This window comes from Cetorhinus maximus, chromosome 6 (genome assembly GCF_964194155.1).
Source record: "Cetorhinus maximus chromosome 6, sCetMax3.hap1.1, whole genome shotgun sequence".
Lineage (NCBI taxonomy): Eukaryota > Metazoa > Chordata > Chondrichthyes > Lamniformes > Cetorhinidae > Cetorhinus > Cetorhinus maximus.
The window spans coordinates 129163142-129235230 of record NC_135884.1 but is presented as its reverse complement, the minus strand read 5'-3'; the positions used below and the strand labels follow the sequence as shown (position 1 = coordinate 129235230).

General features: G+C 43.9%; 1 protein-coding gene across 5 annotated transcripts; it reads left to right on the top strand.

Annotated features, from left to right (window-relative positions):
* The first annotated feature begins 40634 nt into the window (after positions 1 to 40634).
* Positions 40635 to 68549, top strand: chst6 (carbohydrate sulfotransferase 6). Of its 5 annotated transcripts, XM_078544485.1 has the most exons (4): positions 40737 to 40932; positions 50034 to 50092; positions 59782 to 60134; positions 65972 to 68549. In XM_078544485.1, exons 3-4 carry the CDS (start codon positions 59955 to 59957, stop codon positions 67187 to 67189), a joined length of 1398 nt encoding a protein of 465 aa, XP_078400611.1. In that variant the 5' UTR covers positions 40737 to 40932; positions 50034 to 50092; positions 59782 to 59954; the 3' UTR covers positions 67190 to 68549. The 5 variants fall into 5 exon arrangements, with proteins under 5 accessions (XP_078400615.1, XP_078400611.1, XP_078400612.1 ...); XM_078544486.1 differs by lacking the exon at positions 50034 to 50092; XM_078544488.1 differs by lacking the exon at positions 59782 to 60134.
* The last annotated feature ends 3540 nt before the right edge of the window (positions 68550 to 72089 follow it).

Sequence of the window (72089 nt, the reverse complement as noted above, 5' to 3'; positions counted from 1 at the left end):
TGAATTGTCTGTGTCATGCATCGCTTTGAAAACCCTGCTGTGCTGCTATGGGAGTTCATTGCATAATGATATTTTGAGGTCACATTTAAAGCACCCGCTAATTGTTACCTGGGAATTCCTGGGGTTCATTTATCTATTGTTGCTCCTCCAATTCTGTTGTCTGCTAAAAATGCTTTCATTTTCATGCCTTCTGTCTGTAACTCTTCTGTTGTACTGACGCCTGCATCCAGTAACTGAATGATTGAAATGCCACAATCATTGAGTCCTCCATCCTTTGTGACACTGCAGAGTGTCCCATTTGTACCATCAAGGCTACTGGAAATGGCTGCTTGCCCAGGAATTTTTTTGACGCAGGAGACATTTGATCCTAAAGAATGTCTTTCTCTGAGAACCAAACGCCAGTTAAAATCAGGAATCATTCCATATGCAACACGTTAGCACAATCCAGAAACGTCAATGTGAAAACTGAATAAGGAATCTCTAACTTGAATTTCTGAAATTTTTTACACAGTCTGTTAAAGTCCATGATATATTCTTCTATGAAATGATCTTCTGTCTTTTGAAATTTATCAAAGTCTCACCATGCCTCATAGGCATCCAGTAGATCATCACTCTCAAATTTCATCCATGAAGATTAATGGAAGATCCAAACTTTCTTTGGTACCCAGCTGGCAGGCATCAAGCTCACAAAGTACTTTGCTTTTGATTTTACTTTTGTTAGGAAGGGAGAATGCCAAGGCCTCCACACATTGTTGGGGGGAGGGGGGGAGCTTTGCAACAGGAAAATATTGATGCCATCGCAAAATGGCCCCCAAGTAGAGTCTTAATTGTACTAATTGGCTGCCCATGCAGTAGGCAACCAACCGAGTTCCCAATCAACCCCTGGAAAAGTCTCCCGGAGGTGGGAATGCATTGGGAGCCACCCTGATGTGCCACTCCCTATCTTCCAAACCCCCATCACTTTCAACCCCGTGTCCAAGGGGCCGGGAAAATTCCGCCCATAGAATACGAAAACTTGTCAAGTATGATGAACCTTTATAAAACTCTGATTCAGTCTCTATTGGACTGTTTTATCCAATTCTGGGCACCACACATTAGGAGTATGGGAAGGCATTGGGGAGGGTTCAGAAACGATTTACAAGAATGGCTCCGAGGACGATGGGCTTCAGCTATGTGAATAGATTGGCAAAGCTGTGTTGTTTTCCTTAGAGAATAGAAAGTTGAGAGGAGATGTGATAGGACTGTTCAAAATCAGCCAAAGTAAAGGGAGAAACTGTTCCTATTGGCGGACGGGTCGAGAACCAGAGGACACTGACTTAAAGTGATTGGCAAAATAAACAACAGCGACGTGAGGAAGAACTTTTTTTACACAGCGAGTAGTTAGGATGTGAAATGGACTGTCTGAGGGTACGGTGGAGGAAGATTCAATTGTGGCTTTTAAAAAGGAAATGAATAAGCACCGGAAGAGAAAAAAAAATGGAGGGCTACAGGGAAAGGCGGGGGTATGTGGCCAGGTGAGCTGCTGTTGCAGAGTGTCAGCACAGACGTGATGGCCAAATGACCTCCTTCCCTGCTATAATCATTCTATGAGTCTATGATAAATTCAGTCCACCCACATGGGCAATATCAGATCCTTCATTATTTTAAAGACGCCAATCAAATTGATTCCTCCTTGAAGTCAGAGCTTTTTTAGAGTGTAAATCCTCAGTTTTAAGCCTGTTGTGGTGATTAAGAGACTTTAAATTGGCTAACGAGCAATAGGGAACTTTCCTTTAAACCTTTCCCAAACCTCTTAATCACCAACCATGTGAAAAGGCCAAAACTGAACACAGCATTCTAAATTAGACCTAATCAAGATCACTTACAAAGACAGTACATTTTTAAAAAAAATTTCTCCTGGCAATACATTCCAGCATTACATTTTCCTTTGTAATGTCCTCATGACTGAATGCATGGTTGCTAAATTTGCTGATGACACAAAGGTAGGTAGGAGAGTAAGTTGTGAAAGGGACACTCCCGCCGGCGAGATCTTCCGGGCCTGCTAAAGTCAACGGACTTTTGAATGGCTCACCATGGCGGGGCCGGAAAATTCCGCCCAAAGTCTGCAATGGGATATAGATAGGTCAAATGAGTGGACACAAATTTGGCAGATGGAGTATGTTGTGAGAAAACGTGAACTTGTCCACTGTGGCAGGAAGAATAGAAAAGTAGTATATTATTTAAATGGCAAGCGATTGTAGAACTCTGCAATACAGAGAAATCGAGGTGTCCTGGTACATGAATCACGAAAAGTTAGTATGCAGGTGCAGCAAGTGATCAGGAAGGCAAATGGAATGTTATTGTCTATTGCAAGGAGAATCGAGTATAAAAGTAGGGAAGTTCTGCTACAGGGTGTTGGTGAGGTCACATCAGGAGTATTGTGCAACGTTCTGGTTTCCTTAATTAAGAAGGGATATAATTGCATTAGAAACAGCTCAGAGAAGGTCCACTCGACTGATTCCTAGGATGAAGGGGTTATCTTATGTGGAAAGGTTGGACAGGTTGGTCCTGTATCCATTAGAGTTTAGAAGAATGAGAGGTGATTTTATTAAAGCCTACATCACATGGACTGCAGCGGTTCAAGAAGGCAGCTCACCACCACCTTCTCAAAGGCAATTAGAGATGGGCAATAAATGTTGGCCTAGGCAGCAATGCCCATATCCCATAAGTGAATGAAAAAAACGATCATGAGGGGACTTGACAGTGTGGATGCTGAGAGGATGTTTCCCCTTAAAGATATTAGAACTAAGGGACACAGTTTAAATATTAGGAGTTTCCCATTTAAGATGGAGACAAGGAGAAATTTTTTCTCTGTCAAATGCTTGTCTAACTTGCCTTAGAATGCATCTAAACTATTTGCGTCAAGCACTCCCTGTGATTACAAGTTCCACATTAGCATCATTCTTTGGGTGAAGACGTTCCTTCTGAACTCCCTGTTAGATTTCTTGGTTATGATTAGTCATAAATCAGTGTTGATCCCACCCACTTGTATCATTAATTTTCTAACTGCCTTGTCATGCCTCTAATAATAAATTCTAGCAGTTTCCCCTCTACTGATGTCAGGCTAACTGACCTATAGTTAGTTCCCTGTTTTCTCTCTTCCTCCTTTTTTTGAATATCAGGATTAGATCTGCTACTTTCCAATCCACCGGGACCATTCTAGAATCTAGGGAACTCTGGAAGATAAAGCCAATGCATTTATTATCACCGTAGCCACCACTTTTAAAACCCTAGGATTTAGGTCTTCAGGTCCAGGGGATTTGTTGGCTTTTAGTCCTATGAATTTTTCCAGTACTATTTCTTAACTAATACAGTATAATACCTCAGATCTGGCTATCCAAAAATGGCATTTCTTTAAGCTGGCCATGTGAGAATTTTAAGCCCTATTAAATGAGTGAAAAAAGCTCCTGGCTTGTTTGGGGAGTTGCATCATTAGTGCAGTGGTATGCCGAGTCGTTATCTGCTTCACCCGCCTGACAGTTCCTGTGCTCTTGAGTGACTAGAGTGATCTTCAACCCTGCCCAAACCAGCTTGGCCTGATCCCAACTGTTCAACCTGCAAAGGAGCACCCAAGCCAACCCCAACAGTTAACAAAACATATTGTCGGAGATTAATCACACCAAGGCATCATTCAGTACTTAGAAACCCCATTTATTACTTGTGCACAAGGGAGACAACACAACGAGAGCTATTGTACCGTCTCGTAGTAGAATACACGCAGACCTGTTAAAAGCATTTTTACAGCCAATCAGTAAATTTTGCTCAAACCTATCCACTTATTTGCATAAGTTAACTGACCAATCCATATTTCAGTAAATTTTCATTCCGAGCATAACAGATATTGTGCTTATGCAAATGCTTATCACGACCCTGATTACATTAGGACTGAGAAAGAAGAAAATGGAATGTCTCAGGGCTCATCCTACAACTGTGGTCAGACAAGATGGTATTGTTCTCAAGGTTGCAGTATTTTTCTCTAAGGCCTAGGCATATAATTCAACTTCCCTATTAACCCTTTTAGCACTAAATGGGTTCCCCGTAGTTGCCTAGGCCACCACACTTCCCCCCTTTTGTCCTACAAGGACAACCCACCACCCTTAGCCAAGTTCTAAGTATCCTAGCCGTCGGGCTTCATCCTCATTGGAATCCTGATTCCTGAGGAGAGGGAGGGAATAGATAACTGGCTTGCCACCAGGTCTCTGAAGGTTCTGTAGTTGGCAGACAGAACGGATGCAACAGAGGACGAGCTGGATAACAACATACAGAACAATGAGTAGGGCAAGACCTATGACAAGGTATTTGAGGAGGGTTTTGAAAAGGCCCCCAAACCACCCACCGACATTAGGGAGTCACCCCCATCGGTCAAAGGATTTTTCCTTGGCAACTGCATGGAGGAGGCGCACTTGGTCCTGAATGAAATGTACATCAGTCTCAATCCTCTGATCCTTGTTAATGTAAAAACAACATGTTTCATTAATAGCTGCACAGACTCCCCCCTGCGCTGCTAGCAGGAAATCCAGGGCCATACGGTTCTGGAGGACAACCTTGGAAAGGGACTTAGCTTCTAACTGCAGACTCTGAATGGCGTCAACAGTCTTGTTCTCAATGAGTTCCATTGTAGCGGAAATATTAATAATGGCTTTTTCCAGTTCTGAGACCCCGTAGACCTGGGATGAGGGCCCGGAAAAATTTGTGGAATCCGGTGTTGCGGGTGACAAGCGGGTTCCAGGTTGATCGTTTATGACGCCTCACAGGCCCTAGATGGTTGTGGAGAGAGTGAATAGTGACCCCAAAGGCCTCAGGGACAATATAGCCAATGGTGCAGGTGCCCGTCCAATTGACAGGGAGGGTTTTGTACACCCTGTTTCCACAAAGCCAGAATGAGCCATTGCGAACAAGGGTAGGGTACCAATAAGTAGAATTTTGGCAAAAGCTAAGCCGGTCCCAGACAAAAGAGGAATTCGTCTGGTCATACCAGTGGATGCGGCAGGTCTGACTAAGCTGCAACGCTCGCAGGGCCAGCAAGTCGGGGCAACCAGACAGATTTTTGTAGTTGCAAGGCCCAAATTCTTCAGTGTAGTAGCCATTAGAGGTCCAGGTGGAGGTGGAATTATGTGAGGTGAGATTGTATGATCGTTGGCAATCACACCCACCCCCATTAAAGTATGTGAGTCTATCCTCAGATCTTGGTGCCTGTGAAAGACACATCACCTCATTGGCCTTGTACTCCTAAAAGGTAGTCCTAGGACTAGACTGGTTGTGGAACCGGAATCGGCCCTCCCGGTAATTATAATCAGCAAGGTATGCACAGGAACGCAATGGCAGCTCGCTCACCCGAGTACTACCCTTGGTATAATTCCTCCTGATGCATAGCCAGGCCAGCCCCTTAACAACCACAAAGGTGGGCTCCCGTCTCCAAATGGGCGCTTGATCGATGAGGGCCCCTGTATTACCTAAGGGCCATGCAGAATCTGAGGGGAAAGCCAGAAAATGCATCTCTGAGGCGGAGGGGTTAACAGGAAAATGAGTACAAATCCAACATTTAGTCCGATTAACTTGTGAGGCTCTGGCCTGCATTCGTTGAACCGCAGAATTAGTAGTCCATGCCCCCGCAAGGACCACGCAGGACAGGATCCAAATCAGACTCAGCATTCTGACGGCTCAGTTAAAGTTCTTGCACAAGCACTTCTATCCGAGGTCAGCGTCCGCTTGACGTGCGATGCGTGAATCCACAAGGGTCGTCCTTCAACCTTCACGGCCGTATGGGTGGTGAGCAGGACTTGGAAAGGTCCCTCCCATCGAGGTTCCAAACAGTTCTTTCTCCTGAAGGTCTTTACCAGGACTACATCCCTAGGCTGGTATTGATGGCAATCTTCAATGGTGGGCTTTTTCTGAGCTTCTACTACCTGCGTATGCAAGCTTTTGAGAGAATTAGTGAGTGCTATACAGTATGTAATCATTCCCTCATCCATAGCGTGGATGTTCATTTCCCTAGCAGACAAAGGTGGTGCCACTGGGAGGTGCATAGGACGTCCCATTACAACTTCATAAGGGGAAAGGGAGGTGGTACGGTTAGGGTGAGAGCGCATAGTTATGAGTGCCAGGGGTAGAGCTTCAGGCCATTTCAAACCGGTTTCCTCACATAATTTAGCTAGTTTGTTGTTCAGAATACCGTTTTGTCTTTCCACCGCCCCAGTAGACTGGGGGTGGTATGGACAGGAAAGGCGATGGTTGCATTGTAAGGCCTTCAACAATTCCTTTATCACTCTGGCGATAAAATGAGGTCCATTATCACTTGATAAAATCTCTGGTATCTCAAACCTGGGTATGTATTCAAGCAACAACAATTTTGCAACAATAATAGCATCGTTCCAAAAACAGAATTACCTGGAAAAACTCAGCAGGTCTGGCAGCATCGGCGGAGAAGAAAAGAGTTGACGTTTCGAGTCCTCATGACCCTTCAGCAGAACTGAGTAAAGTTAGGAGAGGGGTGAAATATAAGCTGATTTAAGGTGGGGGGGGGTGGGGGTGGGGGGGAGTGGTTGTAGGGAGAAGCAAGCAATGATAGCAGCAGATGCATTGCTCCAGTGAAGCCCAACGCAAACTGGAGGAACAGCACCTCATCTTCCGACTAGGCACTCCGGACTGAATATTGAATTCAACAACTTTAGATCTTGAACTCCCTCACCCATCCTCACCCCCTTTCCGTTTCTTCCCCCTCCCTTTTGTTTTTTCCAATAATTTATATTGTTTTTTCTTTTCCCACCTATTTCCATTATTTTTAAATCTATAACTGTAATGCCCTGTCAGTCTTTCCACCCCACCCCCACTAGAGCCGTACCTTGAGTGTCCTACCATCCATTCTTAATTAGCACATTCTCTTAGATAATATCACCACCTTTTACACATCTTTGTTCCTTTGTCTGTGACATCTTTTGATTATCTGCTCCTATCACTGCTTGCTTGTCCCTACAACCACCCCTCCCACTTCTCTCCCCACTACCCGCCCCCCCCCACCCCCACCTTAAACCAGCTTATATTTCACCCCTCTCCTAACTTTACTTAGTTCTGCTGAAGGGTCATGAGGACTCGAAACATCAACTCTTTTCTTCTCCACCGATGCTGCCAGACCTGCTGAGTTTTTCCAGGTAATTCTGTTTTTGTTTTGGATTTCTAGCATCCGCAGTAGTTTTTTGTTTTTATAATAGCATCATTCTGTCGGGTGGGATACACCTCCACCCATCACGAGAACAAACATACTATAACTAAAACATAATTATATCGCATACATTTAGGCATTTGTATGAAGCCCATTTGTAGGTGTACAAATGGGCCCCATGGCTGGGGTCCCGTAGCAGCAGTCACTGTGGGCGTCTTGCCTGGGTTATGTCGCTGACAAAGGAGACATTGTGAAGCTATTTTAGCTGCCATAGCGAAAAACCCAGGCGCAAACCACATCTGCTGTGCCATACTGTTCATCCCCCCTTTGCCCGCATGGGTAAATGAATGTAACATGCGGGCAATCCAGGGCAGGAGTGAAGCAGGGGCAACAGCATGGCCATCAGAAGAAATCCAGAGGCCGTCAGAGCGTTGTGCGTACGTTGCTTGAGTCCAACTGTTTTGTTCACGGGTAGATGCCTGTGACTGCAAGTGAATAAGATCAGATAGACTAGCTACAGGAGAAGGGGTTGCAGTCTGATAACAAAGGGGAAGCACAGACCCAGTGAGACCAGCCACACAGGCAGCACGGTCAGCCCTAGCATTACCTTGAGAAATGAAATCATTGCCCTATGTATGGGCAATGCATTTAATAACTGCAAGGGAGCTGGGGAGCTGGATAGCCGTTAAAAGATTAGCAATGAGCTGCCCATGGTGGATGGGGGTTCCTGCTGACATGAGAAATCTCCGGAGTTTCCAAAGCTGCCCAAAGTCATGTGTCATGCCGAAAGCATATCGAGAGTCAGTATAGATATTGGCCGATTGTTTGGCAGCAAATATGCAGGCTTGCGTAAGGGCGAAAAGTTCAGCGGCCTGGGCAGAGCAGGACGGTGGAAGGCGTGATGCTTCAATAGCAGAGTAAGAGTTATAAATAGCATAGCCGGCAAGTAAATCGCTGCTTGGTGATCGAGTAGAGGAGCCATTGACAAAAAGAATGAGGTCGGGATTTAACAGAGGATGATCCTGTAGATCTGGGTGAAGTAGAGTGGAATGCTGGACAATAGTGGAGCAATCATGAGGCTCGCCGTCTTCCTCTGTGGGTAACAGGGTAGGTTGAGAGTGGCGCATCGTACAATAGTCAATGAGGGATCCCCTAAAAGAGCTGCTTCATAGCGGGTGACGTGGGCAGCGGTAAGGTGTTGGGTAGCCGAACGGTTAAGGAGAGCCGCGACTGCGTGGGGAACATGTAGAACAACAGGGTACCCTAGGGTAAGGGACTGGGCGGCGACGACAGCAAGGTAGGCTGCCGCTATGGATCGAACACAGGAGGGATAACCGCGCGCAACAGGATCTAAGCGAGTACTGTAATAAGCAACCGGTCGCTGGGCATCCTGTGGGACTGGGTAAGCACCCCCTGTGAAAAGCCGCAATGTTTGTGAACATAAAGGCGTAAAGGTTTAGTATAATCTGGAAGGCCCAGGGCGGGGGCAGAAATAAGGGCTGTCTTGAGAGCCGCGAAAGCGGCTTGGGAGTCCGACTCCTAAGCGAGGTCTTCAGGGGCTGAAGGGAGGGCGAGGTCCTGTAAGGGCCTAGTGAGTTCCGCATAATTAGGGATCCACTGCCGACAATACCCTGTCATGCCGAGAAAATGAATCAGATCCTTTTTAGCGAAGGGGAGGGGAAGGGAGATAATGCTGTCGACACGGCGTTTGGATAGGAGTCGAGCGGGGCCGTCAAGAACATGGCCCAAATACTCAACATGGGATCGGCAAAACTGTAACTTTTCATGGGAGGCCTTATGGCTTTTACAGGCTAAGGCTTTCAAAAGGGTGAGGGAGTCGTCGAGACAAGTTTGCTCAGATGGAGAGCAAGGAAGCAAGTCATCAACGTACTGGAGGAGAGTAGAACCTCCGGGGAATGAGACATCGGCGAGATCAGCCTGCAGGGCACTGGAGAAAATGGTCGGGCTCTCCGTATACCCCTGGAGCAACCGAGTCCATGTATACTGAGTACCGTAAATGGTATGGAGAAAAAGGCTCCACAGAGGTCAACAACAGCATAACAAGTGGAGTTAGGGGGAACACAGGTAAGAATAGTAGCTGGGTTAGCTACTACTGGATAGGCTGGGATCACACAAGCGTTTACCGCCCGCAAGTCCTGGACAAACCGCCAGGTATTCTTGCCTGGCTTCCACACAGGGAGTATAGGAGTGCTGCAGGGGCTAACAGCAGGAATAACAACACCGGAGTTTAAGAAGTCTTGAAGGACAGGCTTTATGGGATTAAGAAGGTATTGAGCTTTCCAAGGGAGGGGTTTAGAGGGATCCAAACGCACCCGAGAAGGTTCTGCTGATAATACCTGACCAACATCACTAGGACCCTTTGCCCACAAGGTATCGGGGATAGTTATCAAGGCATCGAGGGAACCAGAGATTACACTACCTAGAGCATGGTGCTGAATATAGGCAGGATACTCAAGGGGCATAGAGGGAAAAAATTGGATAGCCTGATCATAGATATTCAGGTAGCCGTCCATCAATTCCACAGGTGATTGGGGATCCGTGCACTGAAGGCGGTACACCATAGGACCAAGGTCCCTGGCCTGATATCCAACTGAGACACAGAGAGTAACATGAGGCGCAACATTCCGGGGATGAAAAAGCGGTTGGGCAGCTGGAGGTAGGGACACGGAGCCAGCAACTCCTTCAGGTCCGATGCAAAGGGAAGATATAGAAAGAACATAGCACTCACCCAGATGGCCTGTTACCTCACAGGCATACTGATGATCCAAGCAGGCAGAGTAGTGCGCTGTACAGTGAAGATCCCGAAGCCAGTGTTGCAAGGCCGGGTGGATGGCTATCGCGGCGGAAACACGGCAGTCGGTCAGAAGCCGGAGTAGCACAGTCTAATCGGATAAATCGCAATGTCCAAAATTCCACCACCAAACGTGAGGATGACGCGAAGTATCTCCCTGTAGAAGGCCGATGACTGTGGAGTAAGTAGACTCGGGAACTTGAAGAGTGATAGAATTGTTAGAGCAGTCTAAAGTGCAACCGAGTTTGCAGAGGAGATCACAACCCAAAAGATTGACTGGGACGTCGTCCCTGAGGAGGAATCGATGGGACCTTTCCTTCCGTTCAGGTCAAAGGGCACTTCTTCGGAAATTGGTAGTGAGAGCGGTTGTCCCGAGACCCCAGTGACGGAAATGGAATCCCTAGACAGGATGACATCAGGCGCCTCGACAGGCCAAAGGGTAGAATAAGTCGCTCCAGTATCAATAAGGAAATTCAAGAGACGGCCATTAACAAACAAAGGGATAGTGAGTTCCTCAACGATAATGAGAGGTAAAAGGGTGTGGCGACCCTATTGTGTTGAACCCCCAAATGGGTTAGCTACCGAGTAGGGGATTGTTTGAGGGGCAGAGTAAGGGATCGGTTGAGGGGCTGGGGCCTGCGCCTGCTGAGGTGCCGCCTGTGGCGGAACTGCTGGTGGTCGAGGGCAGGTACGGGCCCAATGACCCTCCTGGCCACAGTTAAAACAAGTCAAGCGGCCGCCCCCTTTTGGTCCCGCCTGGCGGCCTCTCCCTCTCCCTCACCGTCGATTCCCCTGGGCACCCTGGTGCCAATTAGGCTGCCACATATTCCGAGGCCACATGACAGGTTGGGGTTGGCAATTATAAAAGTTGGACGGCTGAGAAGCTAATTGAGGGGCAGTGTAAAATACAGGGGCCGGTGCCAATGCGGGCGCTGTGAGTGGAGCTACAGGTGGAGGTGCAGTGGCAGAGGTGTCGCCACTGGAGGCGCTGCTACTGGTGCTGCTGAATCGTCTAATATTGGGGCCATTATTCCTTTCTTTGGGAGTTTCTGGCAGTGGATCAATTGTTGGAGGGTGCTAATAATTTCTTGAAGATTGTCCTTACCTTCCCACCCAATGCAAGTAAGGGTAAAGGCTTTCTTAAGTTCAGGCTGCAATCCCTGTACAAAAGCATTTACAAGAGCCGGAACAGAATCCCGAGGATTAACACCAGAACATTTCAAAAAGATATTACGGAATCGTTCAACTAATCACAAACATCCTCGTCGGGCTTTTGCACTGTGCTGTGGATTTTATGCCAATCAACTACGTCAGGAGAAGCCTTCCGCACGGCTGCACAAATGCGCTGCCAGAGTTGTGTCTCCTGATCCGCAGTAAGAGGGTCAGGGCCAGGTAGTGGCCGCTCACTGTTTTCCCGAATTGCTCGCCAACGCTGGGTACCCAGACAAGTAACAAGAACCATATCTATATCATTACAATTAGGGTTATGACATTTACAGAGAATTTTGAGTTTCTGTATAAACTTCTCAACTCCCTCTTTAGAGTCGGGGGTGGATTCAACATCGCTCGTAATTCGGAAGGTGTCCATGGATGGTAGACTTGCGTCTGACCTCCTGCAGGGTTAGGGTATGCTCTCATTGGCAGCTGCAACCGGGGGTGGACCCTGTTCATGATCATCATAAGGAGGAGGGGACCGGTAGACAGGCCAGTCCCGATCGCTGAGCTCATCATCGGACAACAGGGGCGCTGGGGGCTGCGCCGTTCGCTGCGCGACCAGGATCCTGGATTTCTCCTTATGATTAATTTGCTTTCACTTTTCCTCACATTCCTGACTCCTTTTCCTCGACTCATCAGCCTGTATCTGCGTTTCGTCCTTCCACTGGACATACGCAGGCCAACACACTTTTTTCTTACCCAACTTCTCTACCTCCTTTAAAACATATGCTAAGTGCTCAAATCTATCCTGATTAAAAGTTCCATCTGGTGGGAAGCTCTCTCCCTTACCTTGGGTCCACTTAACCCATTCAGAAACATATTGGATACTTTCAGGTCCATAATGGACATACATATAAGCATTTGGGGTTCCCCTTGAAGGGGGAAACTGGGGTTTCTTTGATGCCATATCACCCATTTTCTATCTAATAAAAAAAAAGGCCAGTCCTTGGCGGGTCCTTGACCCCCAATTTGCTACTAAGGTACTTTCACCAATCAGTCCACTCACATGCTCAAGGGGTCCCGGACCCCGAGCCACAAACACGCACTCACACACTCAGTACCAACTCCAGGGGCTCCGACCCCTAGTATATACTAAAACTAAACCTAAACTCCAGGGGCTCCAACCCCGAGCATATACTAAAACTAAACCTAAACTCCAGAGGCTCCAACCCCGAGCATATACTAAAACTAAACCTAAACTCCAGAGGCTCCAACCCCGAGTATATTCTAAAACTAAACCTAAACTCCAGGGGCTCCAACCCCGAGTATATTCTAAAACTAAACCTAAACTCCAGGGGCTCCAACCCCAAGTATATTCTAAAACTAAACCTAAACTCCAGGGGCTCCAACCCCGAGTATATTCTAAAACTAAACTCCAGGGCTCCAACCCCGAGTATATTCTGGCCAGAGCGATCATGGACCGCAACAATTAATCTCCTAAACACTTAAATAGATGACTTACCCTAAGAGTCAGCCACAGGTAGGCGAAGGCAGGTCGTGGGTCAATGAACCCCAGAAGCCAAATCGGGCTGCCGCGGACTGAGGAGTCCTTGAACCGCGAGGTCCTAACGCTGGTGCTCCGTGACCCAACCCTAGGGGTTAGTCATCTCGGTGGAACCTCCAAGAAACTGTCGGAGATTAATCACACCAAGGCATCATTTAGTACTTAGAAACCCCATTTATTACTTGTGCACGAGGGAGACAACACAACGAGAGCTATTGTACCGTCTCGTAGTAGAATACACGCAGACCTGTTAAAAGCATTTTTACAGCCAATCAGTAAATTCTGCACAAACCTATCCGCTTATTTGCATAAGCTAACTGACCAATCCATATTTCAGTAAATTTTCATTCCCAGCACAACAGATGTTGTGCTTACGCAAATGCTTATCACAATCCTGATTACATTCGGCCTGAGAAAGAACAAAATGGAATGTCTCAGGGCTCATCCTACAACTGTGGTCAGACAAGATGGTATTGTTCTCATGGTTGCAGTATTTTTCTCTCAGGCCTAGGCATATAATTCAACTTCCCCATTAACCCTTTTAGCACTAAATGGGCTCCCTGTAGTCGCCTAGGCTACCACCATATTACCCTGTGCAAGTCAAAAAAATGGAAGTCTTGGTACAGGTTGTCTTGATACACTCCGCAGGGCATATGCATGTCAAAAAAGTCAGCAGATACCCCCAACATATCAGATCCAGTTTTCTTAGCATCAATAGAAAAGATGGGAAGTTCCTTGGCCAGAAAGGCTAGAAACTAAGAAGAATAGAAAATACTTCAATATGTATTCTAAGGGAACTTATTCCCTTCATTTCACATGTCCCGTATTCATTAAATTAAGGCATTAAATTTTCTGAAGGGGAAATGTTTAGGAGACAGTGATCATTGTATCGTAAGGTTTAGGATGATGGTAGAAAAGGACAATGTGCAATCCAGAGTAAGAATAATTAACTGGGGAAGAGCCGACTTAAATGGGGCAAGAACGGAGCTGGGCCGGATGGACTGGAGCCAAAGGAAAAACTGTAGCTGAATGATGGGCTACCTTCAAAGGTTCGTGCACAGTCAAGGTATATTCCCTCAAAAGGGAAAGGTAGGGCAAACAAATCCAGAGCTCCCTGGATGAAAAAGGAGATGGAAATTAAGATAAAGAAGTAAAAGTGTGCTTAAGACAGGTGTCAAGTAGAAAATACAATTGAGAACTAGTTCAGATGGGAGGTGAAAAATCAAATAAGGGAAGCAAAGAGGGATTACGAGAAAAGACTGGCAGCCAACATAAAGGGGAATCCTAAAGTCTGTACACAAATAGTAAGAGGGTGGTAAAAGGAGCAGTAGGCCCAAAAAGTGGATTTACACATGGAGGCAGGGGCCATGGCTGAGGTGTTAAATGAATACTTTGCATGCGTCTTTACCAAGAAAGCAGATCCTACCAAGGCCACAGTGACAGAAAAGGAAACTCTGTCACTAGAAGGGTTCAAAATTGATAAGGAAGAAGTGTTGGATAAACTTTGGTATTTAAAGTTGACAAGGCGTTGGGAGCAGATGAGATGCATCCAAGGATATTGAAGGAAGTGAGAGTGGAATTGCAGAGGCACTGGCCATAATCTTTCAGTCTTCCCCAGATGCAGGGGAGGTGCCAGAGGAGTGGAGAATTGCAAACATTACGCCCTCGTTCAAAAGAGGCTGTAAGGCTAAGCCCAGCAATTACAGACCAGTCAGTTTAACTTCAGTTAAAGGCAAAATACTGTGGATGCTGGAAATCTGAAACAAAAACAAAAAATGCTGGAAAAAGTCAGCAGGTCTGACAGCATCTGTGGCGAGAAAGACAGAGGGGGGGGAAGTTCAAGAGCGGGCGCATGCAGACGCACCTCCGATTGGCGCCCCCGATTGGGAGTATGCCACCATTTTATGTGGGCAGTCCAATTAAGGCCCGCCCAGCGTGACATCTACCAGGAAGCGCTATGTGCTCCCTGTGTGGGTGGGGGGGGGGGATTCCCTAAGCCGAGAGTGCGCTCTTTCACGCATGTGCATGAAAGAGCGCACTCATCTCCCTGAGGCTAAGTGCTGCCTCAGGGAGATCGGCTCCAAATATAAAAATGTTAAAAATAGAAAAATAAAATTTCCCTGACACGTCCCCTCATGTGACACTGTCACATGAGTTGGGACATGTCCATCACTTTTAGTTAAACTTTTATTAAATTTCTAAAAACCTCCGTGGATGAGGTTTCATGCTTTCTCTGAAGCCCCCCAGAGCTCCTGGCCTGCCCGCCAACCTTAAAGTTGGATGGATAGGTCCTTTAACTACTTTTTCAATGGCCTCAATTGGCCGTTCACAGATCGGCGGGCGCACAGCTGATTCGGCTGAGCCCCCGCCGACCTGAAAATTGAAATGAGGCGGGAAGGTGTCGGGAGTTCCGCCCGACCTCATCCCACGTCATTTTATGCATCAGCGAGTGGACCCCACCCCACACTCGCTGACCGGGAAATCCTGCCCAGAGTTAACGTTTCAAGTCCATTTGACTCTTCTTCAGAGCTCTGAAGAAGAGTCATACGGACTCGAAATGTTAACTCTGTCTTTCTCTCCACAGATGCTGTGAGACCTGCTGAGTTTTTCTAGCATTTTTTGTTTTTGTTTCAGTTTAACTTCTAAAAACAATTATTCAGGATAGAATTTGTAGTCACATGGAAAAATGTGGATTGATTATGAAGAACCAGCATGGATTTCTAAAGGGGAAATCGTGTTTAATTAATTTTATGGAGCTTTTGAAGAGGTAACAGAGAGATTTGATGAGGGTAATGCTGTTGATGTGGTGTACATGGACTTTCAAAAGGCATTCGACACAGTGCCACACAACAAACTTGTGAGAAAAGTTATAGCTCATGGAATAAAAGGGACAGTAGCAACGTGGTTACAAAATTGACTGAGTAATAGGAAACAGAGGGTAATGGTCAATGGATATTTTTCAGGCTGGAGGAAGGTTTGCAGTGGAGTTCCCCAGGGGTTGGTATTGGGATCCTTGCTTTTGTGAGGTAATGTGTAGGGCAGGTAGGGTGCCAGATGGGTGGGGTGGCAGGGTGTGTAGGGTGGTGAGATCGGGTTAGGTTGGGTTGGGGGGGTTGCCAGAGGGTTGGGGAGTTGGAGTTGGAGGGTTGGGGGGTGAGTCCAAGTGTCATAGTGGGAAGTCAGGAGTCAGGTGGTTTTGGAGGGTTGGGGGGGAATCTGAGGGTCGGGGGGAGTCAGAGAGTCAGGCGGGGGCTAGTTGGAGGGTTAGGGATTGGAGGATCGAGGCGAATTGGAGCGTTGGGGAGGATGTTGGAGGGTCGGGTAGGGTGGCTGGGTGGGTAGCGTGGTAGGTGGCAGAGTGGTAGTGTGGGACCATGCCAGCTGAGTAGGGTGGCAAGGTGGTAGGTGGAAGAATGGGTAGGGTGGCAGGGTCAGGTGTGTGGCAGGATGGATAGGGTGGTGAGATTGGGTTAGGTTGAGTCAGGGGATATTAGAGGGTTGGAGGGTTACAGGTGAGCCAGAGGGCCAGGGTTTTTTTTGGAGGGTCAAGGGGGGAGTCCGAGGATTGGGGAGCTTCGTGGGTCAGGGGGGGTTTGGAGGGTCAGGGGGGAGTCTGAGAGTTGGGAGAGAGTTGGAGGGTGGGGGGTGCAGTCAGAGGATTGAGGGGGTTGGAAGGTCAGGGTGAATCAGAGTGTTGGGGGAAAGTTGGAGGATCGGGAGGGGGGAGGAGTCAGAGGATTGGTGGGGATCCACAGGGTTGAGGAGGAGTTGGAGGGTTGGAGAGGAGTCAGAGGATTAGAGAGCGTCAGAAAGTTGGGGGTGAATTTGTGGGTCACGGGGAATCAGAGGGTTGGGGTGGAGTCAAGTGTGGTCGGAGGGGGAACTAGAGGGTCGGGGGGTAGTCAAGGGCGTCGGAAGTGTTGAAATGTTGGGGGCCAGAGGTGTTGAAATGTCGGGGGGGTGGTAGTCGGGGGTTCAATGTGAGTGACTATGTATAATTACCGAGAAGTTAGAACTGTTTTTTCCTCTGTCTAAAATGTCTTGGTAACTATTCTGGCAAGTACAGTAAACTCCCACCATTTGTGCCCTGCTACATCATGATTTTGTTTACCCGCAGAAATCTGTTTGTGTATTGTTATGATATGGCAGGTGGTATTTGCCAGGCTGACCAAATCCACAAGGGAAACTTGGCCGTGCTATCACAACGATTTTGCAATTTGTATTCATTACGAGAAGGTTTGTGCAATGAAGTAAGAAGTAATGAGTCCACTAACACATTTAGAGATTTTAAAGATTAAATTAAAACATTTATTGGCAAAAGAAGAACAAACTTAAACACGCATAAGATTACAGTTACACAATTATAACAGTTCCCAAAATTTCTACTTAACCAAATTCTCAACTACACTCCCCCTTTAGGGCAACAGTCCAAACAGATTCCAAATTTATAAAGTCATCCAGCAATTTACCACAAGTACCCACTGGACAATGGACTTCCAAAGGCTTTTAACACAACTTTGGTTACTGGAACAGCAAATTTCTTCGGGGTGGCTGGAGGCTTTTCCCCCAAGTCTGTTTTACATGATGCGCCTTTCAAGATCTCACGCAGCCACATCTCACACAGCCTTTCATCCTTCTTTAAATGCATTTCTCCCTTTTTCACCTGCAAAGCACATTGTTTCCACCTGTCTTTAGAAGTTACTTTTCCCAGAATACAAAAACATTTCATATTTCATTATGGCCCGCACTTTTGGGAAAAATCAGCGTAATAACCTTGCCTTATTTATCTTGCCAGTTGTAAAAATCTTATCATGTCTTTGAAAATCAAACACCTTTCCCACTAATCTAAAAATGCAAATTTCATTCACGCCATATCTGTTGACCCCATCCCAGCTATATTCATCTTCATTTCAAACGCCTGTTTTACACCTCACTTCTTTGATAATTTAGACCTTGCAGTCTAGCCACCTCTAGTTTAATTAACTTAGCCACACACACAGAACCAGACACACACACAACACACACATAAGCCTGCTTTAAAATATATCCCACAATAGTATTAGGAAAAATATGATGGTTTCTTGACACCTCCGTCCTTGTGGAAAATTGAACCGTCATAATTTTAAGAGAGAGTTTCATTTTCTCAACCTACCTTACATTGCTTACTATGCTTAGCTATACACACAGACTATTACACTACCAGGTACATGCATTAACATGACAATATATACAAATCCTTTGTATCAGCAGAGGTCATTTCAGTCCAGTGTCCATGTTTCAAGTGTCCAATCTCCTTTGAACTTTAAACTCTTGACAATGCATCCACAATTTCTCATCCAGCCACTTGTATAATCTGTAAATTAAATAATTGCAGTAATAAACTCCATCTGAACGGTCTTGCCCTAATTATCTTGTTAGTTGTAAACATCTTACCATCCCTTTGAAACCCAAACAACACCTTCACTTATCTAAAAATGCAAATTTCCTTCATGCCCTATATGCCCTCATCTAAGTTTACTCATTAACATTTCAAATGTCTTTTGATAATTTCAAGCTTGCCTATCTGACTCTAATTTAATTAAATCATACAGACAGAACCATCTACACTCACACCCATAAACCTACGTTACAATAAATCACAATAATATTATAATAGTTTTGTGACACCTTCTTCCAACAGTACAGCAACACCACCCAAATCACATGCATCAATTGCCAACTTAAACTGCTAGGCATAATTAGGTGCTGCTAAAACTGGTGTGGTAGTTAACACAGTTTTTGAACTGTCAAATGCATTCTGACATTCCTGTGTCCATTGAAATTTCTTGTTTCTTTTTAGTAGTTCAGTCAATGGGCAACCACACTGTAAAATTTGGTACAAACTCCTGGTAAAATCCACTCATGTCCAGAAATCTCAAAACTTCTCATTTTGTTGTAGGCACTGGGATATTCATGATGGCTTTTACTTTCACACCTCTTGGGGCTAACTGACCATGTCCAATGGTACGGCCTAGATGTGTAACTTGCATTTTTGCAAGGCCAAGTTCACCACCAGGTTAGCTTCTTGCAGTCAATCAAACAATTCTTTCAGATGTAAATGCTCCTCTCACCGTCGACTGAAAACTACCAAGTCGTCAATATAAACAGCACAATTGCTCAGTCCTGCAATTACTTTGTTTATCAGTCTTTGAAATGTTGCTGGTGCATCCTTCATACCAAATGGCATAACTTTAAACTGATAGAGTCCATCTGGCATTACAAAAGCCAATATTTCTTTCCGACAACAGTACTTGCCAATATCTTCGCAGCAAGCCAATATTTGTGATAAAGTCTGATTATCCCACTTTCTCAATACAATCTTCTAACCGTGGAATAGGATATGAATCCACTTTTGTTACCATTTACTTTTCGATAATCCACACACAGTCTTTGTGTTGCATCTGGTTTAGGCACCATCACAATAGGTAAACTCCAGTTACTGCAACTAGAGTCTATGATCTCATTCTGAAGCATGAATTCGATTTTTTTTGTACTTGAGCTAATTTTACTGGATTTAATCTATAAGGATGTTGCCTCATCGAAACTGAATCTCCCACATCTACGTCATGAGTAGCTAAATTTGTTTTCCCCAGCTTATTCCCACAAATAACTTTGTGTGACTGCAATAGATTTTCCAAATCACTTTGGCACTTGTTTGGAAGGTAACTCAAGGTAACATTTACATTTTTAAGTACCCCCTCATTATCCAATTTGATCAGAGGAAAATCAATTTCAGAATCCTTCATTTGCACCTCCTTCCCTTTATCTACCACTACTAATATCTCCTTTCAGTTATCATCCCTGTCAAAGTACTTTTTAAGCATATTTACATGACACACCCTCTGCTTCTTTCTTCTCTCTGGGGTATTTATTAAATAATTTACTTCACTCAGCCTCTTTTCAATCCTGTAAGGCCCACTAAGCCTTGCCTTTAATGGTTCACCTGACACTGGTAACAAAACTAACACCTCTTCCCCAGCGACTAAACTATGAGATTTGGCCCTTTTATCTGTGTTTGTCTTCATTACCTGGTGTGATATCTTTAAATGTTCCTTAGCTAACTCACGTGCTGTGCGCAATCTTTCTCAGAATTTTATCACATAATCCAGAGAGTACTCTGACCCACTAGTTTCTCCTGAATCAACTTAAGTGGTCCCCTTACTTCATGACTATAGGCTAATTCAAAAGGACCAAATCCTGTCGATTCATTAGGGGCGTCCCTAATAGTAAATAACAAGAGCGGAATCCCCTGATCCCAGTCCTGTGGGTAGTTTTGGCTATAAGCCCTCATCACAGTTTGTAAAGTTTGATGCCATCTCTCTAAAGCAGCTGTGATTCAGGATGATTATCTGTTTTATCCCCAGGCTCTTCATTACTTCCTTAAACAGCTGTAACATGAAATTCAAACCCTGATGTGACTGTATTTATTTTGGTAATCAATATTTTGTAAAAAATTTGGTCAACCTCTCTACAATTTCCTTTGCTGTATTAGATTGTAAAGGTGTCTTTTCCAGAAATCTTGTAGAAACATCCATGATTGTCAGCAAGTGCTGATTTCCACTTTTGGTCTTAAGGAGAGTCTCCACACAGTCAATCAGGACCCTGGTTGTGATAATCTGAGGTGCAATACACCTTTAAGAGAATATGAGCAGATTGACCACGTGATTGTATTACCCAATTGCTGTGTACCATGGACTAAATTGTTAATCAATAGTTTTAGAGTAGGGTTTGGTTTGAGAAGACACTGTGTTATTGCTCCGTTACTTATGTTAATAAACAACATGTGCTTCATCTTACAATGGTCACTTCATCTGCATCATTTTGATTACCAACTCACTCATCAGTAGAGAGGCATGCAACTGTGTTCGCTGAGCAAAGCGACGTGATAGAAGGAACAGAACACTGGTAAAAGGTTCCTCAAATGTTTGAATCGGAATTAGAGGTGCAGGTTTAATCACCGCTTGAGATTTTCCTGTCACCTGACTTGTGTGACATGACCCACATCTTTATGCAGTCCAGGCCAATGAAAATGCTTTTGTATTTTTGCCTGAGTTTTCCTAAATGTACAGCTATTGCAACTTCATGAGCTACTCTCAATATTTCATTTCTGTATCCAGATGGTTTGATTATTTGCTGTAGTACTACCATCCACTTATCGTCTACTGGAATATGAGACATTTCCTCATTAACACATTACTTTTAAGAACATTATGGAATACATTCTGCCTCTGTTTCTGATTAAGTTGTCTAACATAACTCCTTTATTCCTGAATCCTTCTGCTGTAACTCTACCAATTTCACTGAACTTAACACTTCTGCCTCATTCTCTTCAGCCTTCTCTTCCTGCACAATCTTGTTAAAGACAGATTCAGATAATTGGATGTCAGTATCCTTCCCCTGCCACTTAGATTTCTCCGCTTCCTGTTTCAACCTGTGAGTTTGTGATCTTGTTGCCACACAATCTGGAAACAATTTAGAATGTTCTTTCTGTAACATCTCCGTTGAATACATCGCCACAGGCTGCCTGACTACGGTAGGCATCACCAACATCTGTGACCCAGCTATATCATTACCTAAGATAAATTGAACCCCTGCAATGGGCAATTTTTCCACTACTCCAACAATCACCTTACCTGTTTTTAACTTACTTTTTAAATTTACTTTCCACAATGGAATAGGTTTAGCATCTCCATGAATCCCAATTATTATCTCTTTTTCCTGCAATACTCCATCTGGATAACAAATATCACTATCCCATAAAATTAAGGATTGACTAGCCCCTGTGTCTCTTAAAATTTTAACATCTTTGCCTTCTCCACCCTGTACACCTGGAAAGACTTTCCCTTCACATACAAAATCTTTAAACATTTCTGTAACCTGCCCTTCTAAAATCCCTTGGGTAAATTGTGAACACATTCTCACTTCTTTACCTACCACTGATTCTTCCTGCTTCACCTGTACATTAACTACTGTTTTTTTCTTGCCCCTAGATCTCAGAACCCACAGTACTCTTATTCCCAGAACTTGTCTACATTCCAACTACTGCAATAGGTTTTCCCTGTAAGCTCCAACACATTGGCTTTGTGTGCCCCACCTTATTACAATGAAAACATTTAAGTCTTTGAGTGTCACTTCTACCCTCAGTACCTTCCTTTCTGGTTTGAGGAGAAACTTCCTGAAAATTTTTGACTGCTCCTTCTCTTCCCTGACTAGCCGCCTTCCTTTCATCTTCCCACTTTCTATACTTCTCGGATTTAAAAGGGTGATGAGAAAAAGATTTAGATCTATGGACTAGCTCATAATCAGCAGCTATCTCTGCTGCTTGTCTTACCATTTTAACCTTCTGTTCTTCCACATGAGTTCTAATCACCGAAGGAAGTGAATCTTTAAATTCTTCCATAAGGATTACTCCTTTAAGAGCTGCATATATTGTCTCTACCTTTAATGCCCATATCCACCGGTCAAAATTACTTTGTTTTACTCTCTCCAACGCAATATAAATCTGACCTGGCTGTTTCCTTACATTCCGAAATTTTTGCCTGTACGCTTCAGTAACCAACTCATATGCACTCAAAATAGCCTATTTTACTGCCTTGTAATCCATTGATACTTCTTCTGACAGTGATGCATATACCTCATGAGCTCTACCCACTAACCTAGACTGTAAAAGCAATATCCAGATTTATTGTGGCCATTTCATTTGCTTAGCTATATTCTCAATTGAAATAAAGAATGCCTCTACATCCCCTTCCTCAAGCTTTGGAAGAGCCTGCACAAATTTAAACATCTCCCCACTGGGCTTTGGGTTAGAAGTGTCTGTTTCCACATCAGAACCTTCCTCAGCATCTGAAGTCTCTTCTTTAACTTCCAGCCTTTTAAGCTGATATTCTCTTTCCCTTTCCTTTTCTCTTTCCTCCATTGCTAAGTTCCCCATTTCCCCTTCAAATGCTTGTTCCCTTTCTCTTCCTCCAGCCTTTTCAATTACAATTCTCTTTCTTTCTTTTTCTTTTGCCTCTAATTCAAGTTTTTCATTTGCAACTGAATCTTAGCCAATTCAACTGGCTCACTTCCTAGAGAATGTGGTCTCTCTGTTATCCCTTCCAACTTCAAATGTTGCGCTATTACTTTAATTATGTCTGCTTTCTTTGCCCCTGTGGTTAATCCTAACTGCAACTTATCCACCAATTCTGTAAGGCTTTGGTTTACAAAAAGTAACTATCAGGGTTACATATTCTACTCCCAGAACAGTCTTAGCAATTGTTAAAGCCATTTTTGCAGTCTAAACACTTTAAAATCCCTCAACACCAACACCTGAGTTCAATGTTCTTCTCATGGTCATAGCCTTAAGATTCACCAACTCCAAGCCAATCAAGAAATTTTAAAAGTCTCGCACAGAGCCCCCAATTTTGTTATGATATGACCAGTTGGTATTTGTCAGGCTGACCAATTCCAAAAGGGAAACTTGGCCACGCTATCATAACAATGTTACAATTTGTATTCATTGCGATAAGGTTTGTGCAATGAAGTCAGAAACAATGAGTCCACTACCAACTTTAGAGATTTTAAAGATTAAATTAAAACATTTATTAACAAAAGAAGAACAAACTTAAACACACACAAGATTACAATTACACAGTTATAACAGTTCCCAAAATTTCTACTTAACCAAACTCCTGACTACACACCCCCTTTAAAGCAACAGTCCAAATAGATTCCAAATTTATAAAGCCATCTAGCAATTTTACCACAAGCACTCACTGGACAATGGACTTCCAAAGCCTTTTAACACAACTTTGATTACTGGAACAGCAAACTTCTTCAGGATGGCAAGAGGCTTTCCCCCAAGTCTGTTTCAAATGGTGCACCTTTCAAGATCTCACATGGCCACACATCACACAGCCTTCCATCCTTCTTTAAATATATTTCTCCTTTTTTTTATCTTCAAATCCCATTGTTTCCACTTGTCTTTAGAAGTTACTTTTCCCAGAATATAAAAATCTTTCATGTTCTCATTATGGCCCACACTTTTGGGAAAAATCAACATAATAATCTTGCCTTATTTATCTTGCCAGTTGTAAAAATCTTATCATGTCCCTTTGAAAATCAAACATCTTTCCCACTTATCTAAACAAGCAAATTTCATTCACACTGTATCTGTTGACCTCACCCTAGCGTTACTCATCTCCAATTAAAATGCCTATTTTATACCTCACTTTCTTTGATAATCTAAACCTTGCAGCCTAACCATCTCTAGTTTAATTAACTTAGCCACACACACAGAACCACACACAGATACGTGCGCACATACACACACACACACACACATATGAACCTGCCTTAAAATATCCCACAAAAATATTAGGAAAAATATGATGGTTTCTTGACAGTATCAAACCGCACTTCGCACCCCTGAAACCTCGCTCATCCGTGGTTAAAAATGTAACAATCCCGATTTAAACAGCATACATGCACAAAGGTTAATAAACAACATACTTTACCTTTTAAAATTCCATAAAAAGCACTGTTTGTCCTCTTGTCCTCGAATAAATCGTGCTCTGGACGAGTCCTTTCACTGTGCATGTGCAGTCTCCATGTGTATGTGGGTTGCCGTGATTTACAGGACTCTGCAGTAGTGCAGTATTTTGCAGCACAGTTACAAGACAGGACAGCACTTTTCTATAAATTTGTGAGTCACAGCCGAGTAGAAATATCACAGGAAGGTGATGACGCTCGAACAAAGAGTTACAATCCTAGATAGACTGAAAAATGGTGCAAGTGCTTCCATGCTAGCCAGGGAATACTTCGTGAATGAACCCACAATCAGGTTCATTAGGCAGTCTGAAGAGAAAATAAGGGCCAGCGTTAGTGTTTCTGGTAGTTGTACTGCCAAGTTAACTTTTGTAAGGAGGAGAGATCCACACTTAGAAGAAATGGAGAAGTTACTGAACGTGTGGATGGAGCACCAGAATCAAAGGAGGACCCCAGTTAATAGTCCAATCATTCGAAACAAAGCCCTTGAATTGTACCAGAACATAAAGAGTAGTAAAGAGGGTAGTGGTGGTAACAATGAAGGTGGTGCAGAAGGTGCCTCTCCGTCTATTTCCAAAGAATTCTCAGCCAGCATAGGATGGTTAGATTGCTTTAAAAAGCATTTCGGGCTGCATAATGTGAAGTTGTTGGGGGAGGCTGCTTCTGCTGACCATGCAGCTGCAGGAGAGTTTCCCGAGGTGCTGCACGCATACATTGAGTTGAGAGGCTACCAGGCAGAGCAGGTCTTCAACGCAGAGAAAACTAGCCTGTTCTGGAAGAAGATGCCAAGTAGGACCTACATTTCAAAAGAAGAAAAGACAGCTCCTGGGTTTAAAGCAGCAAAGGACAGGCTGAGACTTCTGCTATGTGCCTATGTGGCTGGCTTTAAATGTAAACCAATGCTGGTTTATAGGTCAGAAAACCCTTGAGCTTTCAAAGGGAAAAATAAATGTCATCTGCCAGTCTTTTGGAATGCTAACAGCAATGCCTGGGTTACAGCAGCGGTATTTGAAGACTGGATTGCCAATTGCTTTCTGCCCGAGGTCCGCATTTATCTGAGGGAAAAGAACCTGTCTTTCAAAGTCCTACTAATCCTCGATCATGCACCTGGGCATCCACACTCTCTCACCCAGAACCATCCAGATGTTGAAACTTTGTTCTTACCCCCAAATATGGCCTTGCTTATCCAACCAGTGGACCGGGGGTCATTGCCTCATTCAAGCCTTACTACGCCTGACAAAGTTTTAGCCACATCCTTCATCTTCTAGAAGCAGACCCTTCAACCACAGTCTGTGATTGCTGGAAGGAATTCAACATCTTCATGGCAGAAGGCATAGTTAAGGACTCATGGGATGAACCTAGATCTTCAACCATAAATGCCTGCTGGAACAAAGTTTGACCTGAGGCTGTGAATGATTTCACAGGGTTTCCCAATGCGGATGCTGAAGTGGCCAGGATTGATGACTTGGCAAAACAAGTTGGAAGGGTGGGATTTGAAGACATCACCACAGCTGAAGTGGGTGAGTTGCTTCAATCGCATCAAAAGGAACTTCTCTATGGAAGAATTGGTTGAACTGATGAGATTAAATGAGCCTAAACAGAAACAGGAGTGGGAAGAAGAGCCTAAATGGCTCAGTTCACAACCTAGATGATAGCAGATATCATAAGGTCAGCCAAAGATTTGAAAAAACGGGCAACACACCATGATACAAACATGGAAAGAAACATTGCCTTTTGTCAAGTGATTGGCACAGCCATTGCTCCTTACAGAGAACTTTCCAAAATTGAAAAACAAAAGGCAAAGCAGTCATCAATAGCATCGTTCTTCTCATCCAAATCACCCACATCAACGCCTGCATGAACCACGACACCCACTCCATCAACATCCACTCTCAAGTAAAGTACTGTACCGGCACTATAGCGTACGGTACCTGTACTGTGATTTGTAAATTATACTACGGGTATGTACTGTATTCTGTAATTGGTAAGTTTTAAATTGTTTCTATTTACTTGTGTTGACAAAAAATTTCATCCGTAAAATTGTCTTCAGTGTACCTGTACTGTAAAGTAACATATTGTACTGTGATTTATGAATTGTACTACAGGGCACAGTATTCTGTAATTGAAAAGATTTACATTGTTTTTGTTTTCTCGTATTCGCAAACAACTTTTTCAGTAAAACTGTCTGTAATTTAATCAAAAAAATAGTTTTGATTGACTCCATTAAGATAAAAATGTGAAATTTGGGGATGTCTGGAACACATCTAATTCAGTTATATTATAAACTGTGTCCGCCGTTCACAATTTCACCTTTTGCAAGATCTCGTGGAAATGGAACCCTGTGAACGGTGGGAGTTTACTGTCAGCAGAACCCTCCAGAGTCTCCGGCTCTAACTCAGAGTCGGAGGGTGGAATCATCCCAGATTTGCACAAAGTGTGGTAGTGGGTGGATAAAACGACACTTTACGCACCGGCCTCAATGGCAGCTTTTCACACTGTATCGTCCCAAACCCGCCGCATTCATTATGCATTCCCAGGAAACAGGCCATTTCCATGGCAGGTGGGCTCTTGTTTGCCCGCCACGCCATCACCTTGCTGCTTTAGCATGCCAGGTGCCATATTTAAAGTCCAGCCGCGCACACAGCTCTCAGTGCTTCCAGCCACGACTGCTGTAAAGAAGACATGACCCTGAAGGGCAAAAAGACTGCAGCCCCCAGGGTCAATGACGCATCCCTTGATGCCTTTTGGATGCAGAGGCAGCTCGCCATGATGTCCTCAACCCCCACTCTGGCTGCAGGACGGGCAGCAACCTCACTAATCTGGCTTGGGAGGCGGTGGCAGTGGTGGTCTGCGCCAATGCCCTGCAAAAGAGGACAGCCACCCAGTGCCACTACAGAATGAATGGTCTCCACCTTTCTGCCAAGATAATTCACTTTTCTCATCACTCTTAACTTACACACTCACAAACCTATCACACATCCACAGGGATCTCACACCTCAAGGGACAACACCACTAACTCTCACACACACCCTCACATCTCCATCAGGCTCATAACCTCTCGAGCTCGTGTCCTCATCCTGTCCATGGCTCTGCTCACCACACAAACATACCACACAGTGCCATGTGTCCTGCTCACACTCTCTCCATCTGTTTTCATGCAGGAGAAGCCTGCTCACATCAGCAGGGAGAGGTCCCAGACCGGGGTTGGAGTGGCCCACATTAGGCCCCTCACTCACTTTGAGGAGTGTACCAACGTTTGACTGATGAGGATGTGGACTGTGCCTGCAGTGACAGTGAGGTCAGCAGTGAACACCCTCGTAAGGATCTTGCAGCACATCATCCCTCTCTCAGCGCAAATGTGAGTGCTCTCTCTCCTGCTTTTGACTCTGCTGCCATGCACCACTTGTCTCTACTTTGCTTCAGCCAGCCATTCTCTCAGCTCCATCCACGTCCTCACCTCCAGCCAAGAGGATACCTCCTCCATAGAAGAGCTGGTAATAAGCAGCCTGGAAGACCTGTCACAACACTTACCCACACCTTGCACTAGTGCAGAGACACACACCTTGGTGGGACCTAGATCTAGAGCAGGCTCGGGTTCACAAACTGGTGGTCACCACATGGACACATGTCCGCAGCAGCAGGAGGCAGGTACGTGCAAGCTCCCCGGCACCTGAAGGACTGCTAGAGATCAGGCACCTGTGATCCACACTCTCTGTGAGGTCCGAGTAAGATGACGAACCTCTAGATTTGGCCTTCCAACTCATCCTGGAGAGTCAGCAGAAGACATGGGAACATCACGCAGAACTGATGGAAGCCCTCAGCAGAGTGGCATGCGATTTGGAGGAGTCCGCCTGCTCTCTGGTGAAGTGGTGCCCACATGTGCGTGTATGGAGGTCTCCATGTGAAGGTTGGCGGATGCCACGGAGACCCTGGTCCAGCAGAACGCAAAGATGTGTGCAGACCTGCACTCCATCGCGGGAGTCATGGTTGACTTCCTGCAGTGGAAACGTGAGAGGGAAACGGGGCACCTCGACGTCCCTCCAGGTGCTCCTTCCCGTCAAGGAGTCATTCCGGAGCCACCGGGCACCCGAAGGGAGGAGGACTGGCAGCTGGACACTCTGGGGACATCCACTCAGGAATCTCAGAGGCTGTCCTCTCCCTCCGAGTTCCCTTTGCCTGTCGGCCCCTCAACCTTGTCCTGTCACTGCAGAGGGAGCAGCTGGCCAACGAGTGATTCTGGAGAGAGAAGTGTGTGTGTGTGTGGCAAGGCCTTTCGGAGCCTTGTGCAAGCACTCTCCCACACATGTGGATCCTTCACATATCATACTCACCTCAATGTCCTGAGCATTTTGAATGTTTCCTGCTGGGGTTCGTTTTCAGTTGTCCATCTGAGCTGACCTGCATCTCCGCACACCCAATGATCACACTCCCATACAGCACCTGTCTCACCCACGACTGTCGTTTCACTTTTGATTTGGACAGCATAGTCTGGATTTGGTTTCTCGTGCGCTCCGCCATCTTTTCCTCTGACCCAATCACCCATTTCCTTTCCCCCATCACAGTCGACCCCCACCGTGGCATCACCTTCCACCTCCCCTCTGTGACCTATGAGCTACAACCCTTTTCCTTCGGGGATGCCCAGGTGGACGTGCACGTTCCCTTCCTTTCTAAAAATCCCACCCCCATCCACATTCACCTCCCTGACCTCCTTCCCACCCCCAGGGTCTGTGTCTGTCTCCAAGTCCCCACCAACCACACTCGCCGCTCCTTCTACCGCCGCTGTTGAACCCTCATCTTCCCACCCTACGACCTTGCTCTGCCCTCGGTCATTCTCACCATTCCCTCATACCACACCCACTCTCATTTTGCTCCCCAGGAGGCAGTCATGGACCCATCAGACCCCTCTCTTGCACGTTCACCTGGACAATCCCCCGCCTTCAGACCCCTTCCCCCCCCAGAACTCCTTCCCTCCAGAAGCCCATACTTCCCCCCCCCCACCCCCCCTAGTCCTCCCAACCCCTTGGACTCCCCCCTGCTTAGTCCTCCATCTTCCTGACTCCCTTAAACATCCTTACTTCTTCCGCCACCCTTGGACCTTCCCCCTTCCAACTCCTTCCTCCAGTCCTACCTCTTCCTCCACTCACTTCTTCCTCCAACCTTACTCCTTCCTCCTTCCTGACTGCCTCAGATCCCTCACTTCTTTCTCCAGCTTTACTCCTTCCTCCTTCCCAACTCCTTCCTCCACCCTCACTTCTTCCTCTACTCTTACTCCAAGCCCTCTCCACACTCCTTCCTCCCCCCCGGACTCACTCCCCCCTCTGCACTCCCTCCTCCCCCCAGACTCCCTCTCCTCTCCGCACTCCTTTCTCCTCCTGAACCCCTTCCCCTCTTTGTACTCCTTCTTCCCCCTGGACCCCTTCTACTCTTCTCCACATTCCTTCCTCCCCTGGGCTCCTTTGCGTCTCTGCACACCTTTCTCCTCCTGGATTCCCTCCCCTCTCTGCACTCCTTCCCCCTCCGAACTCCTTTCCTTCTATGCCCCCCCATACACCTCTCTCCCCAGTTGCCATCTTCTCCCTCGTTTCTCCCTCCTCTTCCGTTACTCTCTTCTCCCCCGTACTCCCTTCCCCCTCCCAACCTCACCCCCTTGTCAACTTCATTCTTCCCCCCACCCAACCTCACCACCCCATGACGCCTTCATTCCCCCACTCAACCTCATCCCCCTCTCGACACCTCTTCCTCTACCAGTCGATCCTAGACCTTCCCCTCCCACCCCCTCGACCATCATCCATTGTGAGCATCAATGGTGACTTTCCAATTTCTGTGAACTGCTTCGCGGTGGAGCCATGTCCATGAGAATCCACCTAGCATGCCATGGCCATTCGTCCAGGATCCCGTTGCTGTTGGGCTCCAGCATCTTCTGCTCCTCGGATGTCCGCAATGTGAGCAAGGCCCTGGCAGTAAGTCCCAACTTATGCACGTCACAGTTGTCAAGACATGTTCTGCACCAGCGTGTTTTCCTGCCGACATGGGAGGATGATCCAGCAAGAGCGGGGGATGAGTCCAGTGGGCTGGCCTTATCATGATATGCTGATGTATTACAATGAGGTTCCCAATGTCTGATGGCGGGGAACGCGGCCGGGTTGAGAGGATGATCGCAAACTGTTTTCACAATGTCGTGAAACTGATTTTTGGCTTTCTTGCCATGTTGTAGGCTCACGTCACCGAATGTGCCTGATGCCAGCGGACACAGAAAATCCCAGCCAGAGACATTTTTGGAGGGTTCTGGATGCAGGGCAGTGTACCATTGGAAGTCCCAACATCCCGGGCATCAGTGAGCTTGTTTCTACCAGGCCTTCCTTGGTTTATTTTCTCTCTAACAGAATATTTGCACTGTCATTACTTTATCTCACACAACAAAACTACAGTTTATAACACATGTCTGGAATCATTAAACACTGTCCATTCCCAGACTGGGTGCAATAGGAGAAGCCTTTGTTGGCGATTGATGTCTGGTTATAATTTGATAGGTAAGGGTAAAACTAAGCAAGGCAGTCCAAATGAGATGGTCATTGGAGGAGAGGCAATGGAGGAGGTTGGTGCAGTTGCGAAGTCATATCACTCCTGTATGTGGTTTTTTGGAAAAAAATATTATTTTTGAATTAGGAAATTACTTAAGTTTTAAAGGCAGCCATGCATCATGATTGGAGTCAGCTTTGGTATTTTGGTTAGGCTTGGCATCAGTGTTAGAACTTGCTTAGGATTTTGGATTAGCGTAATTATTAGAGCTCGAATCAACTGTGGTATTTCTGATGTGCTTCAGCAAGTTGCTCCATAATAGCTGATCCAAACTGAATATATAGATTTCAGCTTTGATCTCTAATTTATTCTGGGATACTTTACTGCAACAAAAGTTCAGATTATCCAAGTATCTCAGTACATAAATTCTGAATCATGGTAAGAATGTGCTGGAAGGCCAATGGAAGTTCATGGCCAACATTTATAATGTAATAAATACTTAGAGTAATATAATTCTGAAAAGATTAGGTTTATGGGGTTTAATACTCCTAACCTGGAACATTGCATGTGGATTCACCTAGACTGTTTTGAATAACTGCCAGGGCAGGAGCAGGCTGTTGGCAAATAGACAGTAGGAAAACCTTCCCTTGGCAGCTCTTACTTCAGCAAGAAGTACATGTCTGCCTAGGGACGTAAGGGAAAGAAAAACATCCTTTCCAATCACATAAATAGCTTAATAAAAAAGGAAAGTTTTGACAAGGGAGGAGAGAACAAACAGAGTACTTGTAAGATAACAAATGATACAAATCTGCAATGAAAGTTGGAACGAGAAGTGCTTTTTGAACAATGTAAATAAGTTAAAGTGACAAAGAATATTGTTACTTGCATCTTAAGCAAGTTTTGTAAAGTGGCAAGTAAATAGTACTACAGTTATACCCATGCATTACAGATATTGGGGCTGAAATTGGTCTTTAACAGTAACCCAGAATAGGGTGTAATGGATTGATGCCTATTTTACCAGTCATTTGATTTTCACAATCAAATAAGCAGCCAATTTAGTATCGCCCATTTTGTGTTGCTTCCCAAAACTATTCCACTCCCTCCATATCTGTGAGGCCTGCATCTGTCACCATTGGCAAGGTACACGATATTTTTACTTAAAGTTGGCCACATACTAATTTGGATCAGTTCATTTGCTATACATACACAGCACTATGTCAAAAGACAATTAATGCCTCCAGGCCAAAAGGAGACCTATTTTAGTTTAATTCTGGTCATGCTGTGGGATATTCACTAAAAGAAGAAGAGAAGAATTTCAGATGAACAGATGAGTGTTCACATGTTTGTATCCCATAGCCTAACTTCAGGGCCTCAATTTAAAAAAAAAAAGAAATTTGATTTTAAAAATATTTATTTTTCTGCTATATGCTATTCACATTGTTGTGCTTAACAAAGCTTAAATTGCTAATCACTGAATATATTTTCTTAACACTAACAGGAAAGAATCTAATTGTGTGTTTTTAGCATTGATCAAAATGTTGTTTTTCTGGTGGTCAGAACAGCTTGCAATGTGGATTAGCTTTGCAGAGTTTTTAAAAATTATTGTTTTTGGCTTGTGGGCATCGCTGGCAAGGCTGCATTGTGTTGCCCATCTATAGATGCCCTGAGAAGGTGGTAATGAGTCTTCTTTTTGAACCACTACAGTCCCTATGGGTAATGGTGCTCCCACAACAATGTTAGGGTAAGGAATTACAGGATATTATCCCAGTGATGGATGGAGGAATGGCGATATCTATCTAACTCCAGATTGTGTGTGACTTGGAGTGGAACTTGGAGGTTATGGTGTTCTCATGACATTGCTCCTGTCCTCCTTGTTTTTCAAATGCTGACACTGTGTGACTTTGCAAAGCTAGCACATTTCCACGTGACCTACAAGCTCCCTGCTCTAATTGGACCTGGGGCAAAAACTTCACTGACTGCTCAAGTGGAATATTTTGCACAGCAACAGCAGTTGCTGCTGCCACTGAAAAGGAAACAGCTTGTGATGCTGTACACTGCTGTTACTGATGGAGGTCCGATGACTCAAGAAAGAAGATTTTGCATTGGTACTGCTCCTTTAGAAAATGCTGAACTTAGAGTGCTTTTTGTAACAAGTGTATCAAAGGAGGGTTGTCCTCTTTTGGGCAGCATCAAATGAGTGCCTACACAGCTGTCTATACGGCATGGAAGGAGATGACTGAAAGGGTCAACGCGGTGCCAATACCAACTATACATGAGAACAAATTAAGAAGAAGTTTGTGAACCTCTGGAAGAATGTCAAGGTAAATAAACCCAGTATTTGCAGCATCCAAAGATTATGGGCATTGTAATCTTGCCATAGAGTTTCCTGTGAACATCAGGCCATTTTATTGAGGATACAGGCAAAGCACCCAGAAAACTTTACCTCTTTCATTGATACATACAGATGTCCGATTTCTGTGGGAAAAGTTTTCTACTGGCACTGGAATATGGAAATATCATTGCAAATATATCTAGAAAGTTGTGACCACCAAGCACAACAGAATGTCGATGCATGTTGATGGACATAGACACAAGTTGGCATGCAGGTTGCAGTGCACTTGGGTTTCAATGTCTCTGTTCCTCAAAGTTCCAAAGTCTCAAAGCTTTGGACAGAATTTTGTGCCCTCTCCTTTTGGTGGATTTGATGGTGGGGGGGTTATTTAATCAGGCAGGAGGGTGGCAGATGGAAATCCCTCCACCTTCCTGACGCCATCCTGATTAAGTTCAGGGTGAGAAGCCCCGTGGATGGCTTTCCTATCCTGTCGCCAATTAAGGCCCTTAAGTGGACATTTAATGTTCACTTTAGGGCCTCATTCTACCTCTGCTTGTATTAACCTAGCAGCGGGTGGGGAGCTCGCAGCGAGCATGACAAGCAAATCTTGGGTGTTTCTTTGGCTTCCTATGGGGTTCCCTTGTTCAAAGGCACTCAGTGCCTGATCGAGGGACCTGGCGTTGGGAAGGGGGAGGCCTGCTGAAAGCCACCTCCTAGCCTTGCTGCTGACCCCCTTCACCCACCTCCCCTGCAACCCCCACCCCACGACCCTTCCCGCCCACTCACCTGTGTGGGTGTAGTACCGGCAGCAGTCACCACCTCCCCAGTGGTGCTGCTGAGTACAGAAGAGCTGCTGGCCTCTGATTGGTCAGCAGATCTTGGTGGGCAGGACTTCTGCCCCCCCCACCCCCCCACCCCCCCGAGGTCCCTGATCCGGGGGGAAGACCCACCACTAGCCCGTTAAGTGCTTGAGTGGCAGAAGATGTGGCAGGCCTTCTTCAAAAGAGGAGACATGGAGGTCTCACTGACTCGCCAACGGCTGAGACTCCTGTCACCTCCACAAGATTCAGTCCTTTGTATTTGTTTTCAGAAGAAGGCTGTGCTCAACAAGAAAGAACTCAAGTGTTGTAGAGGAGGCACTGTAATTGCAGGTAATTAAACTGATTTGAGGAGCTCACTTTTGAGATCTGGGTGCAAAAGTCAGAGATTACGAAGGCCTCACCCAAGCTCACGATTGCATTCTTTGCTTATTAATCTTTCTCCCATAACTCAAATAATAATAGCACACAGATTCAGGAAAGATGGTGGTATTGTGGTAATGTCACTGGGCTAGTAATCCAGAGGCCCAGGACATGGGTTCAAATCACACTGCATCAGCTGGTGGAATTTAAATTCAATTACTAAATCTGGAATTGAAAACTAACCTCAGTAATGGGGATCATCAAACCATCATTGATTGTCATAAAAACCTATCTGGTTCACTAATGCCTTTTAGGGAAGGAAATTGAAATCTGCCATCCTTACCTGGCCTGGCCTATATGTGACTCCATACCCACATTAATGTGGCTGACTCTTAACTGCCCTCTGAAGTGGCCTAGCAAGCCATTTAGTTCAATGAGGCAATTAGGGATGGGCTACAGATGCCGGCCTTGCCTGTGAAGCTCATATTCCATGAAAGAATAAAGAAAATCTACTGGTACACATTATAGTGGAAGGTCAGATCTAGTTGAAAGCAGTTGCTGCTGCCATTGTTCTAACATTTATTCTTCTTCTGCTTTTACATGGTGTTACATAGTATTTACAGCGCAAAAATACACTATTGGACCCAACAGGTCTATGCCCGTGTTCATGCTCCACACAAGCCTCCTCCCACCATAATTCACATCACCTAGTCCTTTTATTCCTTTTTCTCTTATGTACCTATCTAGTTTTCCCTTAAATGGATCAATGCTATTCACTTCAACTGCTTTCACATTCTAACCACTCTCTGAGTAAAGACTCTCCTCTATTCCTTGTTGCATTTATTAGAGACTTTCTCACATGGTTTTGGACTTACTACAGGTGAAAATATTTCCTCGACATCCAACCAATCGAACCCCTTGAGCTCACCTTTCATTCTTTCTGTTATAGACAAAAAGAACCCCATCCTGTTCAGTCTTCTCCGATAGTCATACCCCTCAGTTCTGGTATCATCCTTGTAAATCTTTTGCTCCTCCTCCAATGTCTGCAAAAATGGGTTACAGCTGCTAGTGATAGAAAAGAAGCTAACACTTTGCAATACCCAGTATCACTCACTCACTCTGCCCAGCACAGGCACTAACACAGATAAATCCACTGAGGAGGATTTAGCTGGTCAGTGACAGTGGCAGTAGAGGAACAGAAGCTTGATGACTGGAGGGCCAACTCAAAAAACTCAGCTGCCAAATGCAGAGATTAATATCCCTTGGGGCTTGCATGTAGAGGAAAGCTGCTGTCAAAGCACTAAATTATTTTTCAGTCATTTGAGATTCTGAGAAGTACCCTAGAGGTCTGGTAGTGATTGCGGAGTTAATTTCCTTCATATGCTGGTGAGTTCTGGCACAAGTCAACACTATGCTACAGAGCAATAACAAAGAAGGGGGGACTGGGTACTTAATATTCCTACAAGGACAAAGAAAGATATGGAAGGAAAAGGAGAGGGAAGGTGGTGGAAGTATAGATCGAATAAAATAATATCGTGCTGGAGGGGGATGGTGTAATCAAAAGGTCAAAGTCTGAGTTTATATGGCTAGATGTAAGGAGCAATGGAGCAGCTACTACAGTACTGGGTGTGCACTATAGGACACTAAATAGTGGGAAGGAGACAGACAAGCAAGTTTTCAGGCAAATTACATAACAATGGCAGTAAGGAACATCAATTTTCCTCATATAGATTAAGCATAAGAAAGGTGTGCATTTAATGAGCATCTTTCACAACCACCAGATGTTCCAAAGTGCTTTACAGACAGTGAACTATTTTCCTGAAGTGTAGTCACTGTTGTAATTTAGGAAACAAACAGTCAATTTGCACACAGCAAACTTTCACAAACAACAATGTTATAATAACCAGACAATTTCTCTTTTTTGTGATGTTGATTGAGGGATAAATATTAACCAGGAAATCAAGAATAATTTCCTTGCTCTTTTGTGAAATTGTGTCTTGGACCTATGACATCCACCTGAGAAAGCAGACCAGGCCTCATTTTAATGTCTCTCTGGAAAGACAGTACCTCTGCCAATGTAGTACCTCCCTCAATACTGCACTGGAGTGTTAGCTTAGATTGTTGTGCTCAAATCCTGGAGGGGGACTTGCACCCACAACTTTCTGACTCCAAGGTGAGAGTACTACCTACTGAACAATGACTGACATATGGGTTATGAACAATGTAAAGGGTAAAGGACTTTCTTGATCAGTGTTTCCAACCCAGTGGGGTAGGAAGCAGTGCTGGATCTAGTTATGGGGAATGAAGTTGGGCAAGTGGAACATGTTTCAGTGGGAGAGCAAGATGACTGAAGATATACAATTGAAAATGAAACCCTAATAGGAGGCATTTGACAATTATAAGATTCATAATACAGTCGAGAACTAAGCTACATAGAAAGTACAGAGGAAAGCTAAAAAGGAGAGCAAAAAGAGAATAAAAATAGATTAGGAGCTAACATAAAAGGAACCTATAATTTTTTAAATAAACATTTAAATATTAAAATGGTAGTCAAATGAAGGGTGGCGCTGATTAGGGACCAAAAAGAAAGTATTCCTGTGGAGGCAGAAGGCAGAACTAAGCTACTAACTCAATATTTTACATCTGTCTTCACTAGAAAAGTAGATGCGGCCTACATAGCAGTAAAGGAGGAGACAGTAGCAATACTGGAAAGGCAAAAATAGATAAAGATGAGGTACTTAAGATGTTGGAAGGCCTGAATATAAGAAAGTCACTCAGTCTGATGGGATGCATCCCAGGTTAATGAGTAAAGAAGTAAAGTTGGAAATTATGGAGGATCTGACCACAATTTTCCAATCCTCCTTAGTATGGTGCGAGAGGACTGGAGGATTGCAAATATTACAGCCCTGTTTAAAAAAGAGAGAGGGATAAACCTAGTAACTACAGGTCAGTTAGCCTAACATCACTGGTGGGGAAGCTTTTAGAGACGATAACCCGAGACAAAATTAATTGGCATTAGGCAAAGTATGGGCTAATAAATGAAAGTCAGCAAATTGTGTTTGACTAACTGGATTATATTCTTTAATGTATCAATGGAGATTGTTGATGAGGATACAGCAGTTAATGTGTGGATATGAACTTTCAAAAGGTGTTTAAGAAAGTACCACAAAATACATTGTTAGCAATTTTAAAGCCCCAGAGATTCAAGGCACAGTAGCAGCGTGGATACAACACTGGCTGAGGGCCAGGAAGCAGAGAGTAGTGGTAAAGGATTGTCTTTCAAACAAGAGGGAGGTTTACTGTGATGTTCCCCAGGGGTAGTTATTAAGATCACTGCTCTTTTTGATATATATTAATGACCTAGACTTGGGTATCCAGGGCATCATTTCAAAGTACGCTGATGATACAAACTCTGAAATATAGTGAACAATGAGGATAATTGTAACAGACTTTAGGAAGACATAGAGACATGGTAGGTGAAATCTAAGGCAGATAAGTGTGAAGTGTGAAGGAAAATAAGGAGAGGTAATGTTAATTAAATGGTACAATTTTGAAAAGGTTGTCGGGACAGAGAGACCTGGTGATACATGTACACAAATTTTTGAAGGTACAAGCAGAGGTGGCTATTAAAAAGCATGTTGGATACTTGACTTTATGTATAGAGGAATTGAATTAAAATGCAAGAAATTTATGCTAAGCCTTTATAAAACACTGGTTGGGCCTCAGTATAAGTGGAGATTTGATAGACATTCAAAAACAGAGTAATTAATGCAAACTGTTTCCAGTGGCAGAATGGTCAGTAACCAGAAAACACAGATTTAGTGTAATTGGTAAAAGAACCAGAGACAACATGAGAAAGCATGAGTTCTTATACAGTGAGTTATTGTGATCTGGAACTTCCTGAAAGGTGGAAACAGATTCAATAGTTACATTAGGAATTGGATACATACTTGAAGGGAAAATATTATAGGGCTATAGGGAAAAATCAAGGAATTAGAATCAATTGAATAGCTCTATCAAAGGGGAGGCATAGGCACGATGAGCTAAATGGCCTCTTTGTGCTGCACCATTCTATGATTCTAGGTGCAATACAAAAACAAAAATAAAAATACCTGGAAAAACTCAGAAGGTCTGACAGCATCTGCGGAGAGGAACACAGTTAACGTTTCGAGTCTGTATGACTCTTCAACAGAACTAAGGAAAAATAGAAAAGAGGTGAAATATAAGCTGGTTTAAGGGGTGGGGGGGGGGTCAAGTAGAGCTGGATAGAGGGCCAGTGATAGGTGGAGATAACCAAAAGATGTCACAGACAAAAGGACAAAGAGGTGTTGACAGTGGTGATATTATCTAAGAAATGTGCTAATAGGTGACATTAAGGGTGGAAAGCAGGACGAGCAAGGTACAGATAGCCCTAGTGGGGGTGGGGTGGGGGGAAGGGATCGAAATAGGCTAAAAGGTAGAGATAAAACAATGGATGGAAATACATTTAAAAGTAATGGAAATAGGTGGGAAAAGAAAAATCTATATAAATTATTGGAAAAAAGGGGGATCGGAAAGGGGCTGGGGATGGAGGAGAGAGTTCATGATCTAAAATTGTTGCATGTTCACTTAAAGGAGCTGCAGTCCACCAATGGAGGACATGGTAACTCTACCCCATCGGCAGCAGAACCATAGTGATAGAGTAAACATAACTCAATCCCAAATTGTTTCCTGTTTTAAAAAAAAATCAACAATCCCGAAATATGGCAAACCAGTGTGTTTACTATTCTTAAATGTGGCTGGATTTATTAGCTGCAATGAATCCGTGCTGGCTCAAACCCTGAAGTGAATCGAAGGATCGAACTAACTGCCTGGCCAGCTAGTGTAAGAGCTCACTGAGACATGAGTGGATTTTTTGGGCAGCAGGGGACAGGGACGAAACGCGGGAACTGGGTAAACGAAAGATAAAAACAAAAAACTACTGCGGATGCTGGAAATCCAAAACAAAAACAGAATTACCTGGAAAAACTCAGCAGGTCTGGCAGCATCGGCGGAGAAGAAAAGAGTTGACGTTTCGAGTCCTCATGACCCTTCAGCAGAACTGAGTAAAGTTAGGAGAGGGGTGAAATATAAGCTGGTTTAAGGGGGGGTGGTGGTTCTAGGGACAAGCAAGCAGTGATAGAAGCAGATAACAAGGCAGAAGAGAGATACGAAAATCCTGTCAGAGAGCAGAACAGTACTTCTTCAAGGTAGGCATTTCTTGAAGAGGAGTGGCAGTCAATTAAACACAGAGATAAAAACAAAAAACTACTGCGGATGCTGGAAATCCAAAACAAAAACAGAATTACCTGGAAAAACTTAGCAGGTCTGGCAGAATCGGAGGAGAAGAAAAGAGTTGACGTTTCGAGTCCTCATGACCCTTCAGCAGAACTGAGTGAAGTTAGGAGAGGGGTGAAATATAAGCTGGTTTAAATTGGTGGGGGGGGGATGGTGGTTGTAGGGCCAAGCAAGCAGTGATAGGAGCAGATAACAAGGCAGAAGAGAGATACGAAAATCCTGTCGGAGAGCAGAGTTTTCCAGCATCTGCAGTAGTTTTTTGTTTTTATCTCTGTGTTTAATTGACTGCCACTTCTCTTCAAGAAATGCCTACCTTGAGGAAGTACTGCTCTGCTCTCTGACAGGATTTTCATATCTCTCTCCTGCCTTGTTATCTGCTCCTATCACTGCTTGCTTGACCCTACAACCACCACCACCCCCCAACTTCTCTCCCCCCAACCCCACCCCCCAACTTAAACCAGCTTATATTTCACCCCTCTCCTAACTTTACTTAGTTATGCTGAAGGGTCATGAGGACTCGAAACGTCAACTCTTTTCTTCTCTGCTGATGCTGCCAGCCCTGCTGAGTTTTTCCAGGTAATTCTGTTTTTGAACTGGGTAAACGAGTCTGGCAGTGAGCACTTACAGGTGAATGGGAATCAGGTTCGGCAAATCAATGACTTCGCATCCAAGGAGAAATGTACACGTTTATGCCGCTCCTCACAAGGAAGCATCAGCAGCTCTCCGCCCAGTTAGCTGTTCTCTCCAGTTCACGGTTGATTGTATGGTTCACTTTCTAGTTCTCTCCACTTTTTCTCCGAGTGCACAGTTAAAAATACAAAACTGAAATCCCCAGGGTCATTCGGACTCGAAACGTTAACTGTGTTCCTCTCCGCAGATGCTGCCGGACTTGCTGAGTTTTTCCAGGTATTTTTGTTTTTGTTTTGGATTTCCAGCGTCCGCAGTTTTTTTTTTTGCTTTTTACCCCACGAAAGAGGATTTCGTTTTGTTTCTGTAACTTTACACGCCCACTATCTATAACGGCGCTATCTGTCGCTCTTGAGCTCGGAAGGTGGGTGGAAACGCTGCATGCGTTAAGAGTGCGGAAAGAATTACTCCCTCAACGCAGTTGACAACGAGTGAGCGAACAGGAAACTTGTGTGGAGACAAGCGCAGAGCCGCGATTTGGAGAGGTGGTGAGTGGGGGGTGTGGGAAATATAAGAAGCCCTATTCAAAAGAAATTGCAACTGAGCCAGACCTGGTTAAGTTCCTAATCACAGAACCAGGACACATTTTCGTCTAAGACGTGAGTACAGCGAGAAACCGACAACTTGTTTTAAAAATTCACATCGCATTCATTACTTGGTTTGTTGGATAAATCAACGATGCCGCACATTCTGATCAAAATCAGTGCGTTGGTGGGGGGGGGCAACTGGGGTTCAGTTTGACAGGACGATCAGTGTGACTGTCTCAGCAGTATCTGAAGGCTGGCATCGACTTCACTACATCAGAATGTGGCAGAATTTCGCTGAAAGGTCGTTTTTAAGACTATTTGTTGACCCAATTCCAACCGGGCTTAAATCTGTCCAAACGTGAAATTGGGAACATTTCTGATGTTGGAAATCTGAACCCAGCTGGGCTGGCATAACTGTTGGGCGTTTCCTGTCATCTGAAGCCGAATTAATGATAAACGATGGGCCGAATGTGTGAGACGGGAGGCGGTGGAGTAATTTAAAATGACAAATGGATAAACTAAATTCACTACATGCCGTTAATGAATGCGTTTGAATGCACTTGATGTTATTAACCATTGCAAACTTTAGTTAAGATTGTGGGAAATCGTTACTACAATGCAGTATTTGGGTGCAGCATTTTAAGACTTGGTTTAGTTTACAATTGTCCCTGATATTGTAGCTTAGGATCTCTGGGGACAATGCTTTCTATCTATGCTGGCAATGGGGTAAAACGTGCCGAACCTAGAGCCAGGAGCCGCGCCAACAGTCACTTGACAGTCAGCGCGGATAAATAGCTGCTCCACGACTTGCCAACAAGCTTCTAGAAATTACGTGGGGACACTGTTCTTAAACCTCGAAAAAAAAACGAGGCTTCATTCATATCTTTTGAAAAAGTTAAATTATTAGAAATGATTACCACTGATTTTAAAAGTATTATATTTTTGATGATTTAACTTTTATTTGGAAAGGAAAAGGAGGAAGTTGAGCAACAGAGTCTAACAGTTCGAGAGGGTGGCCAGCTGAGACTGGAGCTCCTTGGTTCTTATAGCTGTATGGAGTGGCGTTATAATTCAACTTCACACAGCTGCGCTCTGTACTAGCATGTTTATTATTCTGAAACGTTGCTGGATTAATCTGCTAGTTTGTTGATTCCAGTGCCCTTTCAGAATGCAATATATGGTCAGCCCCTGATAATTCATGGTCAACTTTTGCACTGCAAAATCTGAATTATCCTATAATTTGAACTAATAAATAATACAGCTGAATGGGAATTCGAAGCTAAAGAAAATAATCAGAATGAAGAAACTTTGGATTAAGTGGAGTAGCCTGGTAAACAGATTGAAACTCAGACAGGATTCCCTCAATTTTGATTTATTTGAGCCCACCTCAATTGCTGGCTGTCACTTCAAGGTAATTTGGAGTAGAAATTCACTTTGCAGACATTACCAAATGTTCCTGCTAAAAAAAAATCAAGACAGTCAGCTTTTCTTCTGTTTTCTTAAGCTTATGTCAGGCTTGCCAATTTTCATCCCAGTTGGTTATAATGCAGATTGACAATTGCAATAAGATAAAAGCAAAATACTGCGGATGCTGGAAATCCAAATGATGCTGTCAAACCTGCTGAGTTTTTCCAGCATTTTCAGTTGATAATTGCAATGTTAATTGCAATGGTTCACTAATGTCCTTAATAGGGACTAATAGGGAAGGAAATCTGTCATCCTTCCCCGGTCTGGCCGACATGTGGCTCCAGACCCACAGCGACGCGGTTGATTCTTAACTGCCCTCTGTAATGGTCGAGCAAGCCACTCAGTTCAGGAGCAATTAGGTATGGGCAACAAATGCTGGTCATGCTAGCGTCACCCACATCACATGGAAGAATAAATAGAATAAATATAAAAAAGAACCAATTACACGGAGTGGGTGTCAATAATAATTGCTGCTGTTTCAAAACGGAACACAACTAGTTGAAGCTTCAGCATTCCTAGTCACCCAGTTAATATATAACTGGTCCAGACAAGCTGAAAAGTCCAAGGTGTAATTACAAGCCTTCCTTAAGTTTGTTGATTATAAGTGGAGTTTTTATAGAGCTATGACAATTAGCCACGGACTCTAAACTAGGGAGTGGAAAATCAGACAGCTACCTCGACTACAGCTCCTCACACCCTGCTTCCTGTAAGGACTCCATCCCATTCTCTCAGTTCCTTCGCCTCCATTGCATCTGTTCTGATGACGCTACCTTCAAAAACAGCTCCTCTGACATGTCCTCCTTCTTCCTTAACCGAGGTTTTCCACCCACGGTCGTTGACAGGGCCCTCAACAGTGTCTGGCCCATATCCTGCGCATCCGCCCTCACGCCTTCTCCTCCTTCCCAGAAACATGATAGGGTCCCCCTTGTCCTCACTTATCACCCCACCAGCCTCCGCATTCAAAGGATCATCCTCCGCCATTTCCGCCAACTCCAGCATGATGCCACCACCAAACACATCTTCCCTTCACCCCCCCGGCGGCATTCCGTAGGGATCATTCCCTCCGGGACACCCTGGTCCACTCCTCCATCACCCCCTACTCCTCAACCCCCACCTATGGCACCTCCCCATGCCCACGCAGAAGATGCAACACTTGCCCCTTCACTTCCTCTCTCCTCACCGTCCAAGGGCCCAAACACTCCTTTCAAGTAAAGCAGCATTTCACTTGCATTTCCCCTAACTTAGTCTACTGCATTCGTTGCTCCCAATGCGGTCTCCTTTACATTGGAGAGACCAAACGCAAACTGGGCGACCGCTTTGCAGAACACCTGCGGTCTGTCCGCAAGAAAGACCCAAACCTCCCTGTCGCTTGCCATTTTAACACTCCACCCTGTTCTCTTGCCCACATGTCTGTCCTTGGCTTGCTGCATTGTTCCAGTGAAGCCCAACGCAAACTGGAGGAACAGCACCTCATCTTCCGACTAGGCACTTTACAGCCTTCCGGGCTGAATATTGAATTCAACAACTTTAGATCTTAAACTCCCCCTCCACCCATCCCCACCCCGTTTCTTCCCCCTCCCTTTTGTTTTTTTTTTCAATAATTTATATAGATTCTTCTTTTCCCACCTATTTCCATTATTTTTAAATCTACAACTAATACTTTGTTAGTCTTTCCACCCCACCCCCACTAGAGCTGTACCTTGAGTATCCTGCCATCCATTCTTAATTAGCAATTTTCTTAGATAATATCACCACCTTCAACACCTCTTTGATCCTTTTGTCTGTGACATCTTTTGATTATCTGCTCCTATCACTGCTTGCTTGTCCCCACAACCACCCCACCCTCAACTTCTCTCTCCCCCCGCCCCCCACCTTAGACCAGCTTATATTTCACCTCTCTCCTAACTATACTTCAGTTCTGCCGAAGGGTCATGAGGACTCGAAACGTCAACTGTTTTCTTCTCCACCGATGCTGCCAGACCTGCTGAGTTTTTCCAGGTAATTCTGTTTTTGTTTTGGATTTCCAGCATCCGCAGTAGCTTTTAGCTTTTTGTTTTTATCTAATATCCTGGTCCTGATCTCCATTCAGTGAGCTTATCTTTATGTAGCAACTTTAATTAATAAAAGATCCCAGGGTGCTTCACGGGAGTGTTATCAAATACAGTGTGGTACAATATGGCAATGAGCCACATAACCTGGAAAAATTTATTAATTTTGCTTCCAATTTCCACCCCTCCATCATTTTCACATGGTTCATCTCTGAACTTCCCTTCCCTTCCTTGACCTCTCTGTCTCAATTTCTGGTGATAGACTGTCCACCAATATCCATTACAAGCCTACCGACTCCCACAGCTACCTCGATTACAGCTCCTCACACCCCGCTTCCTGTAAGGACTCCATTCCATTCTCTCAGTTCCTTCGCCTCTGTCGCATCTGTTCTGATGATGCCACTTTCAAAAACAGTTCCTTTGACATGTCTTCCTTCTTCCTTAACCGAGGTTTTCCACCCATGGTGGTTGACAGGGCCCTCAACCGTGTCCGGCCCATCTCCCGCGCATCCGCCCTCACACCTTCCTCTCCCTCCCAGAAACATGATAGGGTCCCCCTTGTCCTCACTTATCACCCCACTAGCCTCTGCATTAAAAGGATCATCCTCCGCCATTTCCGCCAACTCCAGCATGATGCCACCACCAAACACATCTTCCCTTCAGCCCCCCTGGTGGCATTCCGCAGGGATCGTTCCCTCCGGGACACCCTGGTCCACTCCTCCATCACCCCCTACAACCCCCTCCCACGGCACCTTCCCATGCAACCGCAGAAGGTGCAACAACTGCCCCTTTACTTCCCCTTTCCTCACCGTCCAAGGGCTCAAACACTCCTTTCAAGTGAAGCAGCATTTCACTTGCACTTCCCTCAATTTAGTCTACTGCATTCGTTGCTCCCAATGCGGTTTCCTCGACATTGGAGAGACCAAACGCAGACTGGGTGACCGCTTTGCAGAACACCTTCGCTCTGTCCGCAAGCGTTACCCAGACCTCCCTGTCGCTTGCCATTTCAACACTCCACCCTGCTCCAATGCCCACATGTCCGTCCTTGGCTTGCTGCATTGTTCCAGTGAAGCTCAATGCAAACTGGAGGAACAGCACCTCATCTTCGGACTAGGCACTTTACAGCCTTCCGGACTGAATATTGAGTTCAACAATTTTAGATGATGAATTCTCTCCTCCATCCCCACCCACTTTCCGATCCCCCTCTTTCTTTTCCAATAATTCATATAGATTTTCCTTTTCCCACCTATTTCCATTATTTTTAAATGTATTTCCTTTCCATTGTATTATCTCTACCTTTTAACCTTTTTTGATTCCTTCACCCCACCCCAACCCCACTAGGGCTATCTGTACCTTGCTTGTCCTGCTTTCTACCCTTAATTATCACATTCCTTAGATAATATCACCACCTTCAACACCTCTTTGTCCTTTTGCCTGTGACATCTTTTGGTTATCTCCACCTATCACTGGCCCTCTAGTTCTGTTGAAGGGTCATTCGGACTCGAAACGTTAACTGTGTTCCTCTCCGCAGATGATGCCAGACCTGCTGTGTTTTTCCAGGTATTTTTGTTTTTGTTTTGGATTTCCAGCATCTGCAGTTTTTTGCTTTTAAGGAGATATTAGGATAGATGATCAAAAACTTTGCTAAAGAAGTAGGTTTTAAGGAGAGTCTTAAAGGAGAACGGAGAGGTAAGGAGGCAGAGAGGTTTAAGGAGGGAATTCCAGAACTTAAGACCTCGGCAGTTGAATGCATGGCCAACAATGGTGGAGCGCTTAAAATTGGGGGATGTACAAGAGGCCAGAATTAGGGGAGCACTGAGATATGAGGGTTGTAGGGCTGGAAGAGATTACAGTGATAGGAAGAGGTGAGACAAGGAGGGATTTGAAAACAAAGATGAGTATTTTAAAATCGAGGTTTGGTCATTTTTGGGAGCCAATTAGGCCAGCAAACTCAAGGGTATTGTGAGAACAGGACTTGGTGTGAGTTAGGGTATGAGGATGAAGAGTTTTGGATGAGCTCAAGTTTATGTAGGATGGCAGATGGGCCAGGAGAGTATTGGAATGGCAGATCTAGAGATAATAAAGGCAAATACATATAAAGTAATAAAGGGCTTCAGCAGCAGATGAGCTAAAGCAGGGGTAGAAATGAGCGATCTCCCGGTGGTGGAAGCAGATGGCCTTGGTGATGACATGGATAGGTGATTGAAAACTCATTTGTGTAGAAATACAACATCAAGATTGTGAACATGCTGGTTCAGCCTCAGATAGTTACCAGGGAGAGGGATGATGTCAATCGCTAGGGAATGGAGTTTGTGGCAGAGACCAAAGACAATGGCTTTAGTCTTCCCAATATTTAGTTGAAGGGAATTTCTGCTCATCTATACAAGCACTGTGACAAACCAGAGACAGTGGAGGGGTCAGGAGAAGCGGTGGTGGTTGAGGTAGCGCTAGATGTCATCAGCATACATATCGAACTTGTCTTGTGTTTTCAAAGTGCAAATTTCACTCAGGTGAAGATGGGCCTGGACTTGGCTTGGCAATGTTCTCGCTTTATGGTTGAGCAATCGAACGACACTCACAGTCAAGCCTAAATTTGAATTTGACCAAGTGGATGAGGTACTAGGACATCTGTCATCATGGGAGCATAACCCAGTTATATGCAATGCCTTTCAGGAGAAAGTGAAAGAGACAGCAGATTTTGTTGTTTCATACCATGATAATGAAGGAAGAACACCAAATTATATAATCACAGAATGACAGAATTTTAATGGCACAGAAGGAGGCCATTCTGCCCATTGTGTCTGCATTGGTTCTCCAAATGAGCATTATGACCTAGTGCCACTGCCCTGCCTTTTCCCCGTACTCTTGCACATTGTTTCTATTCAAATAATCATCTAATGCCCTCTTGAATGCCTCAGTTGAACCTCCCTCCACCACACTTCCAGGCAGTGCATTCCAGACCCGAACCACTCAATGTGTGAAAAAAAATTTTCTCATGTCACATTTGATTCTTTTGCAAATCACTTTAAATCTGTGCCCTCTTGTTATGATCCCTTTAGGAGCGGAAACAGCTTCTCCCTATCTATTCTGTCCAACACACACATGATTTTGAACATCTCTATCAAATCTCCTCTTAGCCTTCTTCTCTCCAAGGAGAACAGTCCCAACCTTTCCAATTTATCCTCATAGCTGAAGTTTCTCATTCCTGGAACCATTCTTGTAAATCTCTTCTGCACTCTCTCCAATGTGTTCACATCCTTCCTATAATGTGGCACCCAGAACTGCACACAATACTCCAGCTGAGGGCTAACGAGGGTTCTATATAAAATCAGCATAACCTCCCTGCTGCTGTGCTCTATACCCCTATTAATAAAGCCCAGCATACTATATGCTTTATTAACTGCTCTCTCCACCTGTCCTGCCTCCTTCAATGATCTATGCATACATACACCCAAGTATTTCTGCTCCTGCACTCCCTTCAAAATTTCACCCCTTATTTTATATTGTCTCTCCATGTTCTTCCTACCAAAATGAATCACCTCACACTTCTCCTCATTGAACTTCTCCTCATCTGCCACCTATCTGCCCACTCCACCAACTTGTCTCTGTCCTCTTGAAGATCCACACCATCCTCCTCACAGTTCACAACACTCCCAAGCTTCGTTTCATCCGCAAACTTTGAAATTGTCCCCTACACACCAAGATCTAGATCATTAATATATATCAGGTAAAGCAAGGGCCCCAATACTGACGCCTGGGGAACTCCACTATAAACCTTACTCCAGCCTGAAAAATATCCATTGACCATTACTCTCTGCTTCTTATTTTTCAGCCAATTTTGTATCCACATTGCTACTGTCCCTTTTATTCCATGAGCAATAACTTTTCTCACAAGTCTGTTGTGTGGCACTGTGTTAAATGCCTTTTGAAAGTCCATGTCCACCATGTCAACAGCATTACTCTCATCGACCTTTTCTGTTACCTCTTCATAAAACTCCAGCAAGTTAGTTAAACACGATTTCCCCTTTGGAAATCCATGCTGGCTCTTCCTTAACAACCTATATTTTTCCATGTGACTACTAATTCTATCCCGAATAATTGTTTCAAGAATCTTGCCCACCACTGAAGTTAAACTGGCTGGTCTCTAATTGCTGGGCTTATCCTTACAACCTTTTTTGAACAAGGGCATAAATTTGCAATTCTCCAGTCCTCTGGCACCACCCTTGAATCCAGGGAAGACTGAAAGATTATGGCCAGCGCCCCTGAAATTTCTACTCTCACTTCATTCAATATCCTTGGATGCATCTCATCTGGTCCCAGTGCCTGTCAAGTACCGTCAGTCTATTCAACACTTCCTCCTTATCAATTTTGAATCCTTCTAGTGACAGAGCTTCCTCGTTTGTCACCATGGCCTGGGTAGCATCTACCTCCTTGGTAAAGACGGATGCAAAGTATTCATTTAATACCTCAGCCATGGCCCCTTCGTCCATGTGTAAATTCCCTTTTAAGTCCCTACTCCTCCTTTTACCACCCTTTTGCTATTTGGATGTCTATAGAAGACTTTGGGATTCTCCTTTATGTTGGCTTGCATCTAAAAATATTGGACTTTAAAAAGAAAACCTAAGTTTTTTTTAAAAAATGCATACAAACCACTGGCTGGAATGCTGCAGGGTGTCTACATAAGAGCTAATGGAACCCCAGCCTGCTGCCAGATGAGGTACTTGTAAATAAAAGCAAAATACTGTGGATGCTGGAAATCTGAAACAAAAATAAAAATAGCTGGAAAAACTCAGCAGGTCTGACAGTGTCTGCGGAGAGGAATACAGTTAACGTTTCGAGTCCGTATGACTCTTCATCAGGACTGAAGAAATATAGAAATGAGGTGAAATATATCTATCCAGCTCTACCTGTCCCACCCCCCTCAACCAGCTTATATTTCACCTCATTTCTATATTTCCTCAGTTCTGATGAAGAGTCATACGGACTCGAAGCTTTAACTGTATTCCTCTCCGCAGATGCTGTCAGACCTGCTGAGTTTTTCGAGGTACTTGTAAAGATACCCAGGAACTAATTGCTCCCTCCGGCAGAGACAATGATACATAATGGGAGATGAGTATCATCTCATCAAGAAATCCTGTGAGCTTTGCCCAGACAGGTCTGTGAATTCGCTTCCCACTTGGAATATACAAAGAAGGAGTTAAAAGTGAACCGAAAAGCTGCCCTGGTGTCTGTTTGTTGGTGGGTGTTCTGAGAGAGCAAGTGTTGGAAGTTTGACTCAGAAGTAACAGCCACACACAGTAGCCCTGCCATTTTGCAGGTATCCTGATCTCTCTTTCTCTACTGAAGTCAACACTACTGGAACTTCGAAACCGACCATTCGCCTACTGAAGTCAATTCTACTAGAACCTCGAAACCGATCATTCGCTTACTGAAGTTAATTCTACTGGAATCTCGAATCGCAATACTCAATCACCTACTCCCTACGAGTCAAGGACTGTTTCGTATACCTTTTATATATATATATATATATATATATATATATATTTTCACTTACTTCAAGCTAAATTCTTACTTTTAACGCTGAATGACCGTATATGAATGTGTTTTATCCTTTCTTGCCTTTAGTAGTTAATAAACTTACTCTTACATTTAACCCAGACGGTGACAAATTGAGGGGTCTCGCCTGGATCAACAACTTTGGGGAACCTCACCTGGGGGTAGGTCATAACAATATTTGTGCTGGATTGAAGAAAGAAAAATGTTTGAAATTAGTTCTCTCAATCACATAAGCATATGTTTTAAGCTAAATATTGAAAAAGGTTCGGAAACACAAAATATAGATTGTTAAGGTTAATGACCAGAACAAAAACAGATAATGCTAGAAACACTCAGCAGATCAGACAGCACCTTTCCAGAGGATTAACATTTAGGGTGTGAACGCTTGGTCAAAACTGATGGAGTTAATAAACATTTTTTAGTAGCTATTTAACTTAAAAAAGGACCCTGATAGAAGAAACTCCTTAATTTTACTGAGTATATCACACAAATAACATCTAAGGGGTGAAAATACAACTGTAAAGCACATCTAATTAACAAAAATTCTGATAGGACCTTTTACATCCAGTGAATACATTGAGTTTTCTCTCAATGTAATTTACTTCTCTGGATATTGCAGGATAATGAATACTTTTGACATGAAAATATTTGGCAATAGTATATGATGATGACACTCATGCTAATAATGAGTGTTTTTATGATCAACACCTTGCATTTATTTTGCTCCTTTATTGTAGAAAAATCTGCTACAGGACTTTACTGAAGCAATATTGTTAATTTGACAGGAAAGTATCCTATTAGTACGGAGCTGCGGGCTGACAAGTCTCTGGGCCCTGATGAACTTCATCTAAGGGTCTTAAAAGAGGTGGCTAATGAGGTCGTAGATGCATTGGTGTTAATTTTCCAAAATTCGTTAGACTCTGGAAAGCTTCTATTAGACTGGAAAGTAGCAAATATAATCTCTCTATTCAAGAAGGGAGTGAGACAGAAAGCAGAAAACTATTGGCTAGTCGGCTTGACATCTGTTGTGGGAAATGTGTTAGAATTGGTCATTAAGCATGTTATAGCTGGGCACTTAGAGAAACTCAAGGTAATTGGGAAGAGTCAGCATAGTTTTGTGAAAGGAAAATTATGTTTAATCAATTTGTTGGAGTTTTTTGAAGGAGTAACATGTGTTGTGGATAAAGGAAAGCCTGTAGGTATGCTGTGCTTGGATTTCCAGAAGGCATTTGTTAAGGTGCAACATCAAATGTTATTGTGGAAAATAAAAGCTCATGGTGTAGGGGGTAACATATTAGCATGGATAGAAGATTGGCTGGCTGGCTGGCAGAAAACAAAAAGTATGCATAAATGAGTCTTTCTGATTGGCAGGATGTGACGAGTGGAGCCCAACAAGAGTCTGTGATGGGGCCTCAACTTTTTGCAATTTACATCAATGACTTAGATGAGGGGAGTGAAGGATAAATTTGCCGATGACATAAAAGTTAGGTAGCAAAGTATGTTGTGAAGAGTACTTAAGGAGGTTGCAGAAGGATATAGATAGGTTGAGTGAGTGGGCAAAAATCTGGCAGATGGAGTATAATTTGGGAAAATGGGAAGTTGTTCACTTTGGCAGGAAGAATAAAAAAGCAGAGTATTACTTAAACGGAGAACGACTGCAGAATTCCGAGGTGCAGAGGGATCTAAGTGTTCTCATGCATGAGTTACAGAAAGTTAGTATACAGGTACAGTATGTAATCAAGAAGGTTAAAGGAATGCTATCCTTTATTACAAGAGGAATTGAACATAAAAGTAAGGATGTTATGCTTCAATTATACAGGGCCGCACCTCGAATATTGTGTGCAGTTTTGGTCTCCTTATTTAAGGAAGAATGTAAATGTGTTGGAAGTGGTTCAGAGGAGGTTTACTAGATTAATACCTGGAATAAGTGGGTTGTCTTATGAGTATAGGTTAGACAGACTGGGTTTGTTTCCGCTGGAGTTTAGAAATGTGAAGGGTGATTTGAGTGAAGTATATGAGATCTTGAATGGTGTTGACAAGGTAGACATTGAAAGGATATTTTCTCTTATGGGTAGGTCCAGAACAAGGGGGCACTGTTTTAAAATTAGGGGTCACCCTTTACGATCGAGATGAGGAGAAATATTTTCTCTCAGAGGGTTGTGTTACTTTGGAACTCTCTGCCTCAGAAGGCGGTGGAGGAATATTTTTAAGGCAGAGGTAGATAGATTTTTGTTAGGCAAGGGAATCAAAGCGTATTGGGGGTAGATAAGAATAAGGAATTCAAAACACAAACAGATCAGCCAGGATCTTATCTAATGGTGGAGCAGGCTCAAGGGGCCGAATGGCCTACTTCAGCTTCTATTTTCCATGTTCGTATGTATGTTCGTTATTTATAACACTCTGCAGATGATAACACTGATTTTGGTGACTGCCTCAGCCCTTGTTAATATTCTGCACATTGTACCATACATGGTGATAGTAAATTCATATCTGGGAGAAAGGTTCAATACCTCAGCCTAGCTAAACTGCACAAGATTTTTTTCCATTCTGCATAAGAATTAGAAGACTTTCTCCTGCCTGGGTGCATGATATTATTCAATATAATTATTTCATACAGTTGGATTCTATTTTAGCAGTAATCTCTTAGCATAGAAAGATCAAATGACTCCTGAACAACAAAGTGGAATAATTGAACTGTTAGTGAGAAGCATTGGAGCCCACAGGTGTCTCTGTGTGACACAACTTGTAAGAGGCCAGAGGACAAAGATGGAATGGTTTACAATTGTATCTGTGTTTTCTCGATCAGCAAGCCTGAAGACTCTGCTGATTACTGCTTCTCACTACAATATATTTCCAATATCTACTATGCAACACAACCTTATCATGATATTTAATTCCTCAAAAGCTCATAAAAGCACCAAAATAGAGTGGGATAAAAGGTAAATAGACAAGGAGAAGATTGAAGTTAATGGAAAGGACACTTGAGAACCATTTGCAGGATTAAACAGGTTGGTTACTGATTTATTTTTGAGCCCTTTATGCACTCCTGTCCTGGCAATTTCACTCCACAAAGCCTGTTCACTGTAAACTTCCATTAGCCACAAAATAAACAGAACTCCAGCCATGATTCCACCCTCCGTTCGCAAGATGATTATGGATGACAAGCGCCATCTAGCCCAGCTCATCTCATCCATCCAGACATACGTAATAGGAGCACGAGTGAGCCATTCAGCCCTTTGAGCCTACTCCACCATTTGATAACATTGCCTATATTATACCAGTGACTACAACTCATAAGTATTTAATGGCTGTAAAGGGATTTCAGACATTGTGAAAGGTTCTATATAAATGTAGGTTTTGTTTTTCTTTTATTACTTTTGCATGCAGTAGGCAGTGTGACTGCAGCAGTGATGAAATTGGAGGCTGATTCTCTAATGATAATTAGTCACGGAGCAATCAACTGATGTTAGGAAAGTGGCTACAAAGAAATCACTATGTTTGCAAAACAATTCAACTCCGTAGCTAATAAACCTTACCATTCTAATTTCTCTGTTGCTAACCAACAATATGCCATAAATTGCATCTGCTCCTTTTACGCTAATGACACTATCCCCAGGGATTTGCTAATCAGACATCTACCAGCAGATCAGGAAATATGTAGACTGAATTGTTGCTCTGAATGTTCCTGTTAGCATGCACAAAACTGACCATGTATCTGCAGAGGCAGGTTGTATCAGGGTCAAGGATTGATCCTTGAAGGACTCCAGCTGCAATGGTGTGAGAAAAAGGGGAAAGATGCTATGAGTGCACTTGGTAAGAATGGAACTAAACAAGGGCAGTCCCATATCGACATTGGAGGAGAGGCATTGGAGGGCTGTGTTATTGTGCTTCCAACTGGAAGAAAGAAAAAAATCGACTTACCTTTTAGCTACGAGGACTCGCCAATATAAGATATCAAACCTGCTTCACTAGCGTTCCCTCGTTGATTTGTGTTGTGAACCTCACACAGCCCATCTTTACTGAAGAAAGTGTGTCTGCAAAAAATTTGTGTTGTTCGCCAAGCATCACCACGCGTCTGACTGAGAAGCAAATCTTTTGCAGTAGCTTTTACAGTTCTGATTTTTGTGTAAAAGCACTTATTACAGCACTTACACCCGCAATGCACCTTCTTGAACCCCACAATAGTAAAGGTTTGTCATACCAATCTTCAGCAAGCATTCTCTTTTTCAGTAAGATCCGTTCTACCATTTTCTTAGATGTTGGACTTTAATGTGTTGCAGGGTATTAAGCAATGTTCCCTCCAATTTCCCTTTGATGTGTGTGGCCTGTTAGTTGCAATGCAGACATGGTGAGGGACCCCTGTCAGTTTGTTCGCTATGCTGCACATTCCCAATTATTTTGTTTAAAAAAAAAGCAAAATAGTGTGAATGCTGGAAATCTGAATCAAAAACAGAAATTGCTGGAAAAACTCAGAAGGTCTGGCAGCATCAGTGGAGAGAGAAACAAAGTTAACGTTTCGAGACTGTATGACCCGCCAAGAAGGGCCATACGGACTCAAAACGTTAACCCCGATTATTTCGTGGCTGCAGCTTAGAGGGAATGTTGGTGATAAGCATAAAATGGAAACTCACCATGATAAAAATATATTCAAACAAAGGATTAGCGCTACATAACCAGTGTTACTTTGCAATTAGCCAATAGGAAGCATAAAAGTAGTCAGGAATTTGACTTATTCACAAAACCATAAATCCATAGCTCTGCTAACACATTGTGTATTGCATGAGTTAAAACAGCATTTCCTCTGATCCATGATGATGAACACCAGACTTCCTAATGTATGCATATATATCTGTATATGATTTACTACTTGACCGCTCATGGCATTGCACATAGGAAGTCAAGTGTCAGGTGAAGTGGAGATAGAAGGTGGAGATTAATTAACTTAGGGTGTAAAGACACAATTCAGTCCCCGTTTAACATAATACATGTTATCCTTATTCCTTTGCCACTGAAAGTGGGCAGAGGTAATGGTTTTGCCCCAGTTTGTTAATCTGTTTGTAAACAATATGGCCTGAAATTCACTCTCCCCCGCTGGTGGGTTTATAGACAGGGCGGGGTGAGCGTGAAATAGCACGAATGGGCTTCCCGCTGGGTTCCTGCCCGCCATGACTGCTCAGCAATTTTACGCTGGGGGACAAGGCCTCAGACAGGCTGCCCACCCTTGTGCCAATTGAGGCTCTTAAGTGGCCAATTATTGACCACTTAAGGGCTGCTTCCTGTCCATCCTCAATTTCTAGGCTGGCAGGAGGATTTCCTGGATATGAGACAAGCCTGAAAATAATCGAGTTTAGGCCTTGGGTGTGGTGGTGGTGGGGTGGGGGGGGGGTGGGGGGCGGTGGGGGGGGGTTGGGGGGCGGGGAGGGGGGGCACCTCCATCAGAAGCCCTCTTCTAACTTTGGGTGTCTCTCTCCCCCTTTAGGGTCCAGTGGCTGCTGCACCTCCATCCCCTCCCAGCCTCTTCTCCTGGCATCCCAATCCCCCATTATCCACCCCCTATACCTTCCCTGCCCAACCCACTATGACCCCGAAAACTTACCTTTTCCTGAACTCCTAGAACTTAGGCTCCATGGACTGCATGAAGTTCCACTTCTGTCCACTGCAGCTTCTGGCGCTGCAGGGACTAGAGAGATGCTGGATTGGCTGGCAGTGCTCTGAGGCGGGTTTTCCTCCCGAGTGAGGGGCAGAAGTCCCGCCTGCAGCTAATTAATGCTCGTTGTGGGCAGCCAGTGTCAGCAGAGAGATATCCCCACCAACTCTTCAGATGGCAGGACGGGAAACCTCTGGCCCATATCTCAAATACTAATGGGTGGATTGCAACAAAACTCAAGGGACAAGGTATGGCCCAAGGAAGAACTGATTAGGTTTTGACAGAGATGCAAATCTGGGTCCAGATCCTGGAATTTTTTAAAGGATCCGATAACATTGGGATTATAGGGCGAATTGACTTTTGTTTAAGAATGTTGTGGATTTTCTCAGCTGCTGTGGTGGAACTTGTCGCAGCTGTCAAAACATGAGCAGGGTTTTCCATGCAGGTTGTTGGATATGGATTGGTCTGAAGGCTTCTACAGTGAGGTGGAAGCTCTTGATAAAAAGATCTCTTTTTTCAGCTTTGTAGTTACAGAGCATCTACCAGGCAGGGAACAGCCTCAAGGAAGAGCTGCATAATTGTAATAACATTGAGTTAACACAGCATGGTGGAGGTATGCGCTCTACTGAGTGTCTTCTTCACTTGTTTTTTATATTATTTATAGTTAAATAGCAAAACACAGTGCAATTTGGAAAGCAGAAAAGTAGAATTTGTGGAAGTTTTGGAGTTTCTGAGTAATATAGGCTGAGAGGTTGAAAGTATAACATTGAGGTGCTGGTAGGAAGATAGGAGACAATATAACAGAGCTTACATAGCAGGTTCCATTATAAATTTGATCATAGGAACTTATATTGAGAAATTTGTGACAAAAATGTGATGAGCAATTAAGGCTTCATAGACATGAAGTGCATGCAGATGTAATATACTATAAATACTGTGATAATAAAGCACCATGTTATACCACCATCACCTAATTTCCCACCATCAACATCTTGCAGCTGGGTTGGGATGTCACCGCTGATTAAAGGCTTAATTGGATTAGCCATATCAACACCCTGGCTATCAGAGCAGGACAAAGGCTGGTTATTCTGTGTCAAATGGCTCACTTTCAAACCGCTCAAAGTTTCTCCTGCTAAAGGCAGGAATACTGGAGAGTTCATATGGAATACTCTCCACTGGATGGGTGCAGCCACCGCAACATTCAAGAATCTTGATTCTGTCCAATATAGAGGTGTTCACTCAAGTAGTGTCCCTGCAGACTCGATATCCCCTCCCTCCAAAGATGACACACTGTGGTTGTGCTGAGCATGGCACACTGCAGTAATTCATCAAAGTTACTTCAAAAGTGTCTCCCTCCCCTGTGATCCCCACCACCTAGAAAGGCATCAGTAGCAATGTTGTGGGAACAGCATCACCTGCAAGTTTCCCTTAAAGTCCTATACTATCCTGACTTGGACATATATATATCTATTCCTTCATTGCTACTGGGACAGTATCCTGGAATTCCCTACCCAACACCATTGTGGGAATACCATCACCACAAGGATTGCAGCACTTCAAGGAGCAGGTGCATCATCACCTTATATTTCTTGTCAGTGTAACACACATAGAAGCATAGAAAATTTACAGTGCAGAAGGAGGCCATTCTGCCCATTGTCTCCAAGCCAACTGAAACAGAATGGTCCGGTCTAATCTCACATTACAGCAATTGGTCCATAACCCTTCAGGTCACAGCTCTTCCAAGTGCATATCCAAGTGTTCCAGACCCCACCAATCTCTGTGTGGAATTATTTCTTAACCCCCCCTCTTATCCTCTGTCAGTTTGTTTAAATGAATATTCCCTGGTTATTGACCACTCTGCTAAGGTCCTTCCTTTCCACTTTATCCACGTCCCTCTTAACTATGTACTCCTGAATTAAATCTCTCCTCAGTCTTCTCCACTGGAAAGAAAACAACCCACATACATACCAAGAACAAGTTAATAAAACATGAGTATATAAAAATGTTTACATTTTACATGCTCCATTAAAAAATACATAAATAATTCTTATGAAAGATTTTGTGATTAAAAGTGTGTATTTACCTTTATAGTTTGCCTGAGTGACCTCCTAACAGAAGTTCCAATATCAATCTTAAGATTTACCTGTCACAAGTCCCTGTAACATTGCCACATGATAATCTATTATCCTTCCCCACAAATAACTTAAAATACTCCAAAAATAAATCAGACACTATTGCCTTCCTCAGTAACCGAAATGTCTAGTCTAATTAAAATAAGAATACATGTTGCTTGATAATTTGATTTGCATTTATGCATTGAATTGTCATTTGTGACTTCTTTTGCCTTCATTTTTACTTAAAGGCTCAGCTTCTCCCAAACTCCTGGACTTGGCCTTGCATATTTCAGCCCAGGGCTATGAACTGAAACAAATTGTGCAGCCTGACTATGTGCAGCCTGAATATGTACAGCCTGACTATGTACAGCCTGACTTTGTGCAGCCTGACTATGTACAGCCTGACTTTGTGCAGCCTGATTATGTTTTCAGTGTGTATCTGTACCACCTGAGCCACCAAAATCTTTGCTCAATCATTTTTCAAAATTATTTCAAGGAAAGCTGGACTAAAAATTTCAGAGCTTTATTCAGTTAAACTTGTATTAAGACTGTATGAGAAAGAGGTGCATTACCTATCCCAAGTATGAGAGCCAATATTAATAACACAACTGTAGCAATCTTTCCTTTATCTTGAAATTCCAACAATATATTAATTATTATTCTCAATGAAAATATTGTATCTTTCAGAATAAGTTTTTCATTTTGTGGGATTTGGAAAATTATTTGAATACAAACCTAGTTGATAAATTTGGGTACACTAACTGAACTGTTTGAAAACTGGTCATTAACTACATTTCTTGCTTTTGAAAGTCTATCAAACTGCGAAAAAAATAATTTTTTCTTGTTTATGTTTGCAATTTGTAAGGATTCCTTTATCCAGTTTCAGTGGGTGAGTTAGGCATTGGTTATTTTTTGTGTGGTACTTTTTTTGTATATTAAGCTGTTAACCACGTAATTAATTTGTTAATGGATCTTCATTCAAAAATATTTTAGGGGCAGGATTTTCCCCTTGTCGGGTGGGTGCAGTGGGTGGGACTGCGAAACAGTCCGCAGCCCGCGATCGTGCCTCGACCGCGATTTCATGCTGGCTGGCCAATCAACGGCCAGCCAGCGTACAACGCGCACTGAAAAGCTCAGTGCTTCCAGGGCAGGGGCTGGAGGAGCACGAGCGCTGAAGTGTGCGCTTGTGCATGGGTGCGCTCAGTGAAAGCTCCCTGAAGGCACAGAGCTGCCTCACGGGAGCTGAAGATATTTAACATGAGAAATAAAGATTTTAAAAATAGGGAAAACATGTCCCCACATGTGACTCTGCCACATGAACGGAGACTTGTGAAAAATGAGCTTAAAAAAGTTGTTTTTTTTAGTCACTGCTGGAAACATCATCGTGGATGAGGTTTCGCAAAAAATGTGTAGGCCGCCTAGCCTATTCGCCTGCCCACCAACTGAAAGATTGGACAGGCAGCGAAAAATTAAATTTAATTAATTGATTAATGGGCTTAATAGTCCTCTTAATTGTCGGCAGGCGTGCTGCCAACTTCCGCACGCGCCCGCCAACCAAAACAACGTGCAAATGCGCAATGATGTCGGGATGCTCGCCCCACATCGTCACGCGCTATTTCATGCTCGTGCGTGTCGGGCACGTGCCTACACGCCGACCTAAATATTCTGCCCTTGGATTCTTATCTTGGGTAAACCATGCTTTCTGTGTTACTTTCCGAAAGAGTTTATGAATCACAGTAAGGCCGTCCATTCACAGACTGTGCTCACTGCAAGCTCAGCCCCATCTACCCACTTACCAAGTGACGCAAAGATTACTGACTGAACTTTATAGTTTGAAAGTAAAAATTAATATTTTTAGAACAATCTTGTGTTTATTTAGAAGCTGAGGTAATGACAGACAGTGAATTCTGCACATTTATTTATGAAGCAGGGATATCCCAGCTTCATGAATAAACTTGCAGAATATATATATATATATTATATATATATATATATATATATATATATATATATATATAAAACAGTTTTTACACAGGATTTACTTATTTTTTGGGAACAAATTGCAAATGATTTAATTTAATATCTGCAGGTGGCTCTTAGAAATTTACAAGAGAGGGCTGCTGGATCTGTGCTGCATTTCCCCAATGATGCAAGACCAGTACCACCCCCGACCCCCATCACTGCTGACAATTCCCAGGAATCTACTAGTGAGCCTTCCTTTGGCAGCATCTTCCAAACCCACGACCTCCACCACCTAGAAGGATGAGGGCAGCAGATGCATGGGAACACTGCCACCTCCAAGTTCCCCTCCAAGTCACACACCATCCTGACTTGGAAATATATCACTTTCCTTCACTGTCGCTGGGTCAAAATTCTGGAACTCCCTTCCTAACGGCACTGTGGGTGTTCCTACAATACATGGATTGCAGCGGGTTCAAGAAGGTAGCACAGCACTACCTTCTCAAGGGTAATTAGGGATGGGCAATAAATGCTGACCTAGCCAACGACACCCACATCCTATGAGCAAATAAAAAAAAAACAAATCTCACATTCCACCCCTAGTCCTGCCAAAGTTTTGTTCCCCCTACACAGTGCTTTCATCCTCATACTGCCAAATCTCAGTACTATTCCCTTGTGCTACCAGTGCCTAGGACCATCCCCAGTACTCTCAAAGCTTACAATCCCCTCCCATGGGATCCATCTGTAGCACTTCAAAATGTTAGGGACTTTCTCCAGCTTGGTACATCTTGCAAGGCTATATTGTTGTTTCTCTTGACCAATAACGGTCAAGAAAGAAAATTAAATACAGCCGTAAATGAATATCTTAAGCTGATGTCTTGCAGCATTGCTCGCAATCAGTCAGGGTTTATTTACAGTTAAGATTGTTATGGTATGTAATAATATGAGGCACATTCATGTAGTAGAATTGAGGGTAACCTTGTGATCTGGTAGCACGTGGAATGGGAGGAGGATCTGGAAGTACTGGGTAGATTCTCAATTGAAGCAGCGATTTGAACATGGCCCAGGGATTTAAATCTGCCGTCATCACCCCCTCATCAAAAAAAAAATCCTTGAACCCACTATCCATGGAAATTATCACCCAATCTCCAACCTCCCTTTCTTCTCCACGGGGTCCTTGTCACCACCGAAATCCCTGCTGTCTTTCCTCATACTCCATGCTTGAATCCAATCAAGTTTCCTCCTGTGCCAAGTACCAAAACGCTCTCATCAAAGTCACAAATGGTATCCTATATGATGAAGGCAAACTATCCCTCCTCATCCTTCCTCGATCTATCTGCAGGCTTTCACATGGTTGACCATACCATCCTCCTCCTCCAAAACCTCTCTACTGTCATTTAGCTGGGTGGGACTGCACTCATCTGTTCCATTTTTATCTAACTATTGCCAGAGAATCACCTGCAATGGCTTCTCTTCCCACTTGTGCACTGTTGCCTCTGGTATCTCCCAAGGATCTGTCTTTAGCCTTCTTCTATTTTGAATTTATATGCTGCCCCTCGCCATAAGTCATTCAAAAGCATGGTGTTAGCTTTCATATGTATACTGATAACACCCAGCTGTACCTCACCACTACTTCTTGCAACTCCTCCGCTGTCTCTAAATTATCTGCTGATCTGGCATCCAATTCTGGATGAGGAGAAACTTCCTCTGATCATTAATTGGGAAGGCTGAAGCTGTTATCGGCCCTGACTCCAACTCCGTTCCATAACTACCAGCTCCATCGATCTCCTTGGCAACAGTCCGAGACTAAACCAAACTATTCACAACCTTGGAGTCATATTTGACTCTGAGTAGAGCTTAAGTGCACTTTTTTCCACTTCCATAACATAGCACAACTTCACCTTGCCTCAGCTCATCTGCTGCTGAGACCCTTAATCATGCCTTTATTACCTCTAGACATGACTATTCCAGTGCATTACTCACTGGTAATTTTACCCTCTGTAAACTTGAGGTAATTGAAAATTCTGCTGCCCATGTCTTAAATTGCACCGAATCCTGTTCCCTATCCCTGTGCTCGCTGACCTAAAGCTCCCGGTCTAGCAACAACTTCATTTTAAAATTCTCATCCTTATTTTCAAACAATTCCATGGTCTTATCCCTTCCTATTTCTGTAATCCCCTCTAGCCTCAATCCTCTGAGATATCTTCACTCATTTAGTTCTGCCCTCTTGAACATCCCTGATTTTAATGGTTCCACCGTTGGTGGGCATGTCTTCAGCTGCCTAGCTCCCTCCCCATGCCATTCTGACTCTGTACCTTCTTTCCTTCCTTTAAGGCGCTGCTTAAAACCTACCAGTTTGGCCAAGCTTTTGTCCATCTGCCCTAATCTCATTCTGTTGCTTAGTATCTAATTATCCTTCATAACGGCTCCTGTAACGTGCCTTGGGGCATTTTATTACTTTAAAGCTGCCATGCAAATATAAGTTCTTGCTGTTGAATATGGTAGGAGCTCTCCTCCTGGTCCCACGAGGATACCTTGGGCTTCTACTGTCCCTCCCTCCTAATTGCAATCTTTGCCAATCTCTCCCTTCTTCACTTTGCTGTGAGTTGTTCCCACGGGGCGAATCTTTGGCCTGGCGAGCAGGGGCGGGGCCCGCTCGCCGAGGTGTAACATGACGTGGGGTGATGTCAGGGCGTGCGTCCTGACGTCACCGCGCATCATTTAGATTTTCAGTTTGGCCGAACTGTCAAAGGCCTGTTAAGGCCATTTAACTAACAATTAAAATAATTAACAGAGCTGCCCGTGGCGGGCAGGTGAAGAGCCCAGGCGGCCTTCGCATTTTTCATGAAACCTTATCCATGGGCTGGATGAGGTTTCGTGAATGATTTTAAATTTTCTCAAAAGTTTTTATTGAAATTAATGCACATGTCCCAGCTCATGTGACAGTTTCACATGCGGGGACATGTCATAAACATCTTTTCAACACTTTATTGAACCGTTAAAGCTTAAAAGTAATTCCCCTGAGGCACCTCTGGAAGATTTCGGCGCTCTTTCAAGCGCATGTACAAAAGAGTGCACTCCCGACTCAGGGAACCCCCCCCACCCCCCCAAGCCTGCACAGTGCTTCCAGGTGCGCATCACGCTGGGTGAGCCTTAATTGGCTCGCCCACATAAAATGGCAGCACGGACCCAATAGGGGGCGCCGATCGGGCCTGCGCCCGCCCGCACAACCCCCCCAACGGGGGGAACATTCTACCCCTTGGGTCAGAAAATAGGCATTCTTTCACTTTCTAAAACTGTGATTGGTAAGATTACTCAGGGTAAGCATCTGGTTGTTGCAGCACTTAAGGTATTTTCAGTTGCTGATGTATTTTTTTTATTTACAAACCTTTCTAACTTGGTAGCTGAGCAGATGCACTGTTTTACGAGGACAGAAAAATTACTCCAGGGTGAAACACAATTGCAAAATGTTCCTATTAACTGGGCCTTGCACAAAGTGGATGGCCAGTTGGACAATAGTGGCTGTGTTGCCTGCAATTTTACATCCATTAATGTCGAAGGGTATCACTCGTCGTACATCCACTGTTTTTGAGTAGGCGACCCACTGCATGCAAATAATGCCAGGAAGCTTCAGAAAACTTTGGTCAGTATTATTCTACTGAAATAAAGGTGGCTTTTAAAGGCTAAAAACTCTTAAGGCCATGAAGATCTGGAGGATCACATATTCTATTTTCAGGGTTCAGGTGTATCTGTTCTTATCCTCCACCCCTGAGTCTAGCAAGGCTTGTGAGGTTAGGGGAGGTTATGTGACCTCTGTGGAAGTGGTGTGCTCGGCACAGCTGGGGTGCTCCTCACCCTCCACCAGTAGATAAAAATTCCAAGAAAAGGCTCCAGGATGGGGAGTAGGTGTGTGGGGGTTTCTACATTCCCCACAGAAAACTGAAGGTGCCTCCTTGGCCCTCTTTCAAAGCGACAATTCTGGCCTGAGCCTGATGTGCTCACAATTGTACAAACCATAGACTATGTCCCTAAGAAATCCCTGGACATAGGAACTGCACTTCTCAGAGTCCACTCCTGCCCTCCATTGATGGTCCCGTAAGGAGAGGTGGGCAGAGGCTTTGCTGCAAAAGGTCATCCTTAGTCCTGGACCAGAACCAGAAGAGAACTGGATGGCAGCTTAATTCCTGGCCATTCTGTTTGACTCCTTTGGAAGTTACAGCAGGACACCACTGACATGGCTGTTGGGTTTTGGGGCCCAGATTTTAACTGGGTGAGTTAATATAAAGATCAGTTGAGAAGCTACAGACGTTGTGACCCTGGTACTTTTAAAAAATTCATTTATGGGATGTGACCTTCGCTGGCTGGGCCAGCATTTTTATTGCCCATCCCTAGTTGCCCTTGAGAAGGCGGTGGTGAGCTGCCTTCTTGAACCGCTGCAGTCCATGTGGTGTAGGTACACCCACAGTGCTGTTAGGAAGGGAGTTCCAGGATTTTGACCAAGTGACAGTGAAGGAATAGCAATATATTTCCAAGTCAGGATGGTGAGTGACTTGGAGGGGAACTTCCAGATGGTGGTGCTCCCATCTATCTGCTTCCCTTGTCCTCCTAGATGCTAGTGGTTGTGGGTTTGGAAGGTGCTGTTGACGGAGCCTGGGTGAATTCCTGCAGTGCATATTGTAGACGGTACACATTGCTGCTACTGTGCATTAGTGGTGGAGGGAGTGAAGGTTTGTAGATGTGGTGCCAATCAAGTGGGCTGCTTTGTCCTGGACGGTGTCAAGCTTCTTGAGTGTTGTGGGAGCTGCACTCATCCAGGCACACGGGGAGTGTTCCATCACACTCCTGACTTGTGCCTTGTAGCTGGTGGACAGGCTTTGGGGGTCAGGAGGTGGGTTACTTGTCACACGATTCCTAGCCTCTGACCTGCTCTTGTAGCCACAGTATTTATATGGCTAGTCCAGTTCAGTTTCTGGTCAATGGTAACCCCCAGGATGTTGATAGTGGGGAATTCAGTGATGGTAATGCCATTGAGCATCAAGGGGCGATGGTAGGATTCTCTCTTGTTGGAGATGGTCATTGCCTGACACTTGTGTGGCGCGAATATTACTTGTCACTTGTCAGCCCAAGTAATATTTGCTCTGCAGGAGTGTTGCATACAAATCTTTATCTGCATTTGCTTCCTTATACCTTTCCCCCAGGCGTGACAAGGAAACTGACGGGAATTTTAACCCCAAATATGGGTGGGTTTGGGTTGGGTGGGAGTTAAAAGGAAAAAAAACTCTCATACTTCAATAGAACTGTCTTCAATCAGACCATTTCTGGTTTTATTGGAGGTAGGACGGGTACAGGAAATCAATCTGCTCTAATCAAACCTTAAATAAGGCTGCATGCCTCACATTATAACTGTATTTTAAATTTAATCAGTCTTCCCTGGCCTGAAGATATCCAGCAGCTAAAGGGAGATGAAGACTGCTGTGTGGAGGAAGCAAGTGCCTTTCAAGCATTGCTTATGGACCAGTGGGAGCAGGAGTGTTTCCGCCCCAGCCCCCCTCCCCAAGCTAACCTGTTTCCTTCTCTCAGACTGACACCCTCCACACCATGATCGGACCCTCCCAAAATATTACTGACCCCCTCCGCACGATCACTGACGCTCCATTTCTGCCTCCGATCTGTATCCAACACCCACTTTACAATCTCCACCCCAACAGCAGGAAACATACCATCAGCCTCTGCTACAGTATTCTTTGCCTGAAGGAGAGACAAACCAGTCAGTCTAACTGGCTTCCAGGCAGGAATCTTGCTGAGTAAAAAGACTTGCATGCTGCAGAGTTAAAACTCCACACTTCCCACCCAGAATGCCTACTGTCTTCCAATCCTGGCTTGGAAATTGCACCCCAGCAAAGATTAGGGCCACATATTCAACAATGTGACACCTGATGTGTGTTTGAACTTTGCTGTACAGGCAACATGTGCATTAATAAGACTCATTTTACAGCTGTCACTACTGGCGGGAAGCTTCAACTGTCAGCTGCAAATATTGGGAAATTTCAGGTGTTCAGCACATAAAATTAACCAGTGGAAAATCTTGGTCCTGTGATTTCTATATGTGCGTAGCTGCTGCATGCTTTCCCTGTCTGAATGACCTACAGGATTAAATAAAAAAAATTAATGCCTATGCCAAGGTAAAAAGACTCTGAATATAACATATTACTGTTTTGTGAAACCATTTGTATTTATATCTTGTCAGTTGCAAACCATTGGTTAGAAGTGTGGCTGTATAAGTCTGAAGTAATCTCTAATGTATGTGTTTTATTTTACAGATCCATACCACATTAGCAACCATCGCTATGGTGAGGCTAACCTTTGTAACTACAAGCATTGCTGTATTTGTGGCTATTCAGACATTTGCTTTAATCGTCATCTACTCTAGACAAAAAGTGCATTTATCCCTGTCTGACGAACAGAATAACAAAGTTCACATCCTCATTCTTTCATCCTGGAGGTCAGGTTCTTCCTTTGTGGGACAAATATTCAGTCAACACCCTGATGTCTTTTACTTAATGGAGCCTGCCTGGCATGTGTGGGTAAGTATGTATCAGAACAGTGCAAAGGTCTTGCAAATGGCTGTTAGAGACCTTATACGATCTACATTCTTGTGTGACATGTCAGTATTTGATTCCTACATGCGTGAAAACAGACTGGTGTCTGATTTGTTCCAATGGGAGGTCAGCAGAGCTCTTTGCTCACCACCTACATGTGACCATTATGAAAGGACAGACCTCAGCAATGAAGAAACATGCAAGAAACATTGCAACATGTCAAAATTTTATAAAATGGAAGAAGCATGCAAAACGTACAATCATGTTGTGATCAAAGAAGTGAGATTCTTTGAGTTAATGTCACTGTTTCCTCTCCTCACTGATCCCTCACTGAACCTCAAAATCATCCACCTTGTTAGAGACCCCAGGGCTGTCATTAAGTCCCGTGATAAATCATTTCATGCACTAATGCGAGACAGTGGTATTGTTTTGAATGCTAATGGTAAACCCATTGAAAAAGACAAAGCTGAAACATCAAATTATGAAGTCATGAAAGAAGTTTGCAGAAGTCACATACAAATTCATGAGACAGCGACCAAGCAAGCTCCAGACTTTCTGAAACGACGTTATATGATGGTGCGGTATGAAGACGTAGTAAGAGATCCACTTAATGAAATATCAGCAATGTATAAATTTGCTGATTTAGCTTTGACTCCAAAACTTAAGTCTTGGATATATAACATCACGCACGGGGAAGGAACTGGATCAGCTTTCAAAATAACATCTAGGAATGCTAGAACCATATCGCAGGCATGGAGGACTGAGGTGCCATTTGCAAAGATTTTAAAAATACAGGATATCTGTAGGGGAGCCATGAATGTGCTTGGATATCGACTAGTTGAATCTGAACATGAACAGAAACTATTATCCCTAGATCTTGTCTTACCGCTGAAAAAATACAAGTTTAGCTGGTTGAGTTCTGATGAGAATCCAGTTTAAATCATAAATGTCCTTTTGGGCATCCAGGAACTTACTTCATATTGTGTTCGTCTGCTGTTTTTGATTTAATAAAACCTTCTGGAGTGTGTATGAAATGCAGAAGGATTGCTAGATCCTCACAGAACATTATTGAGCTGTCATATTGCAAAGTTGTCAAAATAAGCCAGATGTTTCCATGATATTATCATTTGTGATAAATTACAGTGGTTTCAGACATAGCACTACAATTACAAGATATGCACGTTGAAAGATGTAATTCATACTATATCTAGCAGTTAATTTTGCAGTTGGAATACTTCATTTTTTGGAGGACTATGTATCAATGATAAATTCTGTTTTAATTTTTTTTAGTTTAGTGACAATAAGTTGTCCCTTTCAATATTGGCTGATTTGGACCTTGATGTGAGGCAGAAAGAAAGTCCCACTGCTTTTGTGTGGACTGCTTTGGACTGGCTTTACGTAATTGCATTTCTGGCAAGAGCTCATACTTGGAAATCACTGGAACTTTTGCCAGAATGTTCTGTGCATAAAATGAATGGGCAGAAAATTGTGAGAAATGCATCAGTGGGTTCCTATTGTGCACCTCCAGCTGGCAAAAGTCATTCAGTTAATTATATGCCTGATTTTAAAATGTACAATTATAAAGAGTTTTACTCTGAAGAGTGTGTTCACCAAATCATCAGAAGCAATACAGGGCAACAGTTCAGGAAAAAAAATCTTAAGTTATTATTTGATGATTCTTTCTGTTTTAATCACAGTAAAGCATCAAGTTCAGAACAATAGGTCATATTTCTACCGTGGGCGTTCAATGCCAATAGAATAGACTCCCACATCACCACAGCATGGCTACATAGAGAGTAATGCTCTCTCTACTTTGCCCAAAAATGTGCCCTAATCCTTTTTAGGAAGAAAATCTCACACTACACCAGTGCCTTTACAGTTTTTATATCTCTTTTCCACCAATGATACTTGTTGGCTATCCGAATTAAATAACAGCGGAAAGCTTGGTACCCCCCTCTTTATTGGCTCCACTTGACAAATTAGTTCAGACCTAATTGGAGCGGATTCACGAGCCATTTGAATATATTAAGCCAGTTTCATTGAACTGAACATTGTAACTGTCCACTGGATCTTCCACAGAAGGTCACACACTCGTATACACACCCAGTCACACACACTGGCACAGGCACTCTCACACACAATTGGAAAATTGTTGGGTTTTTGATTTATGACTGTATTGTAGTCATTTGGGACCAAGTGTTTCTACAATGTATGCAATCAGAATTCAGAGTCTATCAATTCCTTTTGGTTTTGCTATTCATACATAAATTGTGGGTTATTAAAAGTTTGGGAAAATTAATTTTTGTGTGTTTGTATGTGATATTGTTTGTGGGCAGGACAGTGAACGTTCTGTCCGACACAGTAAGCATTATTCCCATAAATCTGTTGAGAATTGCAATTATGAACCAGTTAAGTGCCTGAAATAGCTCTGGGAAGATAAAGCTGGCTTACAATATTATCAGCAACAACTTGCACTTATATAGAATTTTTAACATAGAAAATATCCTAAACAGGAGAAACAGCAGGGAAAGAGTTAAGAGTGATAACAAAAGAAGGAGCAAAGTAGCAAAAGGGGACATTTTAGAAATGGAGCTTCGGAGATTATGACTAAGATAGTTGAAGACTTTCCCACCATTGACCGCGTGGAGGAAAGCAATGGATGCACATAAGACCAGAAACAAAGGACCAAAGACATAGACTGGAATATAGGGCTAGAAGAGGTTTCAGTGGTATGGTTAGGCAATGCCGGTGAGGTAAATGATGATATGAATTACTCACCAAATCAGTGGAGGTTTTGGTGCTACAGAGTGAGAAAAGACAGGTTGACAGTTCAAGAACTGTAAACCCTTCCACAAGTACTCAAGAGAGGAAGCACACATTTAGTAGCTGCTGACCACACACAACATACAGACATACATCAGGCATGGGCAGAAGTATCTTAAAAGGAATGACATTAGTTAGCTACTAGTCAAGTGGTTAACTGGCATGGAGGGTCCTCTGATCCCAGCAGGTTGTCAATGAAACCCTGCAGCCAGCCAGCACACCTGGCCTTTCCACAGGGAAAAAGATTTAGATCACACACAAGTGAAGCCAGAAGGTCAAGGGTTATGGGGGACCTGCAGGAAAGTGGAGTTAAGGCCACAATCAGATCAGCCATGACTTTATTGAATGGCAGAGCAGGCTCAAGAAGCAAAATGGCCTATTTCTGCTCCTATTATGATCTTATTTGCATCAGAGGCAGAACCAACTGACATTATACATCATTTAAAACAACAGCTTCTGTTTATATAGTGCCTTTAACATCATATCAAGAGGCTTCACAGGAGTGTTATCAGACAAAATTTGTAACCAAGTCACACATGATATTAGGACAGGTGAAGGGAGCAGGTTTTAAGAATTGTCTTAAAAGAGGGGAGATATGGAAGGGTTTCGGATGGGGCTAGGCTGTGGGTAGATTTGAACACAAGGATGTGTATTGAAAATTTCAGGTTTTGCTGGACCGAGAGTCAATGCAAGCACAGGAGCGATGAGCGGGTAGACTTGATGTGAGCCAGGTTACAGGCAGCAGAGTTTTGGATGAACTCAAGTTTGTGGAAGATGGAAAGCCAGCCAGGAGAGCATTGGACTGTCGAGTCTGGAGGGAAGAGAAGAATGAATGAGGGTTTCGACAATAGATGAGCTAAGGCAGGGTGGAGACAGCGAAATTCTGGATGTGAAAATAGGTGGTCTTAACAAGTTGTATGCACTTGATTTCTGGATCATGTTGAGAAACAATGCAGCAAAAAACTGTATCTGTGTTTTGTGTCCATCACCTTAGGTTGCATGTCACGGAGAAATTTCATGCAGAGAAGTGTGAAGTGATGTATTTTGGGAAGAGGAGAGGCAAAGGGGATGAAAGCATTGTGAAAATACTTCTGGACTAGTAATTCAGAGGTCTGGACTAATGTTCCAGAGATGTGAGTTCAAATCCCACCTTGACAGCTGGGGAAAATCTGCCATCCTTATTGAGTCTGGCTTACGTGTGACTCCAGACCCACAGCAATGTAGTTAACTCTTAACGGCCCTCTGAAATGGCCTAGCAAGCCACTTAGTTATAGGTGGCTCCATACCGCCTTTTCAAGGGCAATTAGGGATGAGCAATAAATGCTGGTCTTGCCAGTGATGCACCCAATGAATAGATTACTAAATGGTAGTGTGTGAACAGGGAATTTGCTTATGCACATCTTGGAATGTGGCAGGGCAGGTTGATGAAGCTGTTCAGAAAGCATATTGTTGTTAGCATCTTTCCATCTATGAGAGGTAATGAACACATAGCAAGCAATCCATTTAAGTGGGTTGTCTTCATTTGCTACTAAGATAAAAGCAAAATACTGCGGATGCTGGAAATCTAGAACACAAACAAAAATACCTGGAAAAGCTCAGCAGGTCTGACAACATCTGCGGAGAGGGATACAGTTGATGTTTTGAGTCCATATGACTCTTCATCAGAACTAAGACAAATAGAAATGAGATGAAATATAAGCTGGTAGAAGGGGGTGGGACTGGAGAGCTTGATAGGGGGCCAGTGATAGGTGGAGGCCAAGAAGAGACTGCCAAAAGATGTCATAGACAAAAGGACAAAGGGGTGTTGATAGTGGTGATATTATCTAAAGGATGTGCTAATGGGGACATTAAGGGAAGCAAGCTAGTGGCAGATGGCCCTAGTGCGGGTGGGGTTGGGGGAACTGTATCCCTCTCCACAGATGCTGTCAGATCTGCTGAGTTTTTCCAGGTATTTTTGTTTGTGTCTTTATTTGCTGATGGCCATGAAAGCCAATTTTTGAGCGGCAGATTCTGCCACAAGCGCTGCACATGAAGCTACGAAGCGACATTGTGAGTTGTTGTTTTCAGTGTTGAAGCCTGTTGCCAAACTGCTGCAGCCACTGGCCATTGTGGTGGTGCACCTCAACCTAGAGGAGGCGCCACCATTTCCCTCTTTCACCAGTTAGTGACTCCCAGGGGCGGTAGTTGATGTCTGGGGTCTTCGTGTCACGTTTGCAAGCACTCTTCAAGCGGACCCTTGGACACCCCACTGGTCGCCTGGCTCTGACTACCTCACCATAAATAATGTCTTTGGATATGTGACTGTCTTCCATCCTGCAGATGTGCCCGATCCATTGAAGCCGCCTCTGTTTGATTAGTGTCCATACGCTTTGAGCTCTGCCTTTGAGAGGACTGTCGCATTTATGATTTTGTCCTGCCAAGAAATACCCATAACGTGCCGCAGGCAGTGAAGAAGGAAATTCAGGAAGCATATAAACGGAGACAATGCTTGAAACTTGGAAGCATCTGTTTTTGCGTCACATCCTCCTCTGTCCCCCCCATACACACACAGTCAATCCCCTGTGCACAAAATGGTGAGTTTCGAGGAGCCTCAGATATCAAGCCTCAGTTTTCAGTCACAGAAAGATAGTGCTGCAGGACAAGGCCATGCACGCCGGTGCTGGAAACTTGGGCCGCAACAGTGCACAGGTATGTGGCCAGGGATGGGATCACAGACCTTGGAGGGGAATTGCAGGCCTGTTTCAGTGGAAATTACCAGTAAAACCGCTTGGCGGCTGCTTGCTTTACCCTTGGACGACAATGTTCTGCTACTCTTGAGATTCTGTGGAGTCGCTTGAAATAGGTACATCACTGTTGAACAGAAGTTTCCATGGGGGTAGCTTAGCAACTTAGGGCAGAATTTTATGACAGCGGGATTTTACGTTCCCACTGTCGTCAATGGCATTTATAACGGCCCGCCGCATTTTACAGCCCCATCCCCACCGAAATGAGGCCGTAAAATTCTGCCCTTAAAGTT

Bases quoted from the DNA above. Each gene is read 5' to 3' on its own strand.
- chst6 (XM_078544486.1), top strand. From the start codon at position 59,955: ATGAGGGCAGCAGATGCATGGGAACACTGCCACCTCCAAGTTCCCCTC. The intron at 60,135-65,971 runs GTAGCACAGCAC...TTTATTTTACAG, and splicing joins ATTGCAGCGGGTTCAAGAAG to ATCCATACCACATTAGCAAC.